Here is a 53,343-nt window from a genome sequence, read left to right as displayed (position 1 = left end):
ACAAAAAAATCTATAAAAACACATGCAATTAAATGAGAGTTATGGAATTGCTCATGAAGCGAAATTATTAAGTAATTTGATACATTTTTGAATTCCAAAGCGAAGTGTTTTGTTCAGTGACTTGCTACAGTATGTCATGCATTGTATGCGTTGCTTAAATTGAGTACATTGTAATTTTCCTTATCCCGGCGTACATGGTTAAATTAAAAGACATTTTGCCCTGTTTTTTTCAGGTTCATAATGTAAAAACCATATTTTTCTATTGCTCTGGACGTTAATATTCCAATCAAAAGTCTTTATCAGAAGTCTCTGAAGCCTCGTGAAGACGTCGCATAAAGAAACTGTGGTGTTTCTTTGGTTGAACAATATTTTCCCTTACGTTTCGTTAGTAACATTTTTTGTGCCCCACTTTTGGAAACAGTTGTCTGTTGGTGGGGGCGTTAAAACTTTAGCCCAACTATCGGTGAGATCGGTTCAGGAAAAGTCTTGCATGGTCACACAACGTTTCGCCCCCTTGCTACGCGTTTTCATCTTGGCAAACATTTTTCTTACGCCACACCTAAGTCTTTCCCCCACCCAGCTAAGTGCAATCGGATGCTCAAGCCGAGCCAGAAAGGAAATGAAATTTATGTCAACGCAATGATGCATTTCCTTGGTGGACAGTTCACGCGCCCGGCGACAAGATGCCTCCGGCCACGAGTGACAGGAAGTGTATAAATTTAATAGCCCACCACCCACCTCGTTGCGGTGCAATGGGGATTGATAAAAGTGCATGTTGCTTGCACCAAACACACGCACGAAAGGCACAGGTGAACATCATACATATACGCCGTGGGTGGCCTTTGCCAGGTTAAGGCATCAGACGGCAAGAGTGCCCTAGTGAGGCGTTTGTGCGAATCAACCGCGACCGGTGGCGTTAAAAAGTTTGTGAGCCGTAACCGCACGAACGGTAACAGTGTTCCTTTCCCTGTTCTTTCTCCCAAGCACACTTCCCGATAAAAGCTAAGATCTTTCAAAGCTCGCCCTTTCCCGCTAAAATACGTACCACCGAGCGGAAGAAATCGGAGTTGGGGAAGATTAGGACCCCGGTGAAGCAATTTATGGTTTTCCTCGCATCCGTACCGTACATCCTGCACAGCAAGAGAAAGAGAAAAAGAGAGAGCGAGAGGGCTTATTTCGGGCCAGCATCTACAAGGCACAAGAACCAACAAAACAAAAAGAAAAGTGAATAAAAAAACAATTGCACAAAAAATAGATGGGAAAAAGTAACATTAAAAGCATTCGCTTCCCGGTTGCGGAGCGGAAACCACACAACTACCTTTTATTTCGCGCAGGAGCTTTTATTGTGTGAGCTCCCCGTTGGTACAGTTCGCTTAACTTATTGCAATTCTACAAAACTTTAATATACCGCACAGTGCTAACGTTTTTGTTTTTTGAGTGCCTGAGGCAGACAGAAGGAGCGCTCGTGTACGCAATGCTTAATGATGGCAGGATGAGGCGTGCGGTTATTTTTATCAGATCGCGTTGAAACAAATTCATGGTGTGCTCCAAATTTGCTAGAATAAATTCAATTACGACCGCTTATCAGTATTCCCATCGGGTCCCCGACAACCCGACCTGCCACCCGGTGAAGTGATATATGTGTTCGGTGCGTTTGGGCGGGTTTTTTTTGTTTGTTTATTTTATGCGAGGGCCAAAAACCATCGTGCAACTGGATGCGTTTTATATTTTATCGCAGGATGTCATGTACTGCATGCAGTAGGTAACGCACGCGTACACACGCACACACACACCTACATATACGGAAGACTAATGATTGCTGAAATCCCAGCGGCTTGGGAAGCTTAAAAACATAATGACCTTTTTTTCTGGAAAGCTTTAGCTGATGAAGCAAGTGGTGCGAGATTCAATTGCCTTAATTGCCTTTTTTCTTGTTTGGAAGCAACAAGTTTGTAGAGTGTTTTCGTTTAATTTGTTCAAGTTAAAAATGCGTTTAAGCAATGTGACAGGTACATATCTGATATTAAAATCAACTAAATTTCATGTGTAAGGCTCTCATCGCTTTGATTTCTTCCCTGATATGATTACAATCTTCGTAATTTATACAAGTATCATTTCGGAATTTTATGTATTATTTCACTACAATCCTTTCAAACAGACCCTAACCCTATCCACACCGACACTTTTGTTTAAGTGGTGGCGCTTGCAATCTACAATCAACATGGTGGAAAACAGCTTTGGGACTATAACACGTACATAATAAATTATAAAAAATGTTTATATCTGTGCAAATTATCACACTGTAAGCTGTGTTTGCTTCGGTACTTTCAAAGCTATAATGCACAACAGCACATCTGGAATCGTTGTGCAAATAGACGAGTACGTAGGCGGCATAATACTTCGATTTGAGGGAACAAGAATTTCCTAATCTCACACAATTAGCTTCTGCTGCTCTTTCACTAACAATGGAATCTTGCTAAAGCTTTAGCGTACTCTATAAAATAGCTCGTAAGCTGGAAGCTGTGCTCACAAAAAAGGAAGAATCATGCTAAACGAGAATAAAACAGAGAGAAATTCATCAATTTATTTTATCTAGTTAACGAATGGTTCACGAAGTATTTATCTTTCTTCTTTTAATAGGGCAAATACTTTCCCACGCAGGAGGGTACAAAAAAAGCATTAAAATGCGTTGTTTCGTAGGAGATTAAATTTCTAGCACTAATCATTCTTTTTGGACAAAAAATCACCTAATAGACCTTCCTAGCTGTAAAAATGATAAAAATCAATAATGTTTTTATCTAATCACTCCTTCCACACAGCTACTGAAGGATACTTTTTTTTATCAAACAGCCAGACCGTACTGGGACGAAAGGTTACTGACTTTAAAAAAAATATACTAAAACATGAAAGCACAACACATTAACAGCCCGCTGTAAATAAGACAACTGAAACTTGTCGTACACCGTATCAACGCAAACTGCCGGATCAATGCGCTCACGGAGCAAACGGATGATAAATGTTCACGCCTTACACCAACGCTCGTGTCAATCCATCCCTGCGACCAGCTATTAATCACTCGCTTCTTCGTCACCACGTCGACCACGAACGTATCGCGATGCCGGTGATTCCAGTGGAGTAAAGATAAAAGGTTACGTCGCATAATTCCCGCAAAGCGATTGGTCGCTTTATTAAGGCCATGCTTTTGCTGTGCCTTTGGATCGAATTAAAGATGGTTTTTTTTTTGTCTGTTGTTGCTTTGATTGATCTCAAGCCTTAACGCAATGTGGTTTTGGCACGAAGAATCTGTGCCCAGTGGAATTAATGTTCTGCCAAAACGAACACCACTGTCACACATGCTTGCGTACGCCTGCCGTTTGCTGTGCTTTATCGAAAGCATCTTCATGTCAGTGACTGTCACCCCGGCAACATCGCGTGGTTAAGTGCTCTTCTGAAACAAGTGCACCACGAGCGTGATATTCGCCTCAAAACTTGCTAAACGTTTCTTGAAACGCTTGAAGGTATGAGTTTTCTTTTCTATTATGTTTCACCTAATGTAAATGCTGCTTTGGGCGATGATTCTTCTAGGAAAAAAAAACGCCTGCTCCTAACGACCCCACAAAGGTTTAAGACAAAATTTAGACTAAAAACCCCAAGCATTAAATGAAGCAACACGGAAGGTTGCTCCCAACTTCTTCTTCGAAAAACAATTAACAGCGCGGGCAAGTTCCGGTCACGGTTAAACCGGTAATTAAACCGGATGTACCTTACCTACCAGGAAGAAGCGTTAAAACGTTTGGGATTTCTATGGGCTAACCACATTTCCACAGTTCGTTGCACCGGTTGGTATGAAAATGTTGAGACGTTTAGGTTAACCAAATTTTAGCACGGAGATATCATTAGTGGTAGATTCATGTACTGAAACATTGTTGTAGTGGTAGTGAGGGAATAAAAATATTTAAAGTGATATTTGATGGTTAAATTAACAATAAAATTACTGGATCGGATATTTTCACCATTTAAATCAAACAGATTTTTAGGCATATGCAATCCTAAAGTAGTTAGTAGTAGTAGTTAATATACATAAACAAATTATCAAAATTATATCCATCTGCTTGGTAGTAGATCTGCTGTTAAAACCAAATCTGACAAACGATGGAGACGCCTGGTCATTGGTAGAAATACGTATCAAGTTAATATGTAACTTTGTCTCGCTGGTGCCATACTGCGCCACACGTTGTTGTCTTAACACGTTTCATTCTTCCACATAAGCGTTATTTGAAATTGTCTGCGAAAAGAGAAAAGTCAACACCACCAGCCTGCGCGCGCGCTTCCAACAAGCGTTGACCGTGGCCATATATATATTACTTAGCACGTCGTTACAATGGTACCCAGATGTGCCTGCAGACACTGTACCGGGATATCGATTCGGTCGGGTAAACCCCATAACCCAACGTTGGGTGAGTGAAATCCGAGATGAAATCACATTTGCGGTTGCAGCACCGCCAGATTAGCACCTAAGGGCATCCAGATTTGGAACGACCAGTTGGCGCCGGTACGACACGTCGGGGTACGACAGATCCCTGATTTCGTTTTTATTTCATTTTCTTCTTATTTTCCTCTTTCTAATTCACCATACATCGTTCCCCAAAACAAAAAAAAAAACATCACAATGGAGAAACAGCAAAATGGTGCGAATTTATCGCTTTCGCTTTGCATCGAAAACTTCTTGGAGCTGCCTAGCGGCGAACGAGTTCGCTTCGCATTTGTCGCAATGGCAGGCTTCCTTGCTAAAAGCAAGACCGCCCAAAAAGGACACATTTTATCTTCGTTTGTTCTACCACAAGCTCCAGAGCTCGAGCGGGATTCGAATACCATCGAACAAATGTGTCGGAGTCTAATAAATTTGTGCTTTCCCGTTTTAGTGCGGCCAACAAAATCGAGCTTAAGCCTGTTCGGGGTTGGGAACCGGGAAGAAACTGGACCAGAAATCGTTATCGAACATAATTGCAAATCGGTTTGCCGATCAGCGGGATGCGGATACCGTAGAGTGTCCCATCCCGTGCGAATGAACTTGCGGTCTGCGAAACTTGTCCGATGGGTGTAAGCGTGCTTCTAACGATCGATTTTAATTAAAACATTGTTGCTGTTAATTTTCGTAACCGATCCGCCCTTCGATTGGCGATTGGTGGTAGCATGTTGCAAGGGAACTCGATTTTTTGAGTGCAGTTTGTTCTTCACATTCATAGAGAGGACGTTTAGTCCCTGCCCATAAGTACGTTTCGGCAGGAGTTTTACACGAGAATATTGAGGTTTCTCCTAACGGCCAAATATTTGTACTCGTTCCCGTTCCAATGTGACAGCTGGATTATAATGCGATGCGTTTGAACAAACGTTAAGCTAAGCAATTTTAATTATTCCGTTGGAAACAAGAACTTTCATCAGAATGTTTGAAATGGAGACGCATGGTACTTGGTAAAAGTTGTGAGCAATTTTCAATGAACATTGTGATGTTAAATTGTATTCCTTCTTTAGCGTGTAAGATATTTAAAAGAGTGCACTTTTTCCACACTATTAACAATTTGATTTTATAGTCACATTTGCTCAAATTTATCTAATTTCGTATGCATGAGCTTCCAATAAATATCGCCCGTATCCTACACGTTTTCAGCTTTTGGTTCGCTTTCGGGACCACTTCGGGATGCTTAAGCTACACCTTGTAAGCATCCTTTCTTACAACCCATTTTAGCGAAACGATGTCGCATAAATCCGCAACCTAGGCCAGTCGATGACAAACGGTTTGCCCCAATTTCAAGACGTTTCGTGCTCGTTGTAAATTCAACGCGCCAAACCTTCTGCAATCGTGTCGATAAACGTAAGTGGCAAATTTCATTCACGAGAAATGAGCGGCGAGCAGTCCCGTGCCATCGGCAAAACGGGAACAAGGGAACAAATTTACATGCAAATTGTGCCACGGTGCCAACAAAACCATGTACCAGTACGTCACACCAGCGCCACTGTCTAAGGAACGGCACGGCAACGGTGACTAAGGCACAGAAGATGTTGCTTGCCGTCGTAGATCGTCGCAAGCAAAGTACTCTGCTGTCGCCCGTTAATGTGGCCAAAGAGCTTTAACCATCAGTACAACCGAAACAATTCCCCCACTCGAAAGTGATGCAGCTGAACTGTTTTCCGAACCAGACCAGATGAAGGTGCACATATTCTATGCAGTTTTCTAAATATGGCAGCCCATACAAGCACATGTGCGCCGCAGTGATAAAAAGATACACAGTACAACCGAACCAGGGTTTCCTATTACATGTGGTTCAGGCTTTCGCGAGAATTCCTTGCCGTATTGTACGGTACGACATGCAGGGAGAATTTTGTTGACAATAGCCACGTGGAACACGTGTAACAGCTATTCATATTGCATACATACGTTAATGAGGGCAACGATTTCCTTCCGTGCAGGAACGGTTTGGAAAGCGAGTTCAGTAAAAGAGGTTTAAATGTATAGAATGTTTTTTTTTCAGCATAAAATTCTTGTCAAGTGCCTTCGCAGTGTTTCACGTAAAAAACGCCTGAAGGTATGCATTCCGCATAGCAAAATCACTTTCGTTTCACTTTGCCAGTCACAGGCTCCTTTGTTTCTTTTAATCAGCTCCGTGCTTGGGACAACAAATTTTTTTCCCCTTTCACATCGTGACCTTCTTTTATAGTGAAATGAATAACAACTTTATTGAATTACGCACAGCGCAGTGCAAAGCATAAACAGACGGGTGAATGGTAGAGCATAAAGGATAATAAACGTTTGACCTTCAAGCTCGATCTTCATTATCTACAATTTTCTTTTCTTTTTAAAATGACTGAATGAATGAATAAATAAAAAATAAAATGACTGAATCATTGAACTGGGCACATCAGCATCCATTTAACGTTTCACTTGATCACTAGTGAAAAGGGGTTCATATAAATCTCCATCGCAAAACTGCTCGCTCGATTGCTGCTGGCTACTGGTAGGTAGCATTTAGGCTTAATCATCTTCACCCAAAAGGAAAGTATTATTCACTGTCATCAGCATGGTGTCTTTTGCAAATGCCCTGGTCCCAACCGAACGACGTTTCACAAAGCCGTACGACTGCTCAACTCCACCTTACAGAACGACCAGGAGGCGGTTAAACATTGCATGCAAAATTGATGGCCCGTCGGCACTTTTCAACGCCAGAGTATGGCTGGCCTGAGCTACGAGGGCCATTTCTGTGTGATTTACATCGCTGCGACCAGCCGCCACAGTACACACAGAGCACATCGGTAAGTGGTTCGGGACGTCGATGGGATATACCATTAAAACAAAGACATTATTAACCCGTAACAATGGGAAAGGAAGCCATCCCGTTCCGGACACCGATGGCGACACGTGATCGTTAATGTCTCAATCAAACGCTTCATTAAATTGTATCGAAACAATGCGCGTCCTTATGTTCACGGGGAACGCGTCTTCCTGTTGAAGAGATGGGAGGTGGTGAAAGGGGTGTAAAGCGTTTAAACGTCATAAAACAATAGAATTGATCGTAAAATGGAATAACATTAATGAGATATTGTCAACAGGATGAATAACTGTTTAATTTGCTAATTGTTTCATGAATTATAGTGCATGTCGTTTTATCAATTTCTTCACGGTACATCAACTTCCTTCTAAGAACGTTCCTTTAGTTACCATTTAAAGATTCTGCACAAAAGCCATAGAATGTTCTGGCATTACGTAAATACCGACATTAAAGTTTTTTATCTGCACAATTTCACAGTCCTTTAAATGTCAAAATGTGACACATTTCAAGTGCTTCCTGTTGGAAGTTAGGTCCTATTTCTGTCTCTAATGTGTCAGCTCGCCCGTAAATTTGACGAACGTCCTGGTAGATGTGTCCATTGTCCTGCATGCTGCCCTTTGGGCTTGGGCAACATAAGGTTAGGAGCTTATCGCTTGTGTCACTCAAATCGTCTGCCACAATGCCATGGTGGGTGAGGATAGCAACCTTTACCGTTTATTACATTTACCTTTTCTATAATGCGTATTGTGTTCCCGTTGGTAAGTAGAACAACTTACTACGAATGCAGCTAACAACGTCAAATTAAATACATTGGAATCATAAAACCTCCGGGTTCGGATATGAGCTGTAAGCACTCGAACAAACTGCTATCCGTGTCGGTTTCCGGGAGTAGGAAAATTCTTCAAATTTCCTTTTACATTTACCTTCCTCGTCACAAAAAAAACACTCGCAAAAAAACAAACTGCCTTTATAGTTCTTGGAAATTCGCACCCGAAGAACATTTTCCACACAACACACCTAGCAAATGTAGCAAAATTTTGGAATGCTTTTTCAGGTTTCATTGAATTCTGAAGAAAAGAAACACAAGCCCAATTTTTTTTTTGCTTTGAAAACATCTTGCCAATACAAGCAATCAGTGTATTCGCATTAAGAGGTGTGGAACGTTTTTGAATTTACATTGTTATCGTTGTAGTGCTTCTTGTACAGTGCTTACAATCACCATATGGGCACCAAAAACTTCTCAAAAAAACTGATCCCATGCTCGTTTTAAAATATTTTCCTGTGCCTGATACACAATTTCTTATTGGTAATTTGATAGGTACATTGGTACAACAAAAAGGAATTTGTTTATACCCAAAAAAATAAAATTATTAAATTTATCAAAAAATACATAAATACACTGCGAAGACCTCAATTGAACTTTTCATTAACGGCAATGATGTTAAAAAAAAAGATATTAAATTGCATTTTACACATGTTTTCCAAACAATGGTGTTATGTTCTCTTCAAAATTTTAAAGAATTCCATGTAGTGAATACAAGCATCCATACAGTTTTGGTAAGCACTGTATTATGTACTGTGTTATGTGTTCAGAGTTTGTCGGATTTAGCACACTTTTGCACGTGAAATCAGTGCCTGTGCGATGTGCAGGTTGAATTTATGAAGGATTTTGTGACAGTTAAGTTATGCTTTCGATTTCTTCTTCCTTTTAAAGGAAGTTAACATTTTTTACAATGCTGTGTGCTAATTGTCCTTGAAGAATGTATTTACTTTACAATGCCGTTTTCAAATCGAGCAAACAAAAAAACAATAGTAACTTAAATGGTAAAACACACCAGGACCGTTAACAACGAAATCAAACCAATTTACATTTCCAATACCACATCACGACAAAGCGAATGCAAGCAGCAGCGGCAAGCCAACAATATTCCAGCTCCACTACCACCCAAATGAATATTTATGCCCACGGTAAATATGCACACTTTGGCCTTCCAATCCCACTCACACAAACCCGGGGGGGGGGGCTTCGTTATGATTTATGCCTTCTTTTGCGATCAGCTCTCCGTTTTTCACAAAAATATTAATTTATGCTCGCAGCATCGTCACGGGGTTCGGCCCAAACAAATGAAAATAAAAAAAAAGACTCCCTGTTCGTTCGAGTCATGTACGGTTAAGGCTTGGAATCGTTTCGGCCGGAATGCATCGCCGTATTCCGAATGGTCCCTGGTCCTTAGGTGAGGGGGGAACACACACACACACACACACACACACACACACACACACACACACACACATAAATACGGACAGACAGGACGCTTTAATTGAACAGCACCATCTTGCGAAGAAGAGCGATTGTAGGGTTGCATCGCTTTTCATGCAAAACTTTACGAACTTTGCCTTTCAGCAAGTAAAAGGGAGCAAGCAAGATCAGCGGGTCACTCGGTTGGTCGGACACGTTGAACAGTTGAGAGGTCCCACGGTGCACTCGGCACACCTTTCAGTGGGTCATACGTTAAAATTTAAATGAACCAATCTAAATTCAAATGGCTTTCGGGCAGGCCGACCCTGAAGCTCCACTGCTAATGTGGCATGGTACCGAACCGTTCCGAATGGTTTTGCCCTGCAGGAAAGTGCAGCAATGCAGATTTAATAGTTTGTTTACTGAGTGATTATTACTTTTATTGTGTGCGTGTGTGACGATATGGCACGTGCCGAGTGAAAATGATACCTTCCTTCTAGGAAGCGCTTCTGCGTACAGGCCTCCGACGTACCTTTCCCACCAGACCTCAGTGCTTTTTATGTTTGATTCTGTGCAAAGGAAGATATCAGATCATCGGTTCAAAAGGTTCAGGGTGTTTATCACAATATAACGTCACACGAGCACTTCACACGAGAAAAAACACACACACACACACAGTACAGATGACCCTTTACCGTCTTTGGTTTGGTACGCATTTGATGGCTTTCTTTTCGAACTGGTAAATCAAATCGAGCAATCGGTGTGGGCAAGCGAAAGGCTAACAACAATAAATATAAAATAAACTCGTTATCTTTTCTCTGTAATTCCCCACACACACACACATACAAACGCTGCTGCCGACAAGACGGCAATCTGGGTTTTTGGTCCAATAGTACCTCGAACCTATTTTTACTTCCCTGCTGTAGATTGGATGTGTTACATTTCCAGGGATGTTTTACTTCCGCTTGCATTCCATTGCATGCCGCCTCTCACTTGCATCCCATTTTTTGTTGCTTTCTATTATGTTATCACATCGATAGCCATTCGGTGCTCAAGCGCTATAAATAACGGGATGGAATTTTCGCTTTAAACGCTCACACATTTTCTACTCATAAATTGTGAAAATCATGTTCTTCGGAAACGTGTCCCGTTATTGCTACGGTATATCAAAACAGTAGCTTCGATGTCGTATTATAACCTCCCGCCGCAGTTCCGAGAATTGCGTTCATCTGTCACATTTGAAGCCAAACACTCTCGTTACCAAACCGGATTACCATTTCCGGTAAGTACGTTATCCTGCCAGCTTTTGAGCTATGCATTGTCAGAATCTGTTCAACTGTCCGGACGCATTACACCCAATTGTTATCATCTGTATATTAGCCCACCGTTTCATGTGGTCGAATCTTTGGATCTTTAATGTCCGAAACAGTAACAGAACATGGATACCAACGTCACTGGTTACCATTTGCCATCTGTTTAGGAGCTTTTATTTGCGCCAAGCCATACCCGGAATGTCACGTGTTTCACCTTTTGCTCGGAAGGAATACCCCAACACAAACAAATAAAAGCCGTCTGTTGACCAGAGCTGAAACGAGACACCGTCATGGCGACAAAACCAAAGACTAATTGCGTGTGTGTGGAATCTCTCCAATTTGGATGTAGCCATTGTGACAATAACATTGCCGGTTCACCTACCCCACCATCTGTTTTTAGGCCGCTACGGGAATAGAATAAAACTTTTTGTGGAAGGAAACTCAGCATCTGTAGCTTACGTCAATATTTGACTTCCTGGGGAATTCGTTGGGAAATTCTATCGACATACAAAAATGAGCCATGGTTACCTATGTCATCGGTACCGGTGGATGGAAAACTTTGTTATATTAAGTCCATTAAATACTAATTGTTCTAGTGAAACATATCGATGGAGATAAGGACTTTACAACTAAGTGAAGAAATTCCAATCATTAAACATGAATTGAACATAGTATGGAGTGGTTCGGTGCTACTCTCTCTTAACAAATTACAAAGAAAAATTACCGTTGCGTAGCGTTGTGGATTACCTTTCGTTTCGTTGTTGGTTTCACTTCAATTGTACCCTGAATATATGGCACGTGCTATTATGAAGAACTGACTTAGAGCTAACACAGGGTACGAATGATGTGTTATGAAGATTGCATGCCTTGAGACATTTTTTTGCAACAAAGCATTATTTACTGCAGTTCATGTCATACATCTGTTAACAGTATATACAAATGACCTAATACTAACTATAGGAAATCGGTAATGCCACAGAAAAATTAAGGTTGTAAAGGTGACATACTCAAAATTTGTATTGAATTTGTATTAGTTAAAGACTAAATTATATACATTGAAAAAAAAAAACGCTACGATGAACAAAAAAAACATATCGTCTGATTCTATAAGCAAACCAGTAAACAACTTAAAATGCACCCTACAAATTGTCCATGGATTACAAGTTTAGGACTTACTACATGTCCTACCTGCTTATAAGAGCATCACGTTTGAGGGCCATGTTGATAAATCCACCACAAATAATCATTCCCGATGACCGCTTATGAAAATTACAGGAAAATTCTCTCCCCAGCAACTAAGCACATTATTTTCCGGTCGGGTTAGTACAGCTTTATTTCAATTCTATGAAATTGCTTCAACCTTTACCACGACCAAGTATGCCTATGTGAATCTTTTTTGTTTGTGTTATGCTACAGATATAGTAAACTTTTTTAATACCATTTCCATGAGAAAACTTTTATGTGCAGAACGTAAATGGAATTTTGATTATGACACCAAGCTAGCAGCAAGTTACAGTGCTTTAAAACAAAACAAATATGTATGCTGCCTGACGGATTCTGAGTATGTTGTTTCAAATATGTCTCCTGTTTGGGACTGTGTTTGATGTAACGTTATTGTGATACCTACCATCAACAGTGATTATCATTCATCATGCGAAATCCATAGAGAAATGCAAAGTAATATTCTATACAAATAATAGATCAAATCTAAAAGCACAGTTACACATTTCTTTCCATCGCCACTATTTTCACGCCCTTCATTACACCATCAACTATCCGTATTAGCAAATAGTGCCAGCTGTATTTCTATTTAACGATCCATTCATCCATTCGATAACCCTCTGCCCAATTCAACTACTACACACCCATACACGTGACCAATGCGGTACGTTTTTTTTAACCTCCCTGCCCAGACCATCCGTGTCACTTTCACTAACATTACTACCAAACAATCAACGTCCATTTTAAACTATCGTCACAATCGCAAGCACAAATCGCGCGTTACATTCCCTGAGACAATCTCTACACCTTTAGCGGTGTGTCTGCCTGCTCAACCCTGATGGACCCCATTACAGGACCACTACTTCCTCCATCCCTCTAGAGAACGGCATAAAATCTCGGAAGATTTCTAATCGCTACTGTACTACGTTGGTTTTCTTACTGTGTTATTGTAGGCAATGGATAAATTGCATATTCTCCCTATAAAAAAACACTTTCTCCGTCCTCGGTCTTATAGCTCTGCCGGGGCTAATGCCGCCATTCTTTCAATCATCCTATTTCGTACCGAGAGACTTTCTTCAGTCAGTTTTCGGGTATTTACTTCCATTTTGTTTCGTTCCACCCCATTTCGACACATTGGTATGTCAAGCGGACGGTTGGGCCCGCTGTAGTAATTGCGTTCCGCAACCGATAGGTGCAACTCAGTTCTTACATGTAATAACGATTTGCAGTGTTATAGAACTATTTCTATTTTATACGTTTACGCTGATAAAATTTTGTTTCCATTTTTTGATGCATTTGAATTTGTATCGTCCGTTGCTTTGCTGAAGACCTTTCCCGCTTTTGTATGTTTGGTTGCTGGTTTTTGTAATTCTCCCTTCACCTACTTGTCTTTCTACGCTTTTGTCTGAAAACGTTGTTGCTCACATGAAAACATAAAAAACTACATACACGTTGGCGTTAAAGAATTTTGGAAACATTCAACACATTAAAAATCAAACGGAGCATCACTTCATGCTCTGCCTACCATTTTGAACGATCATTTGCTTGTGGAGTTGTACTGTAATGTTATTGTAAGACGGGTATAGTTGCTCCCCAAACTGTTCACACCTTTCCTTAAACACCGCTCGAGATTCAGCTCTGTCTTTCATAGCTCATCTCATGCTTTGAACTGTATTGCAAAATTATTTCTTCAATAAACCGTCTGTTCTTACTTTAACCTCATTTACAATAAGTGTGTGTGTGTTTTTTTGTCGAGGATTCGAACCTTACAAACGGCTGTCTATTGCATCAAACGAGTTCTGTCAGTGGTTACAGAAAGAGAGTTCCTATTGAACACGCTCCAGCAAAACAATAAAACATTTAAAAACACAGACGTGCCGCTGACAGACACCCCTCTCCGCTAGAATCCATACATACGCCATACAAAACATTGCTTTCTGTACATAAATTACTACGGCACTTGTACGGCCATTACAACGGGTAGTATAGATATTGCAAGTAGAGTTAATCTTTAGAATCCCGCCTGCCTGCGTTCAAACCGCTCTACAATATTTGTGTGCGTGATCTACAATAATGAACTGTCATTAAAAACAAGCAAATACTCTAATAATTGAGAATTAAGCAATATAATCGATCCTCACTCACTTCTGGATAGCGTTTTTTTTTCTTGCTTCGATGGTACTGCAAATTACCACCAATGTCACTGGAATTTATAACAACGCTGCGATACATCGCAACAATAGCTGCGTGAAAAACGACGCGTTGATACGCGCATTCAACACTATTGCAGTTCTTCCCGGACAGCTCAACAAAGGTCTGCGGCGTATTGCACCTTCTCTCATGTTATAACAATGCACTCTTCCAGAAGCTTTAACTTTCGAACCGAATTTGCCGGTAACTTTAACACAAATTAGACGTAGAATAAAAAAACAGAAGACCTACTAGCTGTGCCTTTCCAGCGTTACAATGAAATCATTCCATGAAACCTAGAAACCAGCTACACAAACACTGAACAGGTGCTCCCATTAGTAGAGCAGTACAGTTTGTACAGATTTAACGAAACAGGAGATGTGTTTCTCTAAGAAATCGAGAACAGTACTTGGAAAAAAAAACATAAAAAACAGATACCTATAAACTAAGTAAACAATTCGAATAACGCTTCGGTAACCATTCCACGAAATTATAGTCACTTCCCCTGACCACGTCACTATACTGCGCATCCCTCTATCTATCACTCTCCCTGCCTGAATGTAATGTTGGGAACTATTCCCAACAATATGAAAGAGCTGTAGCGATTGCTTTTAAGGGCGGTTATTGCATCTTATCGTGAGACGGACTCAAGCATTTCGACAAACAGTTTGTTCATCGTCACGTTACCCTCGATATGCACATTCGTCCAGAATTTGCGAATGATGTGATCCGCTTGTCGCAACGATGGCAGCAACAGTAGCAGTTGCTGCTGATGTGACACCGCCTGATGTTGCCTGCAATATGAGCGGAACCCGCCAACAAGAACAAACAAACATTAATGAGGTGTTGTCTGATTAACATCGCGCAGTGCTCTGTGCACTCTTACCTTATCAACAGTACACAATCATTGAGTGCGTACAGTATCGAGTCACGAATTTTCTTGAGCGCACTGTAGTTATCCAGTCTGATATCACAATTTGACAGAGATAGGGCCTTCAGCAGATAGTACTCCTCCTTGGTGGCCGAGATCTTTTCCAATCGTTGGGTGATTTGTGCTAGCTGTTTCAATGAGAAGAATACCAGGTATCGTGTGAGTAAAGCGTGTGTTCGCGATGCAAAATACAGCGACAACGATTCACTTACATGGTTGTAGAGATCAAGGGCACCACACTCCTTCGCCGATCGTTCATCCAGCCAGAAGTCGGTGGCAAAGTATAGCCGACCATCGAACGGAATCGACCGGTAGGCAAGCATTAGCGTCAGCAGCTCGGCCCAGCTTACCTGCAGCAGACGCATCTGGTCGTTCAGCGGCAAATCGGTGAAGCCCGGAATCTGCTTTGCCCACCCAATCACACCGACCAGCTCCTTATCGTAAATATCACTCAGCACGCTCAAAATTTCCTGCGCGTCACCGCCCATCACCATCCGGTCGAGACCGGAATCGGCGGCGGCAGCCGTAGCACCAGGCGAGTTGCTGCTATTGCTGCTCGTGGACGATGACGACGACGCGGACGAGAACGAAGAGCTCGACGTTTGAGCACCACCACCGTTACCGTTACGTTCCTCCCCAACCGTCATCATATCACCCCCAGCACCGCCGATCGACAGTGGATCCGGCTCGAACGAGGATAATACTTCCAGGATCTTGATGTCCTCCAGTGTTTGGGCGGTGTACTGCTGGTTCGACTGTATGATTTGCATCTGGTACGGGTTGGAGCACGGATTCCGCCGATACTTTTGTCGGCCACCCCTTACCCGGTCCAGCCGAACCCCTTCCTTGAGCATTCCCATCAGCAGACACTTGCGGAACCGACACGCTTGGCACGCTTTCCGTCGACGCTTGTTAATTTCACAGTCGTTACTCGCGGGACACGTGTACTCAATGTTTCCTACAATAGAAAAACAAAACAATAAATACACAGACCTTTAAGCGCCACTCCTGCCGATGGACACACAAATCTTTGGAAGGGGTTGGACGAGTTGTTTCCCTTACCTTGAATGGTACGTTTAAAAAATGCTTTACATGCTTCACAGCTGGCAACACCATAGTGGAATCCACTTGCCACGTCCCCACACACCAAGCACAGTCGCCGCGGCAACTCCTCCTTGATCGTATCGTGGTTCGTGCCATCGCTGCCAAAGTCCCCGATGGCGGAGGTAGTTGAGCTGCAGAACTGACGGTCCGGAGAGCCGGGCGACTGTGGTTTCCCGTTGCCATTGCCGCCACCGTTGTGTCCAGCGGCACCACCAGTGCCGTGCAGTTCTGTGAGATGTGTTTCGTTGTTATTGCTGCTGCATTTGAAGTCCATCTGTAAGCAAGAACACAAATGTTAGCAAACTATCGCAATGACAATTGTTTTCATGAACGGATTTATTACCTTTCCCGTGGGTGAATTGCCGTACAGTATGTTGGTCTGGGATAAGCTACCGACCGACGATGGTGACGGGCTGCAGCAGGAAGTTTCGATCAGCTCCTGTTTGATCCTGGCCGACGTTCCGTCGCCTGCCATCATCGACACCTACAGAAAGAAGAAATAGCCTTTTAATGCAACATTTTTAAACACATCTACAATAGATTTTTTAAACAAATGTAAGGAAAAAAAACATCGCCGAGATGTTGTGCACACCTCATTCGTTCGACACAGCCAAAAAATGACATAACGAAAGCCGCTTTTCCATACATTTAAAACACTAATTTGCCACTTTTAAAAATCAGCATAAATATTCAATGCGTTATTTAACGACAAAACGGTAATGGAAATGTGAAACAACAAATCCAATTTTACGCGATGCAGCACGCTTTAACGTAGCGCAGCACAGCATTAAACCTTAATCGATGACAAAAACAAAGCAAAAACCCAACCGCTTAAGTAGAATAAAATTAATCGCATTCAATCGCGAACAGAACAAGACACAAATTAGCCAAGACTGACTTCATTTTACGCATGCACAGCTGTTCGTTTTGTGGCATTCTCTTCAACGCAGCCGACACAGCCGAAACAAAAAAAAAAACAGGCGAAAAAAAGGTGTGTTCAAGCTGAACACATCATCAGCATCACAAGTACAATGGTGGTTAATTCTTGCTTCTTACTGCTCCTATGCGCGTCTCGCCAATCGCCGTGTTTTTTTTTTGTTCGGGACAAACTAACTCCAAAAAGAAGGTTGAATAGGGAGAATTAACTGCAACCGTCGTGTTTGCCGGTGCCAAAAGTGCCCACTTGCTACCGGTAAAAATTGACCGTAATTAATTCCAACGTTGTGTGTTTTTTTTTCGTGTGTGACTTCCTTTTGTACGGTGGTCTCAGCAAAAAAAAGCGCACACACAACTCCGCCAGGATCTGATACTCTCCCCCCCGGCTGTCGCTACGATAAAAAAGTGCATCTTCTTCACGCTAGTCGATTTGTGCGCACCGTGATGGTGCGTTGCGCCTTTCCAGTGAGAAGAAGATTGGCATTATTTTTGGGCACCCATCCTGCATATGCACACCCTCAACGTTTTCCATCACCGACCGCTCCCGCACCCAATTACACTTCAGGCCAAAACAAAACAAAAAAAAACCATGCACCGGACACGGTTAATGCACAATTGATTGATGGATTTACTGCGATTCGCTCCGTGCCGAGTAACGGGCGGCTGGGTGAAGATGGGTGGCCGAGTTTGCAGACGGTGGGAGGTTTTTCGATACGGTTGCATTCGCATGGTAATCCCCAGAGCGCTCGCCCTCCCAGAATGCGATCCACAATTACAATAATCATTTCTACGTCCCCCGCTTCACCCCCAATGCACAAAAAAAACAACGCTCCTTTCCAGCGACGTTCCTGCTGCACGGTCCCTGGTTCTGCCACTCATCTATTTTTTGGGGGAGGAAGAACAGCTCCCAACCAAAAAACAAAAAAAAAAAATACACCCAAATGCCCACTTCCTTCACGGATTGCCCCATTAATCGATCCACAAGCTGCGGCAAAAGAGAAGCGTGTAATGAGCTGCAGTTTCGATGCAGATTGTGTTGCTTCGCCTTTTTTCCTTTTCCCGGGCCATTGTGGCACATTGTGGGTTGCGTGAGTCGGTGCTAATCCTGCCTTCCTCCCCATCGCCAAAGTTCCGGAAAGCTTTTCTGGCAGGGAGCTAAAACCTTGACACTGACCAATGACCCCACCTTGCAAAAGGTGTGCGAGATGGTGGTGGTGGTGGTGCTTTTTTCTTAAATGAATGATCATAATGCATCATCATCATCATTGCCTTCCTAGCATGTACGCTGCAGTTTGCAACCGGTGATGCGTATAGGATGATGCAGGATCTGCATGTGGGGTTTTTTTTTTGGTGTGTGGTACCCCTGCCTATTGGCGATCGAATTCTCCCCCCCTTTCACGTGTGTGTATGAATTAGCTGGTTGATGGTTTTTTTTTCTCATTTTCGCGGAAGGATGATTATTTGATTTGCCGAGACTATTCGAATTGTGAAATACGTCTCGTACAGTCAAACTTTATAGGCATGGCGAAAAAAAAAAAAAACAAACAAACAAACAAACACCCAGGGCCAGCTCCCGCATGTAGCCAATCGTATCGCAAATTACGACTAACAACCGCACATGTTTCGGTGTGGATTGGAAAGGAATGAGTGTGAGATTTTCTGCCGAGCGATGCAGCCCGATTGGCGTTTAATTCTTCACCTACCTCGGGGAAGGGGCGGGGTGCCCCCGTGACGGATAAACATTTTATAGCAATCAAATTCAATATGAGGTGGAAGAAATAGACCATATAAGCGAAGCCTGAACGATCGAGTTGGGGATCGTTGCGGTGGTTTATTAATTTATCACAGCATGACGCTTACATCCAAACGGAAGCCCTTTCGGGTTTGCAACAACAAAAAAAAAAACAGAAACTTGCCAAATATGTATATACCCTGATCGCGCCAGACAGAAAAACATCTCTTAGCTGGCTGTAGCACTTCTTTAAGGGGGTATATTATTTTTATAAAAATCCAATAAACCCAAGGAGTGGCAATTTGAAAGAAACTCGTTTCAACCGGAAATTGCGTGAATTTAGCCATTAATCCAAGCTGCGATTCACACTGCTAATCGTTCTATTCGGCAATTCTTGGCGATCTTCGAGAGATTTTCTCTTGCGCACCAAAAAATATATGATATCCGCGATCTACATATCACAACAATAATGATACAGTGACAGTGGAGACGATAGTTCATTGATTTAGATGCATTCTATAAACGTATACGTTGAAAACGAAATTTACAGGGTTTCAACTAAAGATGTGCGCACTTAGTACGAATGAGTGAGTGAGTTAAGATCTGCAAGTGAATGTGTGGATCAGTTCAGCTTAGCAAGAAGAGTTGTGGAATTATTAAAAAAAAACTTAAAATAATCACTTAAACCTTTTTCTACTTTTTTGGCACAACATCCTCAAGAAGTTGAAAGGCCTGCTATTTCGCCTTCTTTGACTTTATTCATCCGTAGCTGGATAATCAATCCTGCGTACGGAGGATTGGTCCGGATGGGATTTTGTACCAGTCCCGTCGGGTGAAGATCGTTGCCGGCTACCAGTACATCACCTAGCTGCCCCAAATATCACTTGAATAGAGTAATTTAAAGAGTAGTTGAAGAATAAATGGTGTTTATTATTGAATGAAACCCAATTGATCATTCTTCTACTCTACGCTATTCAACTCACTGCAAAGACTGTTTTCATTCTCATCTTTAGTATCAACATTCACGATTCACAATGGGGAGATAGATCTATGTGGCATGTGAAAACCACGCACTAGACTCACTTTTACTTTCCATCATCATCATCATCATCTCAGACACTTTCCATCTCACTAATCTCTTTTCACTCGCGCTACGAATGGTGGTAATCGTAGTAGCAGCAGCAAGACGATCGAAACCGAAACCGTTCCATTCATTCCCATGCTGCCGTTGCGCCAGAGGGGCACAACCTAGGGGGGGTGTGTTGCGCGTAGCATAGAAGGGACGACCCCTAGAACCAACGTCAATCCGCACGCGGTCTAGACCGGACGGTACACAACAGCGGCATGATGACGATGAGAGGCTAATGAGAGAGAACAAAAGTGAACGTGAGCAGTGAGACGAGCAACGTTGGTTTCCATTCGACCACAGCACAACAGCGCGGCCGGGCGGCTCATCGTAAAACGTCGGCCTGCTAGAAAAGCAATTAGCAAAAGCGAAATAGCAGCATATGACTTGATGGTTCTGCGTCTACTATGAAAAGGTATGTGTGCGTGTGTTTTTTTCTTGTGTTTGTTGTGTTATTGCTTCTCTATTATTCTCACGTTCGTTTCGGTTTCGTAACAAATTTAACAACGGTTTGTTTGGTTGGTAGCATTTTCCTTTTTTTTTTTTGATAAACATTAAGTCTGCTCTTGCAGCGCATCTCATGAATGTTAGAGTGGAATAATAATCATCAACCACAAAAAAACGGGGGGAAAACTGAACATCAAAAAAGAAAACAACCGCCACGGTAACAAAGAGACCCCCACCAAGAGCTTTTCCACATTCCATTTCCGCTTTTCCCTGTCCGGTTGGTTGGTTGTGTGAGTGTGTTTTTTTTGTTAGTCTATGTCAAAAGCTATTAACGACAACTGGCGGCTGGCTGGCCCGCAGCTTAGGTTCGCATGGTTGACGCGCAAAATGGTCTCTCGCTCTCTTTTTCCCCCGTCGCTTTCGTCGGCATCCATACACATTGTGGTTAGCCACAATAAAGGGGTGGTTTGTACTGTGCAGCACCACTGGGGCGAGGGAAGCGGTATGAAGTAATAGTAAAAGCCTCTCTCATCTCGGTCAAGTTCAAGGCAATCTTACGATAGGCATTACCACACTATACACACAGACCACTCAATTGTACGGAACGTTTGCACAGTCTGCGTTCCTTTCTTATTCCGACGAGTTTCGGTGCGTTTTGAAGGAAATGTGAAAAGGAACTTAAGTAAACTCTGTTGTTGATTTCAATAAATTTTATGACGTTCAGCAACATTAAGCCACTGCTGTGCAGGGAATCAAAAACGGACGAATTGATAGCAAATATTGAACAATTTAAATATTTTACCAACTTTAATGCAAACGGCGAAAGCATTTACATTATGTAAATGAGGGCATCATCTCAAACCACGCCGTTTGCACACAAAAAAAAAACCTGATATGGAAGATTCGCGTTGCACAACTCAGCACAGACTCCCTTTCCTGATCGTTCCGTTTCCCCTTTGACCCGATTCGGTGCAAGATCACAACCATGAACCAACCCGCCATCAAACAAAACCAGATTGCTCCAGATAGTAGTGTGTAGAGGCCTGCTACCTTTGCTATCAATTTGCGAAACTAAAACAAATCGTTTATGGTGCTTTTTTCTGCAATCTGCAACGCTGATATGGCATTATTCCCGAAGTCTCTGAGTTACTCTGCCGTACATCACTTGAGTGCCGGCCATTCTCAATTTGCATCCTTCCAGTAGTACTGCTTTCACACACCCCAAGAAAGTCACTCCAGCTCCACATGATGATGATAATAGTTGCCGGTACTATCAGCACTTGAATACAATGCAGCCGATCCGCAAGAAGCTGATCATCACACAACATTGCCATCTTTTCGCAACCACGCGAAAGGCGATAGGACGAGGGAGGAAAATGGACCGATTTGTAAACAAATCCGCGCCGGCTGTCAGACCAAACTTCAGACGCACGCACAAACCTCATGCAACAGGCGAACGCGATCGGACCACCGGGCCAAACGCATAATCTTCGGTCGTCATCTTCGGTTCCGTTACGGTGCAGCTTTGCAACTTATCTGGCAGACGCTACTACCGGTTCATACGCTGTATTGCTTCTCGCCTTGCCTTGCCTGTGCTGGCTGTGTGTGGAGCCCTACAGTTCGAGGGGAATGCATTATGCAACCGCGGTATCAAGCAGATGATCGTATGTAAGCGGAAACATGTGCGTTCATTGTAGTGCAGCATGTTTGTAAAACAATCTTCGATGGGTAATTTATAATACATATTAATTCGCAAAATGCGCTTGAAAGCTTCTGAGTAATGCTGTGATTAAGGCATCTTATCTGAACGAAACGACGTATGTTGTCTATGTTTTAGAATAAGCGTGTTTCATTTTCCACTTATTGCTCTTATTATCATTCCCGGAGCACATACAGGGTGGAAGATCACAACGAGGAATAATTGACAAAGAACTCTCCTATAGGGAGCGTTTCAGGTCCGTAATACATCTTTTATGATGATGTGTTTATTCAAATGTTCAGAGTTCAGAGTTCAAAAGAGTGTTAAGATTTCCAGATTCTATCCATCGAATGGCGAATCCCTGTCGATCCCAGTCCAACTTATTCACACCCATGGCCCAGTGACAGGCCTGTATAATCCGTGCTTCTCGCATTCTGCTTATGCCCAAGCCTCGTCGAAGGTCGTAAACGTTCCCTTTTCGCACTCCACCACTAAAACTGACAGTTGAGTGCTGGCAAAATTTATCGTTCCTCGTATCGATCGAAAAGTGCATCAGCACACGGAACAGGTGGGCAAACCGCGACAGAAACCCGCGCCATAGTCCCGTGGCTCAGTTCAGTTTAATAGCCTCGTTAAACTCCGGTCAGTTGTGACAGGAAATGGTCAGATCAAATCACTCAAATGGCAGGATCGATGACGACCGAATCTTTTCCCTTTTGCTTTGCGTGTCCACTTTTCGTCATCGGAGCCGTTGGAGCAACCAAAAAAAAAAATCAACTCCCTCCGTGATAAATCTTACCAACACACTAAAGCTGCAGCGAAGCTGATTCCAGGCTGCTCCACGGGGTCGCAAATCGCACAACGTGGTGATAATTAAATTAAAAATGCATAAAACCTATCACCCCAACAAATCTCAGCCAGATGGCACCGGGAACCGAGACCGGGGTGATTGGAACGATAAATTAAGCGGAAGGGAGGACTGAGAGTGTGGTGTACCAAATCGTTCTTTTAATGGAAGGAGTGACGCGAACTGAAGAGATGCAACGCGGTTGTATATTGTCGCTAAATTAAAATGATGTGTCACAGCTCGTCAAAGGAAACGATGAATTTAGTCAGAATAACATTCGCGTGCGGTGGAAGTTCAGAACAGGGAGAAGCCGAGCTGACAAACCGCAGGAAACCCATATGGGAAGCCGTCGTAAAAACGTTTTGTCTTCGTCGCGCCTTGTCGACTAAAAGCATGGTTGGACCGTGATGGACCTAAGCACGGCAAACGATAAGTTACATTAAATGGTTAATGTTGCAATAAAATTTCCCCCAGCACATTCTGCTGCTTTTAACATCCTTAAATTAAATAACAATATAATTAATAAAATTAACCCGCGACTCTAACACACACGCGGCTGTGATTGTGAGGCTTTTAAGCGTACCTTGCCCACACCAGAAACTTATCAATCCACACACCTTCGACGCACATATGGCGTAACGAGCGTTTTGCATAGCGTGTGGAAGTGAAAAAAAAGAGACACATTCTCGCTCACAAATTGCTTAAAATTAACAACAAAAAACACCTCAGAAACATTTTACACACGACCTCCACTGTCCACTGTCGTCTCGTGGTGGGTCGTGCCATTCCGCCCCTGGCATCGTGCATTTAGTGGCGATTAGTTTTAATCATTTTAGTCATTCCGAGAGGTATTACCCAGAGAAACTGTCTATCGCATCACCCGTCACATCGCGCTGTGCGTATTGTTGTGATGCCAAACTTGAAGCAGTTCGTTCTTTTTTTTTTTTTTTGGGCTCGTATTGCTATGTTACATTCTTGATTTCTTCATTTTTTATAGCTAGCCGTATCCGTCAATCCGTAAAATTATATAAATGAGGTGCAATTTACTATGTTGTCCATTTCGGTTTCTTCGTCTAACTTTTCGCGTTACTACTGTTGGAATTTTTAATCCGTAAGGTGGGAAACTTTTACAATATATTACAATTGATTATATCAGTCGGAAAAATGCACTTTTTAACATATCCAGGTAGAAGTGTTGGATAAATCTGAATAAATCTAAGCACCGAGTAATCAACCGAGTGAACATCCTAGAATCTCTGTTATGAAATTTTAAGAATTTGTATTTAATGAATTCAATGAATCGCAATTACGACACAATTTCTCAAAGTTCTTTATACTATTTTTAATCAGTTCATTGACTATGGCTTATGGTAGCCAACGAACATTAAAAAAATAGTAAAAATACACCAATATTTCAGACGATTCCCAGAGCTGTTTGAATTAATTCACCATTTGAATGGAAACCCTATTTTGCAGAAGCTATATTAATAATTATTTGCAAAATAATGATTCCCCAGGCATTTCTGATTTTTTTAATTATGCCTGAACTATGAAGGATTCATAAATTCTTAGAGAATTCTTAGAACTTATGATCCTTTAGAGATTCTTTCGAGATTTAAGAGTCTTTAAAAATACCCCAATCGATTGCACAAATGCCGAAAACTTGTCGAGATCTTAGAAATTTGCACATTCTTCGAGAGTAGACTCATGAATCGAATAATTCGGCACCGAATTCAATTAATGCAGCACTACACCAAAGTTTCTTTTACAATCGGAATCACAACTTACGAATCAACACCGGTGTCATTATTTATTTGTAACAATTGTTTGAATATATCATCATGCAATTATCCGAACATTTGAAACGAGAGTTCAATGTATATGTTCGAATTGAAAATTGTTAAAGGATGATGTTTCGCTTGTCGTCGATCAAATTGACATAAATTCATCACACACCACAAACCGATTAAACCACACATCTTCGTTTCAATAATACAACTAACCACAAGCTCATATCCTACATGTCAATTGAGAAAGAGAGAGAGATATAACAAGAGAGAAAGAGAGAGGGGAAGAGCGTGAAAAAAAACACCTATCGATCATCCTGATCATTTAACTCATTACACAAAACAGCTGTCGATAATTTCCAATGGCGCTGGAATTTCATTACAAATCATCAACAAATCAATCACCAACACACAAAAATTGAATTGAAAGCGTGAGCCTTTTTTTGCCTTTTCCCATGATTGACATTTAACGCAATCCTGAAAGCCTATTCATTTCTCCCTTTAGTCAAACAGCTTGTGATTGGCAAACAATACGAGAAATGTAAAGCCGGTTTTATTTGGTTAATGAACATAAAAAGGTGTACACCAAATAAAATCCACTAGCTTGAAATCCACTAATCCACTATCCTTTTCCCGTGTTTCTGGTCCCGATCATCATCGTTTGAATGCAACGTGTGGAACGTTTACGCGTCCAGCAACCCAATGCTATCTCATTTGCGAGAAATGCCTTCATACGGCACGGTACACATTCTACTGCCCGGCAAAACACAACACATCACCATCAATCATCCTCCAGTTTTTCTCGCCATATCGAACCAACGCGCGAACAAGAACACGCAAACGCACCAGCGGCCGGCCTTCGAAAAGGTAGCTCTCCGGTGGTGGCTTTAGAGTGTAGCTAATTTACAACAGGCGTGACACGATGAAAAATCAAGCCAGCAAGGAAAAAAAAACCGAAACACACACCTTCGGCACTCACTCCTGCGCTTACGGCAAACAAAATAGCGTTGGGTGAGCGCAAGCACGGCTCTAGAATCGCGCATCATAAACATCGAACCGAAACATCGATCGATGGTAAGAGCTTGTGGCAGTGGCGAAGGTGGCCAGAATGCGGGGCGGGCTCGAGAATGGATGTTAGAACGTACGAGAATGTAACCCGAGTGTGGGGCGAAGGTGAAGGACAGAAGGGTCTGCGCCCGCGAGAAAAGAAGGCGTGCGAGTGGCTGACATAATAATAATAGTGGTGGCAGTACAAGTACCAGCACAAACTAATCCATCCACAACCGACACCCGAGACCCGAGTATTTGCGGGATAAAACGCAATGGGAACGCGTCGCTATTAACTGTGCAAATACATATACATATCGGTTGTAGTGGAGGCTTGTTATATCATCTCCCGGTGGTGCATCCGACAGATCGATTGCACTGTATACAAGCACGATCCGGAAGCTTATTAAGCTGGCTGCTGCTGGGTTCTAATTGCAAACGCGACACTTACCACTTCCTGCATCCAAGTATCCATCGTGCCGGTTTCGTCCAGTGTGGCAGTGAAAGTATTATTCTGCTAAGGTACAAACAACAACCACCTTTTATGCTGTTCTTTCACAAATCTCCTGCCCAAAACTGTCCCATGTAGAACGATCGTCTATTGCACCTAGAATTTATGTGGCAATTTCCCAAACACTACATCCACTCGAGGCACTCTCACTGCGCCTGATGCACACCGATATGGTGGTAGTGGTGGTGCGTTGGTTTCGATTTCGATAAAATGATCAACTCTGCGGGGATGATCACCAACGAGCGACGCGGATGATGCGTAAAATGCACGCAAGAAGCGATTGATGGATGTGACATCAATACATCGAAGATGACACCGACGACGAACTTTTGAAGGCACACACAATCGGTCGAGCGAGGTGGTGTATTTACGTCCCGTAGCCCTGGTCTTCCTCGCACAAACCGGACCAGATTTTCACCATTTACGCGTATTAATGCACCGGCGGCACCAGTTTGCGGTGAAAGGGGTCTGCTTCTCCACAGAATCACACCACCAGCGTACGAGCGCACGCGCGCACACACCGCAAGAAAAGGGTAAAGGCACAAACACACCCCCACGCGATCGCGATCGACAGCGGATCACTCACGGTAAGCCCTGGTCAATAATTGTTCGAATTTCGATGCTGGAATTATACCGGCAAATGTGCAGAATTTGTGCTTTAAAAAACCAACCCAAAAAACTGTGCGCAACAAAATGGGATGGCCCTTGTTTGTTAATAAACCACTGTACACATAATGTTTCGCTCACACTGCAGCACTGACTGCACTGTGTTGTTCGCACGAACGATGGTTTTGCTGCACGCAGCCAGTTATTTCCAACCCTTTTCTTTTTCGCTCGCACACTCGCTGCAATTGACCCGGTTCGCCGTTCGTCCGTACCGAGCGACAACAAGTCTCGTACTGAGCGCGGTGCGGTTCGCGAATTTTGTTTTTCATATATAATTCCTTCGAGCGTGTATTTTCTCGCGGACGGCTCTCGCGTGCTTTCCAGTGCCGCCGCTGCACACGATCACTTATCGGTATGCTTTAATGCGTGGCTCTTTCCACATACACAGACACATACGCGAGCCAGGTCCCGCAGGTGTGCGTGTGAGTGTGTTTGTTGGTTGAGGGGGCAGGATATGGGGTGTTAGTGGCGGGTTTTGTTGTTTTTATTTCAACGCGAAATCTGCAACGCACAGAACAGACTTCTCCACAATCTACCCACCAATACTAAACCACCGTGTGCGTTGTTATACACCACCAGCACTATAATTTGTGTGTTCCCCCCCTTTTGTTTTATGTGCCTTCTTCTGCTTCCACCCCAATACAGCGGCAAAACAGCTTTCCATTCTTTTTTTTCTTTCTTTCGGGGATTGTTTTCGTGTCCGCCGCGTGTGTCGTCGAGCCTCCACCACACCGGCGGCTTGCCAAGACGGGGATGATGACGAGAACGCAGCCAAGATAATGATGCTGATGATTGTGGCCGGCAAAAACCTCCCCCGTCCTCACCAACCCCTCATTACCATTCACAACGCAACCAACACACGTCTAAGCAGTGGTGATCGTAGTGAGAGACGGGACTTTATTCTGACATTCACATTCGCGGTTTAATCGTTTGTGTGTCAAAACACCGCGAACCTGTGCGTGTGTGTGTGTGTGTGTATATATATATTGCGCAAATAACGATCTCACAGCTGTTGCGAACGCATACGAAGCTAGAGTATTCTCACTTGCACCTAATGGACCAACAAACCAGCGCCATACAACAGACGCACACACAGGCACAAACATCGCGACACGAAAACCGTGACCAACATGCAACCAAGCGCAACTAATCGACCGGTCCAAATTTGTTGGGGAATTCGACGTGCTGGTGCTGGAAAACCAACAGAACCGAAAAAAAACCCTCCCAACCGGCTTTACTCGCAACATCCGCTACCGCTAGAGCCGATGGAAAGTGAATGGCTCTTGTGCGTGTACGTGTGATGGGCGAGCGAATAAGCAGGAAAGAACGATGCGTCCACAGCGAAACCCTTAAGCGGGTGGGGATGATGATGTTTTCATCATGTTTCCCCCCTGCCTAATTCGCTTATTCTTCCGATCATCAAGTTTGGGCATTTTGAACATTCTATCGGGTTTGAGTGGCGGTGGCGGATGTTTCTTTTGCCTCTTTTGCCTGACCATCTCTCACACACAGCACACGGAACACGGAACAAGGGAAATAAAGAACCGCACACACATGTGCTCACTTCACGATCGGTTGTACGCACGCAATATGCAACTTAACTGTGCGCCGTAGTGTTGGTGCTTTTTCCGCACACAACACAAGAAACACAAGCAACAAAATAGCTAGAAAAAAAAACCCCACGCTGAAGCTTCGACAGCGTTGGTGTCGATGAAAGTACGGGCGAAGCGAGAATGAAAGAACTTCCAACCAACTCATCAATCTCAGCTGGCGCCGTACGGAGCCGACATGCAATCATGGTACATTTCGAGCAAGGAAAGTTGAATCGATTCGAATTCCGTGACCGAACAGTGAACGAGGCTATGGATCGGAAAATGATCGGTCTGGTTCGGGAACGGGAAACACTTTCGCTTGCGCTAGTTTATGAGGTTCTTGGATACAAGGAACAAGGAACTAGGAACAGGTTTGGTACGAGGGAAGAATCAAACCAAAAAGAAGGGGAAATTAATCGATAAACTTACCAAACGAAAAGAAAACCAACTAAAGCAAGCAGCAAAAAATTGAGAGCTTTCGGTTTGGTTCACCACGCCCGCCACTAATGGAGGCGCCTAGTATTAATCCTTAGTCTATTTTATGTTGGCATAAGAAAGGTAGTTTATTTTGAATATTCGTTAGTAAATCGATTATTCATTTTTTTATAAATTAAACGCACGAAGCAAGGGGTTTTCTTGCTTATTTCCTATCATTTTTTTTATTACCAGAAAATGCAACATTAAGGTGTTAACACGTAAGGTAGCTTTTGACCATAGTTTCTAACAGTTGAATGCGTGTACTAAACATAAGATTATATTTAAACTGAATTAAAACTGCAGTTGAATGCAAAATGAAAAAAAAATGCGTTAGGATTTTTTTTTTAAATGTTTAACTTAAAGTAATAATTTAACAACAAAACATAAAAAAAAGCGGGCGCCTGGTGATTTATGACAATTTTTTATTTTTTTTTGTCAAACTATAAAAACAAAATGATAATCATATCCTTTGCTTCTATTCATAATTTGGCATTAAATGTAGGTTAATGCTATCTTTCGTATAGAAATACTTATGGTTAAACAGTCGCGTATACAAAATAGCACTACAACACTTTTAATACACAGAACCAGAACAGTGGATACAAATCGAAATGACCTCAACTCACCAAAACGGATAATGTAAACCTCTCTGTCGCCTTGTGTTCAGCAGGAATCGCCAAACCCATCCAGCTTCATCGATTTTCAAGCTGAAACACAGCTGATATGTACACACTACCCTTGTCCCATCTGCACCGAGAGTTTGCCCTTACACGAGCTGGCTACATTCAATGCCAACAGCGAGGCCCGCACCGTATCATCCACAGCCTTCCCCCTCGCGAGACGGTTTTACATATGCGGATTCGCATTCTGGGAGCTTTTCATAAAAGGTTTAGCATGTACTTCTTCCTACCAGCTGTCACAACGTCCTAATGCCGATTCTTGGGTCGCTTCAGTGTATTCATTCCTACTTCTGGCCAATGCCAATGCGGTAACCGATTCGGCGATACATCGCCAACGGTCGATCTTGACCGTGAGAGGAGGGCGAAAGCGAAACAGCCGCAACCTGGATTGATGCAGGCCGAGGCCAGCTGATAGAAATGTCCGAAAAAATGCTAAACCAACCGCCGAAATAGATTTACATGTTCGTGTCTACTGTCTGTCCCGGTGTACCAACCAGGGCAGCATAAATTTCGGCTCCGCAATTGTACACTGTGGAAGCCATTCTTATGCCAGCGTTTTCGGTGTACGAATTTTCCAGCATAGCTGTGTGTTAGTTTCATCACGTTCCTCCATGATTAATCGTCGATCACCGTGCTACTCTCAGCCCGCTGCAATCGAACCCCCCTTCAAACTATGGCTTTATCAGAGGCTTTATCTACTGCTTCGTATCGTAAATGTTGAATAAATAACAACATGTCAACTATCGTGCGTCCACAAGGGTTTACGCAGGTTATAAAACCTCTCAAAACCTTCATTTTTATGTCATCAGCAGGCAGCAGCGGAGGCAAAGAAAATGGACGCCCACCGAACCCCGAGTGGCTGCACTTGTGGCAAGGCAAACTTGCGTGCACTTGTTCGCAGCCTCGTATCAACAAGATCGTGCCTGATAACGGGCCCCCGTCGCGCGCATATACACGATATTGTTTATGCAAAAATCAAATAAAAAAAACCCACAACAGCAACAATAACATCCCCCGCCCTTGCCGTTCGGACCCCTCCAACCATCCGCCAGAGGGTGAGTGAAACCCCTGTACGGTTTCTTATCAGCGCGTATCAGGCGCAACTAATCAATCGCATGGAAGTGGAGGAGAAACGTTCACAAGACAACGACTAGATAGTGCAATCGAACGTGCAATATAGCCCTCGTGGCCTTTGCTTGGGGGGGAGAGGGGGGGAGCGATCGGGGAGAGCGAACGCCACCCTACATGAAAGGGGGTAGCGCCTGCCATGGAATATTTGCCCTTTACCGGTTTGTGCCAGTGCGACAACCAAACCGGAAGAAACGCGACGGTTCCGACGTAGGGAAATTTCACCCGTGAAACCATCCGATGCGACATATTAAGCTGCACGGTTCACTTCAAGCCATCTTTCTTTGAGCCCACGAGCGCAGCCCATTGCGGCAGAGTTCTGCTAGCGGAGGCAGCGTTTCGGTGATCACTTATCTCCAGGAATATGGATGACGTACGGTGAGAAGCCCACAGACACAATATTCTATGGACGTTCGACTATGGAATGAGGAAGAGAACGCAACAGAAAAGCGCAGAAATACTTCTATCCTGGTGCATGCGTAACGAGCCATGGTTTCGAGGCGAATGCTTCACTTATCGTTCGTGATATAAACTTTATCGTAAATCTCTTTAACATACACATCATTTTACGGCAGGATAGTGAAAATTCCTCCAATTGTGGTACTAAATACAATGTTAACCACTAAGCTGTTATGAGGCTTACTAAACCCGCAACACGTTTCCCAAAACGTGACGATCCTCTGTTGGACGCACGATGGACGCACTAAGATCGCACCGATTCGACACAAATAACGATCGGTACACCCGAACGTTTCCCGCTGGGCAGGCAGCAGTAAGGAAAAAAAAAGAACGCCCCACCGATTGACGCATGAGGTTATCGCCGTCCAGGGGTCGATCTTTGCTGATCCTGATCCATCGACAACATCTGGGAAAGGAGCTGCCCATGACGGGTGTTCAACGTTTTGATTCCGGACGACCGACGGTAAACGTCGCAGTAGTCCCATGTGTCAAAATGGCTGACGATGGACGTCAACTGGCAATCGATCGATCGGTAGGGGGTGTGGGGAACTCTTGGTCACAAAAATAATAACACCAGCCCGTCACGTTTGTGTTGTTGCTATTTTAAGGGCTAAACCTGCACACGCTTATCAAATGCAAAAGCGCAACAACCCGCTTGTGCTATGGTCAATGCCATTCGGAACGTGTTCCCGTAGGTTCCCGTTGGTTCATACATTGATTCGTTAAGGATTTAAACAATCTGCTTCAAACCATGCTACTCGCTACTGTTCCCATTTCGGTGCATTGCTTGGAAGTAAAAGAGCTCCGTTTTCGTACCACCATACCATTGCGTTACGCTGCTCAGCACAGCATTAGATCATTACTTTAGCTGCAAACAAAAAGAAGAACCCGCAACATTCCCGAACGCCATCAACCGAGAAATGCCGATTTCTCTGTCAAGTTCATGGTCACGTCTAAGCCGGCAGGAGAGTGAATGCGTGAAAGTGAAAATTTTGCTGCCATTCCGAGACAACGGTGCTCTCCTCCCCGTTAAGGTTCTAATTTTAGCACATCCATTAATTCCCCGAAATGCTCCGAACTCCGACGTATAAAAGTCGTCTCTTATAGCTAGAAAGAAACTCATGCAGAACTACCCACAACCAAAAAAACAAAACAAAATGATCGCATAGCCTTCCAGACCACATCCAGACTCACCGACAGGCTCTTCTTGCTCGATCAAGCTTTTTTCTCTTGGTGTTTTATTGTCTAGACCACCGAAACATTGTGAATAGCAAAGACCCAACGTATCTACAGATTCGTCACAGCGCGTCTAGCATCGAGAATGGTTGTTGTCCAAGCTCCAAACGGCCAGGAAAAAAGGAACTCCGCACACCCGCACGTCCCGAGCACACCAGGCACACCGTCTCCCAGGCAACATCTCCCGTGACTGCAGTGCGCGAATTCTTGAGACAGTGATCAGTTACTCGTGGCCACACGGTTTCTTCTATTTCTAGCCGGCAGGAGAAGCGTCGGCTGTGTGTTTGCGTCTGTGTGGATTTTAACTCCAAAAAAGCAACAAAAAAAAAATCCGATCCAAAGTGTATTCTACCCTGCCTCCACCCCTACCTGTAATGATGGCGCAGATTTGAAATTTTAATTGCCCAATTCTTGCCAGACCGGAGATTCTTGTCGGCAAAAGTATGGTCGTATGGCGGCCCCCCCCTTCAGAACATGTCGGCAAGCAATGTCTAGCGAATTTACCTACATTTTTTTTTCCTTTCGCGTTTCTTCCTTCCTCTCTGGCCACTTTTCCACTACCGTCTGCTGCCTTTCGTGTTTTTTTTTCCTTTAATCTATCAGTTTCGTGTTTTGGGGTTTTTTTTTCATTCCCCTCCATTTTTGTGTTTCTTTCCGCGTTGCATGAGGGAAATTGAATCTTCTTCATTACCGGTTCGTCTTGAATGGCTGATATTTAGCAGATCCATCCGGCATGCAGACGAAGCGAACGCATATATTTTGGGATTGGTGATTAGCAATGGGCACAAGTATGTCGCACAAAATAAGAACAAAAAAAAACTTTAAAATTGTCTGTTCCATACAGAAAATTCAAATAAACAATTCTTTTCAATGCATACAGTTTGTGCTAACATAATAATAATATTTTATCAAACGTACCTTTCTCTTCAGAATAAAATATTTTATAATATCGAGATGCTTCACTCCGCTTCGATCAGTCCATTGTTTTCTCCTTGCTGCCGTGCACAGAAACCACGTCTCCCGGTAGTGATCTTATCTGGAAAAGGGAAAATAAAGATATCAAATTAGATGAGAAGGATTTTTTCCACTGCTTCGCTTGGTTCGATTCAGAATTCGCCCATTCAACATCAAAATTCGTTTCCACAGCCCGACAATTATTCTGCACCACCAATAGCAGCAGTGGATCTGAAATCCGAGTACCGGCAAGCATGATCGGCGGCAAAAACCGCGAAGCCGTCGAAAGTCATGTTGTTTTTTTTTTATCGCGAACCCACACACAACCACACGGACACATTGTGAGAGGCAAAGCAAGATGTGTTTGCTGCTAGTGCGTTGATGCCAAACAACCACAAGTTCAAGTTTCGCTATGCTCTGCTTGGTGATCTTTTCCTTTCTTTTTTGTTTGTTATCAATTCCCACCCCAAACGCGCAAACGTTCCAGCTGGGCAGTGTTGTATTCTGAGCATTATAACGTCGACCATAATCGATGGAACGGTTCCGCATTGGTGTTGGTGTGCACAATACAGGCCGCCGCATCGCGAAGCATCACGATCAAACTCGCGGGACAAATGTACACACCGAAGTATGTCGTGTATCATAGTGGGATATGATCAGCTTAACACACTGACACCGTTTCTTGGGCTCTTTCCCCAAGTTCTGGTTCTTCCCGTCTTCTTGCGAGCCAAACCAAGACGCACGGAGAAGCATTGCGGACCTTCTGTAGCTTTTTTCAGATAAATCTGCATCGATAGGCAAAGTGCACATCAAGAACCTTTAGGAAAAATATGGAAAAGATATTTTCTCTATTCCATAAGCACCCACGAAGTATTGCAAACACCGAATAAGGTCTTCAATTTGCAAAATACTGCCTTAAATTGCTGCTATAAACAAGCAAACATACCGCAAAACTGAAAGCAAAAGTAATGATCATTTTATTGCCATCAACACGCCGCTCCCTTGCGATTGCCGCACACTTCTGCAGCACCAAAATCAATGTATTGAATCGTTTCTGTACGAATTCTACACAAATCACACACGAGTCCCACACTAGAAGATACCATAATCAACAAAAACCGATTATCATCGTCTACAACAACATCATCAAACTTATGCTTAAAACAAACGGAAATAACGAAATGGCTATAGTGGATTTGGGGTTCACGTATTTCGCTAATGTGCTTTCCACGACATTCGACAGTACATCGTGTCATCGTCGTCATCGTCGACGTCTTCGACTGGGTTGTAATGAATCTCACAATGCGCCCCCCCAGTCATGCCCGGTGGCGCTGGTGATTGTTGGCAGCTTTTTTTTTCGGTGCCGTGGACGACCAACCGACACGCAAAGCCATTTTCCGCTGGTAGCGATTCATCCGAGCTTCCCCGGGCATGTGTCACATTATTTGAACACATTTAAGCAAATTACACACGGCAAGCAAATGGGTGGCCAAAAGGCCGACAGTTTTCCGGCCCGCCATTGGCGATTGTGCTTACTCTTCTTTTCCCGGTTGTATATGTTATAGTTCCATTTACAACTCTAACACACGTTCGATGTTATACGAAAGTCGGAAAGTTTATTAAAAAAAAATTGACTATTATATTGCTGTATATTAAGAGCTATTTTCTCTCGAATTTAACTGATTTAAATTTGCATATGAAGTCATACTTAATCGCTATAAAAAAAACACATAAACTTCATTGATTATTTGTATTTATGTTTAACAAAATATTCCAAATTGTCCGAAGGACGTACAGTCATTTCCCGAGTTACTTGGAATTGGAGATACGCGTGTCTTAAAATTTTGAAAGTTCGTGTAATTTCGTATATTGAATTGAATTTTTTTATTTGTCAAATTTTCTCAAAATTGCGTTTCATTTTTATATTATAAACATAAATGTTGGTAAACATTCAACCTAGTTGTCGAAATAATATTAAAAATACCAATTATTAATGCGCTTTTTACCGAGAAAAGCAGCAATCGATCTCTGAATACTAAATATAAACGATATTATAAAGGGAATTCGAGATACGCAAATTGCTCTGGCACGCATTATTCGCGTAATTTGGGAAAAGACTGTACAAAAGTAAACCTCAAAAAGAACATTCATAAAAAAGAAAAAAATGGCTTCATAAAGTTATATAAAAAGATATACTAACAAACTTTCTTAAAGGAAATAAAATGATTTACCACAATTACCAATTATTGTAACAAATACGAAAAGTGAAGATATAGATATCAATACATAAGCACATAATATATCTCCAAATGGATTCAACTATCAACTGTTAAAGACATCAGATTGCTGGAATAAAACCAGCTGTAGACATCATGCTGAGAGTGCGTTACGTTCTGCCTAACACACACTAACGCGCAAATGGTGCGTGTGGGGGAATATGTTCGGTACGCACAACCGATATGTCTCGGAATGTAGACCCCCCAACCCCAAAGCTCATCAAACACACGCACCTCAAAACACGCACCAAAATATACGCAATGATTTCAACCAATCGCTTCCGCCAAACCAGATTCTCCGACCAGATTCAGACACACACCACCACCAGCCGGATTCGGAGTGGTAGCCGCCGAAAGTAACAGAAACACCAAAACGTATGGAAGCAAAGCTGAAGTTGGTCCAAACTCTCAAACAAACCAAAAAAAAAGTCAACATACATACACACACACACACAGAAACAAAACATCGAAGCGAAAAAGCAAGAACGGACAGAAAAATACAAATACACGCGCATACACACGCACGAAACGAACGAAGCGCCGAAGCCGAACGTACGTTTGTGCAGAATTGACTAAAATAAATCTTTCCATACTGACCCTGAACTTGACTGGGAGGGAGGGGGAACCCTCTTGGTCCCGCGCCCATTTCAAGGCCCCGTTTCCTCCCCCCGGTCACAAAAACCTCATCCGCATTATTGACCGTCGTACTCTGCCACAGACAAATGCAGAACCCACACACATCTGCAGCACGGGCAATGCAAACGCCGTCATTTTCATGGCCAGTGCGAACTGTTTCAGACTGGCTATTCGTTTGCTCAGTTTGTGATGTATATGCAGTTTGCTGCCAAGCCTACCTACGCTGACTAACGTTACGCCATAGCCCTTTCCCTGTTCTCATTTTTCCATGCATTTCTCTCCGAATCCACAAGTTCAACTCGCTGGTTACCTTTTTGGCAACAACGTAACGCAGAAAGTGCTTGGTAGTTTGCGGTTATATTAGCTAGAGGATCTTTTACATTTATTACATTTACAAAAACCAAATGCCCATTAGCAGCTAATGAAACATGTGTCGATAGCGATCGCATCCTACACACCCACAGCGGTAAAGATTAAATAACACTTGCCACAGGGTGTAAAAGATGTGTTCCAAGCCGGATGCAAAACGAAACAAAAGGCAAAGAAGAATGAGAACATAAAACAAGATTACATGACGCTGTTGCATATAGCAACACGCACACGTAAATATTGCATGTGTCGCAAAAGCCGGTACAGCGATGCAGTTTTCGAGTGGCAGCAGCATGCGATCGGCCAATGGGTGCGCATCTGCACACCATTACAGTAATGTGACACAACCACCAACGACCAGCGCGACATGATAACGGCAGAAAAGCAAGAAGAAAACTGTTCCTCCAGAAATCAGCTTCCCTTCACACACCGATAATGCAACAAGATGCAGCCACAGAGCACGAGGAGACGCGATCGTACCGCACAAATGCTGTCCTGTCAGTAATATTGAAATTATCATAACAAACGAAGTAGCAAACGATCATTTGGCATCGCCCAAAAACGATCCTTACGCCAGTCTGCTTTCCTTCCCCTCAAGCGAAACATGTTAAATTGTCAATCAATAAGATGCAGGGAGCTCTCCAAAAATGGTTTCTCACTACCGCACCACTGATCCACCGCACTTCCCTTTCGGCACTTTGCTTTGTTTCACCCACCACAGCAAACTACGCTGGATGAGCTACATCCGATCCGAGCGCTACATTTAGCCGATGTGCTGTACACCGCCGGCTTCAACTATATCGTGCAGCAGCAACTGTTTCCACCACCCATTCATTGTTGACGGCCATTGTTTGTGAGTGCAAATGATCGGGGTGATCGACCTGTCGTCGTCAAATTTGACAGTCTCATCAACGGTGACGGTGACGGCGCTGCGCTTGCTACAAATGGCGTGGGAAGTGCAGTAAAATGGAGACGAGAAGAAGAACAGGCTGTTATTCCTCTGACTGATGCATTTTTTTTGTAAAACAAACAGCTAATTATTTCACTGACCGGTCTTATCACTGAAAGAAAAACACAATACTTCAATATTAGTAAAACCTTGTACGAAACTACTAGCAAGAGATCGTTATATTGTACATTGATATGCTTGTCAATCACAGGAATTATGTCAGGACTAATGATCTTCATGAAATCGAAGAGTAAAAGCTAATTCCTTAAGATCCCTTACGATTCATAAAACTCAGAGTAACTGCGGTTTCTACTACTGAATAAAATTTCTTATTACGCAAGCTAAAAACATAGGTAAATCGTGGTAAAAAGTGGCATTAAATAATTGTTTCTTTCTAGAAACTATGAGGATTTATGAATCTTTGAAGATCATCGGTAGCAGGAGTAGCAATGGAAGACACATTAAGGTTTCCGAATTTGAGAGCTTTGAAGAATTCACAAATCTTTAGAATAGAGATTCAAGTTTCGAAATCTAAATTAGAGAAGGGACCAATTCCATTCTAGATTGTTTCTTTTACATCGGTTTTCTCAACAAAGGCAAGCATGATCTAATAGGCCGCATGATGTTGCAAGCCACCAATGTCCCAGACAGTGAATACGAATTCATGAGAATGACACCGGACAATCCAAGACCTAATATTACTTTAGGCTATATCCCAACTACCAGAACACAGAAGGCAACATAAACTATCGTTTACACGATGGAACAGTCGATCTCAGTTAGAACAATACAAGTTGTTAGTATCGCCGTACGGCCGGGTGGAAAAATATACAACTTTTTTTGTTTTACTTAAAATTTGGCACACGCTACACCGGCACAACATTAATGACCTCTGTTAGCAAAGCAAAATTTCCACCCCCCCCCCTCACCTTTACTGTGCCCGCCGCTATATCATAAATCATATTTCGCACGTTAAGAACACTTGCCGTGCGCAATGCAAAATTAATAATTCATGTCCTCGCTTCGACAGCAAACGCTTTTAATGTTCCGAAAAATCACCGAAATTGGTGTTTTAAACTGCATATTAAGCGTTAAAGAATTGCGGCCCGTTTAAAATACACTGAGCTGCACACATCGCAGCGTACACTACACACAGCAGTATCGCTGCAAAAGGGGATTTATTTATTTCACGTTCCACATTTACGACCCGTTTGGATAGCGAAATTCGGCTCGCAAAAATATCTCTTTTCGCTCGCGCCTTTTTAAGCCGGAGCCTCCGCACTCCACAGCAACCCCGCATAAAGTGTCCACCGAAAGCTGCTAAATTGCTGCACGCCTGCAGGCATAGTGCCGCTGTCAAGCACAACCGAGGCCCCTTGTCTACGGTACGGCATCGTAAAAATGTTTCCACCGGAGGTATTCAAACAAAACCAGAATAGAACCTGTACCCCGTTTCTTTTACAACAAACCCGCCACTTAGAACGTGCGAATGTGCGTTCCGATAATGTGCATTTTTCGACAGAGCGGCAAAAGGTAGAGCAACAACAAAAAAAAGGCACACACAATACACAAGTGGCGAACATCAGCACAAACTTTGCTTGATCGATCGTAAAAAATAATGCAAATCAACGCTCGGTTACACCGCCTACGCGCAGCAATGCGTCGGCCACCCACGCAAAACAAAAAAGTCCCTCGTTCGAGTGTGCGATCTCGTAAAGCTAACGACGATACGGGGCCAAACCGCCCCGTCAAACCGATCCCTATCTGTCAAAGTGAGGCTCGCGTGTCGCCCCCGTTCTCGGCAGCCTTGCGCACTCGGCAGTTCGGCAAGGAGAGCCATAACCATTTTTACGATCACCGTGCTACGTGTGGTTGCTTTGATCGTCGAAACGATCGTACCGCAAGCAAGCAAGGCGGACCCTGCCCCTGTCAACCACGTGGACATGCCAGCAGGAGGTGGAAAGTATGATCGGCGATCAAAAGGGATGATGCATGTCCTTTTTTTTTTTTTGTTGCCCCATCAGACGCTCGATGCTTCCTAGCTTTTAATTGAGTTTTAATTAAAATGCAACAATTAACGAGCGCATATAAGCATTGCAGCAAACAAAATGGTCAACCCGGTGCGCTAGAGGCAAAATAAGCGCAGGCAGATAAAAACACTTAAGCATCGTAGGAAATCATGAAGTGGCGAAAAAAAATAATTTTTTCCCCCAGGCACGATCTACCTCTTCGCATGCAATGAATGGGAGGGATATTAAAACTCCCAAAAAGATAACCTCAATCCCGGCGCACCGCAGCATCCCCGAGTTGACGTCGTCAAAAGCTCGTCCAAAACCTTTTCATCATCATCAGCAACCACTAGAATGCATTGCCCACGTCAACACAGGCGTGCATTTTATATATGCAAATCATCTAGAAATCGTTTCCAATCTTTTTTTTTGCCTCTCTTCATCTTAACGCCACGTTAAGGTTGGCGCAAGATAGCAAAAAACCAATAGCAAGACCAACCGAAAACTCAAGTACCAAAAAGGTACCTCATGGCTCATGTATATGCTGGTGCAACCACTTCCCCTTCCAGCACCAGACCCAAACCACAATAGGTTGGTAAGCCGAATTTGGCTCCATGGGGAGTAGGTGCAGGTTGCACTTCTCGATAAATGCAGTAAACGTGCGTATGACTCCTTCCGAACCCGAACAACAACAACAACAACAAAAAATCCTTCGCCCAGGTGATTGAACTAACCGGTGGAGGAGGTTTGTACCTTTTGTTGTTTATTATTATTATTACCGTAGGTTTATAGCACACGCTCTCTTCCTGCTGCTCTCGAGAGGAAAAAGATTGTTCGTGATTTATTCACTTTTTTTCCAACTTTTTTCTGTACTCCATGTAAGGAACACATGGGGGGCAGTCAAAAGCGGGAGTGCGGGAGGTTTTATTCTTCATTACTTCACTGCTTTTTTTTTGTTACTTAATTTTGTTTGGTTCCCTGTCAAGTTGTTTTATTACTGTTCTGCCCCGCGTTAATACCCCCTCTGATCCTCTGATCAAATACTGCCTTTGGCTCCTAATGTTCCTGAATTTGTGGTGGCCCAAAACAAAAACCAAAAACAAAAATTCTCGATGGCGTCGACGGCGATGACTTGATGATGATGGATTTTTCTTTAATTTTTGCGCTTCCTTTCCATCGGTGCAAAGGACCTCCGTGTCCTCCAACCGCACACTGCGTGTCGCAAACCCCCGGTGTGCCAGAGTGTGCAAAATAGCACTATATATATTTTTTTTGCATTTCCGCTTCTCAATTCTTGCACCGTGTAGATGGAAGGCGGGAAGCAATATAAATTACTGACGTGCGACTTGCAACCGAAAGGGTTGTTGATTTTTTTTTCTTGCTCTCCCCTCCCTGTGTCCCGTTGTGCTCCACAGTACACAGACCAACACTCGACATTTCGGTGCAATGGAGCACCACACCGATGGATCGTTCGTCAATCCGTTTACGGTCGCGAGATGATGCTCTTGATGTCTTCAGCAAAGCAATGCGTGTGTGTTGTTGTTGTTGTTGTTGTTGGTGCAAAGTTCTTTGAAGAGGTCTACCCGATGTGCACGATGGCACTCGATGCATATCGATATTTTACAATCTGTTGGCGAATACAGCGAATGGATTAACAATGCGCCACTTCGCTTAGGGGCGCTGAGGTCATGAAACATGATTTATCTGGTACATAACCATCAATGGCATGTACGATAAGACTCGACCCAAACTTCATCTGAATTCATCGCGATATAATGTAGAAGACGCTTGGCAGTTACATTCTAATATTTGCTGGTGTGTTTATCAATGGTAAAAAGATACCAATATTCGTAATCTTTTACGTTAATAAAGCTTTTCCTAGTATTATTTCAGTTTTGGACAGACCGAAACGCGCATTGTGCAACGAACGAGGCAACGAACGTAAATTCCAAACATTCAATTAAATTCTCAAGATTTTAAACTGCATTTGACTGCATGGGACGAGAATACATATAACATAAGTACATAAGTACTAGTTTGACCAGTCGAAAGCATCTCGTAATATATGACGCCATTCTAATCCCACCATCTTGGCTTACCATATAAATCTTGGCTTGGTGAATGAATATTTCGAATTGATGTTCATTGAGTTTACTCTCTAACCTCTTTGAGCCAGGGTTTTCCTAATTTCCGAGTACAACATTTAATGGAAAAAACAATGAAATTTAAACAAAATTGGTGGAAAAATTTGTAATGATTTCGTCCAACAAATAAACAATTGCAATAAAAATGCTCAAATATAATGATAAAATATTACTAATAAATGTCCAAATAAATAGACAAATGAAATCTGATATTCCTGCCCTTAATGTTCCTTCAACTTTGTAAAACACTGGAAACGTTCATGTAGGCCCAACAATTAATAAGGAAACCGATACCATACATTAGTTGGTGGGAGCGCAAGGGTTTTATTTGTAATGAGTTGTTCGAACATGAGGGATCTTCGTATAGAGCTCGAAATAAATGTCCAGCATGTACAACAAATTCCCCAAAACTGGACAATAAGGACATCATGTATTATTAATCATCTTAAACTACTAAAAAATACACTTATGAACAACCAACAGTAAATGAAACCATAAAAAACTAAGACCTAACTAAGAGCAAATTCAGCCACACCAACATTAAAATCTAAAATATGCTCCACACACTTTCTCCGATCAGCGGGCCAATCATGATCGCTGTCACAACCGGGCCCGGGCACAGTGCGTAAACGAAACATATTTTAATGATCTGACGCGTGAAAATTAATGAAACAAGTTGGACAAAACAGCATTACAATCACCAAACGACACCAACACCACCGGCAGCAATGCACATCGGTGGCGAACGGTGAACGCGCAATGCACTCAATAATCCTAGGGCGGCACTCATTATTTTATGCACCTTGATAAGTGTGGTGCGGTGCATCGTGCGGACCCCATGATACCGACCCAAATACCGTCGAGCTGTAGCCGCCGCCGCAAACAGCAAAAAGGTGGCCCTTCCAGCGGTGGCATTATGATTTATCGTCACGATTAGTTCAAGTGAACCGCGGCCACAGCCCACCCTCAACACGCCGAGGACAATCCTTACGCGTCGTCGTCCGGCAGATCGGGGACCTTTCCAATTGGTGCTGCATATCGACTGCACTGGCGTTTTGCTGCTGGGAACCGGAATGGCAACGGTTGAATGCCGACTTATTCCTCCGTATCGATAGCACACATCTAAACCGTGCCCGTGGGGAGATTTGTAAATGGCAAACAAATTTGCTGCACAATTTTATAGCAATTATTCATCTACTCTTCACGCTAATCGTGTACATACGAGGGTTAATCATATAAATTATAAAAAAGTTAGATAACCCAATCTCAGTAACACATCACCTCAGTGAAAATTAATGCTAAATTTGCTTTTCATTTCCAAAACTACCCCTTAATTCATTACTTTTAAATGTAAAACCAATTCCACGTTCTGCCTGTTGCTTGTTACGTTGCTTGTTAGTAATACAGTAATACCCCAAAACCCATCCCCTTCAAAACTCTACAATCCATGCATGCAATTTGCTGCTTTTGTTTCACATCGTCAAGCTTCAATGCTATTGTATGCACTCAGCTCATTCTGACGCATCGTGGTGTGCCGTTTAATCGTAGCAAGCACTAAATTGGATCCGGAAATTTGTCTCAAGCGTCTCAAGCAGCACACCGAATGCAAAACCGATCGATTTTATTACAAATAGATTGAACTGTCTGCAAAAAAAAACAAGAAACAACAATAAAAAAAAGCTAGCAAACAATAATGTGCCCCTCCGTTTTGCAAAAAAAAAAAAAACTCAAAACACTACCAGCGCGTCCAATTAGTGGTCGATTTGCAAGAACTACGATAAAAAAAATCGGTACAGCTCGTATTTCGGTATCCTTGTTTTGCCACAACGTGAACCGTGAAAAAATTGATTTAGCGCGTCAAATGGGTTTTTGAACGAATGGGGAATCGTAGCTTGAAGCACAATATGCAGCGTGAACTGTACAATAAAAGAGTTTCAATTCACTTGTATCTTCTTTTCGGCAAACTTGGCAACTAATCATACTGATGTCAAATTAAAAGTTCACAGTAGAAATTTAAATCACATTTACATATCTCATCCTGTCCTACCTTGCACTGTTACACTTCTGCATTTTTTAATAATAATAATACATACGTATTCCGGTGTGCTCGGGCCGGGTTTTCTTTCCACAATGTTGAAAAACACTACCACCTTTCCCGCCCGACAAACGAGACTAAGGAAGCAAAATCGAAAGTGTGCTATTGCGCATTAAAGAATGCTCCATTGTCGGTTGTCGGAAGTAAAGGAAATCCTTCCGTCCCGCAATTCTTAAAGCCATCATCGTTCGTTCGCGCAGACTTGCCCATGGAACCTTTTTTTCTCATTCTTGTTTCATTTCCAGCACAAGACCCGAAAACCGAACAAGCAGGAAAATAAAATGTACACGAACACGCGTGACAGGAAGCTTTCCCCGGTGTTGGGTTTCACCCCCTTCCTGAAATGACCACCCCAAAGCACACCTACTCGAACGAACAAAGAAAACTTCCAACTTAGACGGGCAAGGATATTCCGGACAAAATATCCTTGAACTCGAAACCCGAACGGACTGGTATCCCGATTGGTGCACGAACACCCGGACCAGCAGCCCGAAGACGTACCGCACAAACCGCAGCAAACCTACGATCCCGGGAGAAGCTGAGCGGTACTGCTTTTCTTGCCGTAGGTTCCGGGGTGGAAAATGGAGGCGGAAATGGAAAACATAAACACGCTAGAAGCAAACGATTCACTCTCTCAACTACTACAACAAGGCTGGCTATGAAAAGCACCAGCTTCTGGCATTTTAAATGAACTTCAGGCCTGCTATGATGACACGATTTCACACACTATCGACGTGATCTCGGAATACCAAAGAGTCTATTAAGCAGACAGTTTATTAAAATATATAGCAATGCTTCGCACCCAATTCTCGAGAGAGGAGGAACCAAACGGTGGAAGTAGTGCGAGATTTGTTAACATATGTTGTTTTCTGCCTTTATCGAAAACTTAATGTAAGACTCTGTGGATATTCATAATGGGTGCATTTCTATTGGGCACACGTGTGAACTAAGAGCACAACAATCTGAGCAGCTTTTGAAGAGAGGTCCCAGATAATGCACCATTATTGCTACGAACAACAGTGACATGGCGCGAATGAATCTTTCAGCTCGTAGCAAATATGTTTAAGTGACGTTCCCTTCGCTAACAGAACACACTGCAACACACTGCACGTGTGGCCAAATTACATCATTGTTTTACGTTACGCAACTTTCAACGCCCCGATAACTAAGCTGCCTTACACCAATTACACTCCAACGGTTATGATTGAATCTCGTGTTCGTCCTTGGGGTAGAACGTAAAGAAGGTGAGAAATTTGATAAATATAGTAAACAAACACACACCATCCGACGCGTTCAAGGATGCAGTGGCTGGCAGCACTGGTCTCGCGAGAGGAACATAGCAACATCAAACAATCGTACCGAGAGAGAAAGAGAGCGAACATTCTACGCAATCTCAAGCGCAAGGATACATAGCAGAGAAGAGCAACCCAACATTTTGAAATGGTTGTTTTTACGATTCCGATCCTTCCACTGCAACTATGCGGGAGAACAATCCTTTGGGAATTTGCAAGATTATTTGGCACATGAACACTTTGCCGAATTGTTTATATTGATACATTGAAATGAATGATCCAGCGGATCTCAATAACAGTTGCCCAACCCTGACATGCACGCGTGTAAAGGAATGCACAGCAATATGCACCGGCCACCGTGTTGTTTGCGTGCATCTGTATTGAATTTTCCTTCTGTTTGAAACGCACATTTCCTCTTACCCTTTTCGGGAGCGCCTTCCGAGAAGTTTGCTGTATGTTGCAATATTTTATGCGCGATGTTTCTAATGCACGTTGTAGAACCGAACCTTAGGGACACTGCACTGTACACACAAAAACGCTAATATTATCCGTGCCTATTCACCTGGGTACCTGTGGGCCACACCGTGCTTGTGCAATCCTTCGTCACATAAATTAATCCGGAAACGAAAAATGATACTGGCAGCTGCGCTGTCGTCAATTTTCCTTCAATTGCTACACCACAAACAAGGGCTGCTAAGGGAAACACGTAACCTGCACAACGATAATACCAACAATCACGCCACCGGAAAGGAAAAACAAGTACAGATAAAAGGAAATTCACTGGTTTCACGGGAAAAGTTCTCCACTGGATTTTTCCTCGCTTCGCACTTTGCTTTTTTTCGTTTTCTTGATCAATTTTTCGTCTAGCTGACACTTGACTGTTGACAGCAACGTTTGACAGTAGGTGTGTCTTTTTTTTGTTCTTTTAAAACGAACGGTTCACACACGCCTAGTATGTTCAACGACAAGGCATTACATCCTGGTATTACATCACCAGACATGGTCGACATCAGTTGAAAATCATTTCCTTTTCCTCGGGAGTGATTCCACTGCCATTTGGCAATAATTAATCACTATAAAACCATGTAGTGTCATGTGGTGGCATCATATCGTGTAACGATAATCACATTATGTGCGCAATTCACGATTTGGCCATGCGTTTTTTCACCATGCAAGTCAATAATTTAGTAAATGAAGTCATAATTCTTCCTAAATCGAGGCCAACAGCGAATTCTAAAACAATCACAGTTCAAAACACAATGCATCATTATCACAAATATTTGGATGTTAGAACCGGGCTTAATATTTATTTCAGAACCGGGATTTTTTAAATTTAACATTTATTTCAGACGAATTTTGATAGACTCAAGCTAGGAGTAGCAAAACTAACAATAAATACTACAAATGAACTTCTTTCAAGTACGTTTTAAAACAATTTAGCATCAAAATCATTCCTACTGGATTTATGAAATCTTTCACTCATATTGCGTAACAAAAATGTACGCATCAAAAATAACCCTTCGATGGACAGTTGGTAACAATATTTTATGTTTTGTTACTTAAAGGTTTTGGGTACAGCATCCGGTGCAAGGTGGCATATCTCTGAAACGCGTTTAATCCTTATAGAACCGCCTCGTACCTCAAATCCATGGAAGACGACAAAAACACGGGTGTTATTTGAAAAATTCGTAATTTTCCGAACATTTCATTTCGATGACAAATATGTTGAGCAGCCATTTTTCGTGAAAAGGGTCAGGCTATAGAGACTTACTTTTATCACATAGCCGCAGGGTAGTTTTTACTATATAGGAATGGTTTAGATGGCGCCGCATTCGTAAGATGTGGGATAATACTAACTTGTAAAAACTTTGTTAATTTGTAAAAAAATATGGAGTTTACTCGTACGTAGATAGGAAATTGGGAAAAGGAGAAAAAAGGAAGTTGCACTGTATTCCAAGATAGACATCATTAAAATGTTACGCGCCTTCGAAAATATGCTATTTGTGTACGGCCTGTAGGTCACTATGAAAATACAAAATCTGGTTGCACTTCGAACCTCATTTTCTTTACACCCTATGTCAAGCCTGGACTGTCAAACTTGATTTGACGTTTCCATTCCGTCGGGCAAATTCCCCTAGGTAGTCGAGATCCGTGCTAGGAGGACTGACATTTTGAATTATAAGCTCGATGTGAACGGATCGTTCGTCAGAGACTGTGAGCTAGAGAGTGTGTGGATGTGCGCGAGGTGTGAGTGAGTGAGAAGAGACGAGCAGTGTGAAGAAGAAAAGTCTGTGGAAAAGCGCACGAGTGCTGGAAAAAGCAAATCCTGGTAGCCGTTTCGTGAAGTGGAAAAACACCCCTTTTCCGTGAGTGTATTTGTTCTGGCCGTTTTACTAGGCGACTTTTTTTTCATTTGTGGGAAAGTTCCAGAGACCCCGATTTCTAAATCACCTGCGTCTATGAAAGTTGCTTTTCTTTGTGTGGAAAACGACTGCCCTATGACGCATCATTCGATAGAGCTTATGCTGTCATTAATTGTCACGTACGCACAATCGAATTCGTTTGAATGTGTGACTATTAAAAAAAGTTTCGTAATGTGGATTTGTACAACTTTTTATGCTGTAATGTTGCGCGAAATAGAAAAATATGCAGAAACGTACTAGATTGCTTTTAATGTGCTTCTTCCCTTCAAGCATGACCCTGGACCGCAACCACCCCTGTGACTATCGCATTGTTTGTAGATGTGTGTGTTGGCAACGTTCGTTTTGTTCATACGAGGAGAGGGTTTTTTTGTTTGTTGTTACAACACACATCTTTTGCAGTCTGTTCCCCTCCTCTCAAGACACTTTTTTTTTTCACTGCAATCCCAATGTGTTACAATGATGAAGGCAAGAAAAATGTGTATTGCGTTGTATTGTATGAGGGCCGCCGCCATCTTGTGGTTTCATTCGCGTACGTCACGTACACGTTCGACAGCAACCCCCGTCGACATGCATTGGTGTGCGTGCGTCAAACATACTTTGTGGGGTGGTAGGAAGAACTGTATTTTCAAGTCAAAACCTCCCTTTATGCTACATTTTCCGTTACATAAATAAGCTGTTTTATTTTCTTTCACCACCATAAGTTGGCGATACTATTTAACGTAATTCTCGCAAAACAAAACAAATCCTAAACCTTTTCGCAGACGACACCCAAGTAATGTGAGTTTTTCTCCTTATTTTACGTTTCTATTGCAGAGTATAGCAACGGCTCATTTATACACCAATAATAATTGTAAGCAAAAAGCGATTGCCGTGAAGGTACACGCACGCACGCATGCACACAAATTTGTTGTTGTCTTCAAGGCGTACGTGCATTCGAGGCGTGTAAACGTCGGGTCCAGGCCCAGGTGTCGAATTGGGAAAAAACCCTGATCGTTTATACAGAGAGTGTCGTGAGGAAAACCAAGAGCCTGTGTGCTGTGTGTGTGTGTTGTGCGCATAAATCGCTGAAGAAAACATAGTGTTATTTTTTAGCAGTTAGAATTGTAACTATTGTATCACAAACTACGTGGAATTTTCCTGGGACACTCTAAAGAAGGGGACAGCTTACGGAAAAAAGGAAAATCGTTACAAAGCGTTCGTGGAGCCAGCCTGGGAGAGAGAGATATAGAGAGGGTAGGAATCTGATTTTCCATTGTTGGCCTATGTGTGTGTATGTTTACGGGCCCTCTGAAGAGGCAGTGCTATCCAACAACATCACCAAACGCACAAATACACAAACAACAGAGCAGTCGCAGCAGTTGTGAAGTGGCCGTTGTGTTTCAACACGAACGCGGGGCAGGCAAAAGGGGTCAAAACAACCCTGAAAGAGCGACGGCAGCTGCACGTAGCAACCGTTTTGCTGTGCAACGTCCAAAGCATAACATCGTCCCCCTCCACAAAGGTTGAGGCGCTATAGCAACGCAGCGAGCAACTCGAGCCACACATAATCATTGCATAGCCCTCATTCGCCGATGTGTGGTGCTCTGGTTGAGTGATCGGCTCGTAAAGAGAAAGGAACGCGCACCAAACTCCAAATAAACTTATGGTGTGCAGTAGGCCATGGTGCTGGCTTTTACTTATTCCATTCATAACATTCTGTGATAGTAAGCGAATCGAGTCTCAAGCAGCATAAAAACTGCCCCCAGGAAGCGTACAGTGTGCGTAAAAACACCACCGTGAGAGAAGAGGTTGGTTTTTTCGTGTCCAGTGAAAGGAAAGGTGCGAAAGGTGCGAATCTTATTTTTGCGTGGTTTTGTGACGAATTGATCGCTCCTGTGGTCAATTTTCCCAACAAAAGGCATTAGCTGAGGTGGAAAGCGAAAACTCCGTTTAAGCGCTGCACAAGCCAGCATTTCATTTTAAACATAACCATATATTTTCCTTCAAATTGAAAAAAAAACGCAACGCAAAACCGTTCGTTGCCACCACCACCGTATTTTCTAATTGTGTATGCAGTGCGTAAATAAGTGCGTATGTGTGTGCGTGAGCGAAAGCAAAAAGAAGAAAAAAACATTACGACTCATCAAATACGATACGAAAGCGGGAGCCGATTGTAAAACGACAGTGCGTTTCTTTTCTTCTCTTTTGTTAGTAATTGAAAGAGAGAATTAGGAAAACGGAAAGTGCGTAAAATAGAGCCAGTGAATGTTTCATCTTTTTTGTTTAGCGTAAATCACACACACCAGGCAGAAGCCTTTCGCAAGCGTACAACAGTATTTGGAATACTAATTTTTTTTTGGTTTTTGTTTTGTTTTCTAATGCGCGTATGTTAGGGCGCAGGTGAATGTGTGTAAATAGGCGTTTTAAAAAGAGCGTTACAGTGTGTAAAACAAAGCGAAAGTGAAAGTGCAAACAACAAAAAACGATAGAAATCAAAACGAGAGCTGTGAAGAGAACGAGAGACTTCTGCAGGACGCGATGACAAACTCGCAGAATCGTAACGGGCGAAATGCTGGCAGCGGTAACCATGCCGAGCGATACTTCCACAACCACAGCCCGCAGCAGCTGAGCCCGTCGGCACAGCAGCTGCACCACGGTGGTAACAATGGAAGCACCAGTAAGCAGCAGCAGCAGCGTGGTGGCAACAATGGAGGAAACGGAGGAGCAGGAGGAAACCGCAGTCAGCGGTCACCGAGCGCGAATTACTTCCGCAGTATTTACTCCTCCTCCAACACAATACCGATAGTACAACAGCAGCAGCAGCAAAGGCAGCCATCGTACTCCCCTACCGGTGGGCGAGCAGCAGGAGGCAGTGGTGGTGGTCGCCATAGCAACAACAGCAGCAGCAGCAGCTCAAACAGCTTTAATCAACGCTCCAGTCCGAGCAATCACAGTGGTGGCAGCTTCCCGACGACGATGATGTCCTCACCGATGGGGGCTGGTGCTGGGCCTGTATCAGGTTCGCCGCCCAACTTTTCCCACTTTGCCGGCAGCAAGTGCTACGATGCTCCCGCACCCACCGCGCTGCCGAAGCCACCCGTACACTGGACAAATGTTGGTGGCGGTACCAACAGCAGCAGCAGTAGCGTTAGCAGTTCCTTCTCGTCAATGATGAAGATGGCGGGCGGTTCGTCCGTCCCGTCCACGGTGGCCGGTAACGGCAGCAACAAAAAGGGGGCGGCAGGTTCCTCCTCCACCAACGGGGCACTACAAAAGCAGCAGCAGTATCATCCGCAGCAACCGCGGCTCCGAACGAAGGCGATGAAGTCGTGTGCATCCGCAGCGGCCAAGGCAAGCAATCGTCATGCCGCCGCCTTCACGCACAACCTGAAAACGATTCTCAACGTGCAGGCTTAACAACCCGCAACCGTATGTGGCAGCAATAGCAGTAGCAGCGATAGTGTTGAGTATGTGAATACAACGACGACGACGACGATGACGGTTAGAAAAAGTGAAAAAGTTATGGTAATGGCGAGCGTTTCACCAAAAGTTGGAAGTACCGACATGCAGCAAACGAGCACAGCACGACGAGAAGATGGCGAGCCAAGAGCAAGCCAACGGAAGCGAAATCGACGGAAGAAAACTAAGCAGCAACAACAGCATCAACATTGAAGTTTGTGTTAAGGATGTCAATGACAAAAGTAGCAGAAGCGAAGCGAGGGTACGTACGGACGAGAAAGAATCTGCCAAGTCCAGGGCACACCTCGATCGGAAACAGAAGAGTGTGCACATTCGGGGAAAGAAGTAGAAGCCACTACGAGATGGGTAATGTCAAACTGCAGGGTGAACAAATATGCAAACATGGAGACAGTGCTGTTGAAATCCAACGTCCGATGACCCTAGTCACCACACACCGGATCTTCAGTTGTGTAGAACGAGGAATAGGGACGTGTGGTTCAAAACCTCCATGACAACATCCAATCCTACCAAAAAGTCAGCTGCGTTCATCGGCGTGTCGTTGTGAGAAAAGGGTCTCTCACAAATCCTGTTTTGCCCCCTAAGTTATGTTGAAGACCCGTCTCTTGGAAGAGTGTAAAGAAACCCGTTTGCTTTAAAGGGATCCTGAGATCCTGTAAAGTTTTGGTATACCTGGACAGCTCTTGCTCTTTTCGAGTTTGCCTTCGTGACGTTTCTCGCTACAAATTGACCGGCGTATGTTGATGCGCCAAGTAGGAAAGCAAATGAAAGACGATTTTACCTACCATTGGCATGCTGCTGCTCGTACGACGTTTGTCGCACTTGTCTATAGTTGTTGAATCGTGGTGTGTCGCCTTCCGCAATGTTTGGTCGATATGATCATCTGCCGCCCGTAGCAGCACGATCTCTGAATCGTCTTCACCATCCGTAGTAGTTCGCAGCGAGAGCTGTTTGCATGCTGTGAATGCTGCCAATGTCTTGCGCCCAAAGCCAGCAGAGCAGAGAGGAGAATCATCGGCAGCCGCGCGTTGAAAGGAGAACAAACAGATAGAGATCGAGGCAGGAGGAGGAACAAGGAAGGAGTAGTCTTACGTGTATGTATGTAAAGGAATACTTATGACTATATGATTTTTTTTTCGTTTCGAATGTTCTGATTACGGTATATAAAGTATCGAGTTTCAATACTTTTACTTTGAACGATCCATTACACGATGTGAACGGACGTGACGATAATTATATATGACAGAACAGGAGACCATAGAGATACAAAAAAAACCACTAGCAGTGAGAGATGGAGAGAAAGCAGCGTCTGTGTCTCGCAACCAGGATAGGATAACAGTTGTCAAAATTTTAAGTACGCGAAAAGGAATAGGGACCTGCGTCTCTATAGGAAGAGAGTAGTTTTGGAGTAACATTAGGCCACGCAGATGGGGCCCACCTAGCTACCGTGGGCCCGCGCTAGTTGGTGAAAGGGGATATGATATGGTGCATTTTGGGCCAGAAAGATGGAATCTTTCCTATATGGCCAGCAGCGTAACGAGAGAAGGGCGCGATGGTTTATGAAAATATTCAAGTTTATAGTCCCGGTGGGTGCCGTGTACAGAGCAAAGGTCACACAGCATCCAAGTTCTGGTAGGAGATACGATCGTGTGTGCGTGTGTGGTGATGAGGCTGGATGTTTGTTTCCTTGTTTGGCGACTGTGAGGTGGTGGGCTTCATCATCACCCTCACTATATGCGAAGAAGCGTCGACTTTTCCATCGCTCCTTATTGCCATACTGTTACACTCAACCTAAGGAAAGGGAGAGCGCGCTGCCTAATTCGTTTTGTCCAACGCGTATGGTACGCAACAAACGTGATTTATGTACAGGCGAAGAATTTGTTGATGTTTTTTTTTTCTTTCTAGATTATCTTTTTCGATAAGATATTCCTATAATTTTAGTGCGTTTTATTATAGTTGTACTCGAGAGCTCTGTGTACTTGGTACGCCCTAAAAGCAATTTTTTTGTGTCAAGCATTATGAAATCGTGAATTCGCTTTGTTGGTAA

General features: G+C 43.2%; 2 protein-coding genes across 5 annotated transcripts; one reads left to right on the top strand and one right to left on the bottom strand.

Moving 5' to 3' along the window:
- Nucleotides 1–12,658: 12,658 nt before the first annotated feature.
- LOC128309535 (steroid hormone receptor ERR2) lies at nt 12,659–46,241 on the bottom strand. Of its 3 annotated transcripts, none has more exons than XM_053045950.1 (7): nt 45,826–46,241; nt 33,612–33,729; nt 16,667–16,807; nt 16,282–16,597; nt 15,432–16,177; nt 15,175–15,347; nt 12,659–15,082 (listed from the first exon to the last, which is right to left on the bottom strand). In XM_053045950.1, exons 3-7 carry the CDS (start codon nt 16,799–16,801, stop codon nt 14,920–14,922), a joined length of 1,533 nt encoding a protein of 510 aa, XP_052901910.1. In that variant the 5' UTR covers nt 16,802–16,807; nt 33,612–33,729; nt 45,826–46,241; the 3' UTR covers nt 12,659–14,919. The 3 variants fall into 3 exon arrangements, with proteins under 3 accessions (XP_052901910.1, XP_052901909.1, XP_052901908.1); XM_053045949.1 differs by having other exon boundaries at nt 45,838–46,241; XM_053045948.1 differs by lacking the exons at nt 33,612–33,729; nt 45,826–46,241 and adding an exon at nt 26,396–26,516.
- A 1,358-nt stretch (nt 46,242–47,599) lies between these two features.
- LOC128310768 (uncharacterized transmembrane protein DDB_G0289901) lies at nt 47,600–53,138 on the top strand. Of its 2 annotated transcripts, XM_053047484.1 has the most exons (3): nt 47,682–47,783; nt 48,654–48,690; nt 50,213–53,138. In XM_053047484.1, the coding sequence occupies exon 3, from the start codon at nt 50,358–50,360 to the stop codon at nt 51,234–51,236; it is 879 nt and encodes a 292-aa protein (XP_052903444.1). In that variant the 5' UTR covers nt 47,682–47,783; nt 48,654–48,690; nt 50,213–50,357; the 3' UTR covers nt 51,237–53,138. The 2 variants fall into 2 exon arrangements, with proteins under 2 accessions (XP_052903445.1, XP_052903444.1); XM_053047485.1 differs by lacking the exons at nt 47,682–47,783; nt 48,654–48,690 and adding an exon at nt 47,600–47,664.
- Nucleotides 53,139–53,343: the final 205 nt, after the last annotated feature.

The sequence above is a fragment of the Anopheles moucheti genome, chromosome 2, assembly GCF_943734755.1.
Source record: "Anopheles moucheti chromosome 2, idAnoMoucSN_F20_07, whole genome shotgun sequence".
Lineage (NCBI taxonomy): Eukaryota > Metazoa > Arthropoda > Insecta > Diptera > Culicidae > Anopheles > Anopheles moucheti.
This window is presented reverse-complemented; position numbering and strand designations above follow the sequence as displayed.

Excerpts from the sequence above, each read along its gene's own strand:
- LOC128309535 (XM_053045948.1), bottom strand. The coding sequence starts at position 26,419 with ATGGATACTTGGATGCAGGAAGTG. Across the intron at positions 16,598-16,666 it reads GCAATTCACCCACGGGAAAG|ATGGACTTCAAATGCAGCAG; the intron begins GTAATAAATCCG and ends TCTTGCTTACAG. Across the intron at positions 15,348-15,431 it reads CCCTTGATCTCTACAACCAT|CTAGCACAAATCACCCAACG; the intron begins GTAAGTGAATCG and ends TCATTGAAACAG.
- LOC128310768 (XM_053047485.1), top strand. The coding sequence starts at position 50,358 with ATGACAAACTCGCAGAATCGTAACGGGCGAAATGCTGGCAGCGGTAAC.